This window comes from Pinus tabuliformis, chromosome 9, assembly GCF_031772625.1.
Source record: "Pinus tabuliformis cultivar Carrire ecotype Pingquan chromosome 9, CPIR1, whole genome shotgun sequence".
Classification (NCBI taxonomy): Eukaryota; Viridiplantae; Streptophyta; class Pinopsida; order Pinales; family Pinaceae; genus Pinus; species Pinus tabuliformis.
The window spans coordinates 1,509,443,297-1,509,515,385 of NC_142307.1; the positions used below are offsets into that span (position 1 = coordinate 1,509,443,297).

General features: G+C 37.0%; 1 pseudogene; it reads left to right on the plus strand.

The window, feature by feature from the left end:
- Nucleotides 1–22,901: 22,901 nt before the first annotated feature.
- LOC149154330 (transcription factor GAMYB-like) lies at nucleotides 22,902–56,950 on the plus strand (annotated as a pseudogene).
- Nucleotides 56,951–72,089: the final 15,139 nt, after the last annotated feature.

Here is a 72,089-nt window from a genome sequence, read left to right on the forward strand (position 1 = left end):
GAACCTTGAAAGGAAAATTCTGAAGAAGATCAACTTAAAATTTACCTGAATTTACCTAATGGAGCATTGTCAGATAACTAAAAACATTTAGAGGTCTAGGCTAGAGATGTGTTCCACCATCATAAAACAAAGAAGTTGTCGCTAAATTGTTTGCAATACATCCCGAGTGTGATACATCATTCCATGTACATGAGTATATCGTAGCTCATCCACGTACCTTTGGGTATATAGGGTGGTGTTACAGTACATAAAGTATATGGGAATGCTCTCACTGTGCGGTTTTGCATTAGACAATGCTTATACGGATTGGGCCTCCACGTACTTTCGGGTATATATGGGACGACAACACTAGGTTGCTATCCATCCACAATATAGATTGAAAGGTCATAAAGAACCTATGTAATAATATTATGGAGTTTAATATAACAAGACTTCCTTCAACTAAGTACTTAAGAAAATAAAAGGAAATGTGAACTAATATGACTCGCAATTAAATTCTGTAACATGCACCATGCTAGGTCATCTAATATGAGATTATAAACCAGGAAGAATGTTGACCTGAAGAACTAATGCTAGAATCAAAGTGTTGAAAAACCAAGACTTGAAGTCATCCCAATTCAACAAATGTTTCTCTAATTTCCTTAGGATACCTAAAAGGGAAACATTATTGACTAGATTAGTGTAGAGTAAAGAAGAAACATGACCAATGAATAATGAACAAAAAGTGAAAATTTCAAACCCTCTTTTAACGTGTTGGAGAGTCGCAGGGTTGTTATCACCAAAAAATGATCACCTAGCCATTTCTAAATAGGAAAATCGAAAGACACCATGTAGGATTAATTTTACAATAGTAAAATCATTTTCACCATGGGAAATAATTTAGTAAACCATTTTTATTAAATTATTTTTTATTAAAATGAAACAACCTCCTGAGAATAATTGAATAAATTATTATTTATTTGATTTTATCTAGGAATAATTATTAATTCATTATTTGATAACTATTCCTTGTCACATTTGGCTAAATCACCTAGGAATAGTTAAACAAATCACTATTTATTTATTATTCCTCAATTCTATTATTCGAATAATTATTAAATCATTATTTACTAATGATTTCAATTTCACACCATTCTTAATTCTCACAAAATAAATAATAAATCATTTTATTTGTTGATTATTTCTAAATAAAGATATTTGACCATTTTAAATATCTTTTCCCTCTCCAAATATATAATAAAGTATTCCTAATGACTAGATCTTGATTCGGTCAATGTTATGCTATTATTCTCCATTTTCAAGATCAACTCAATACTTTTCTATAAATAAAAGAGTTTTCCATTCATTCTTCACCATGATCATTATCATTGCCACTACTATTGTTGTCTTGCATTTGATCTCCCACTAGAATTCTACATACTATTTTGGGTTTCTCACATATTGGGATAGAAAATCAATCACTGAAGTGTCATGGACATCAAAGGAAACATCCCACAGAGGGGGATTTGCATACCCTTTTGTAGATCTCCTTCACCAAGTGTTATCAATAAATATTATTATTCATTAGAAAATATTTCCATATTGGGTTATTACAATGGATTTCTATTGTTGTTTGCTATTTTGGATTACATATATATTTTTATTGCAAGTTTTTCTCATTTTAATATTTCATATTTGAAGCAAAAGAAGCCACAAATTGCTGTTAGGGTCACTTGTCACCAGTGACTTAAGCGAAGTGTTTTCGGTACACCTTTCGAAAAATTTCATACTAGCAAATGGCAACTCCACTAGGGTTTTAGCTACATTTGTCGCCAACAAATGACGAATCCACTAGTGTATTTATTCAGTTCCCAGGTGACTAAAGTTTTTGTAAATTGCAGGGTTCTCTATAGCTATTTATAGCTTCTCAATTTCTATTTATAGTTCTCTTTCCTTTTTATGTCAAATTTTCAAATTCTAGTGATTTTCTAGTTCTTTCTGTAGGTAATAGGTACCAGCTAAGCAAGAAATGTTAAAATTTGTGTGAGATCTACCGACCAAGAGTCCCAAGAAAAAAATGCACTTTTCAGCCCCAAATCTGCATTCCAGAGCATATTTTTAGGCCATATTTTTTTTTCCACTGATTCGAGGTCAATGCCTACATTTTGGATTATTTCTGAGAAATTTTCAAATTTTTTTGATGTTTTGCAACAGTGTTGTGTGTGGACTAGGAAGGATTTATTATCTCTGTTTCAATCTCCCCAAGGCCTATATTCTCTTATTTTTTCTCTTTGATGAAGGAAAGAGACCCCTAGGGTTTATAGTACACCTCCACCTTTTTACGAAGAGATTGGCTGGTTGAGGAGTCAAGGGCTTTAATATTTTCAACCACTAGTTTTCAAGGTCTGATCCATTATTTTACAACACTTTTGGATAGGTTTATTTCACCTTTACTCCCTTTATATTTTGGTTTTGTTATTTCCCCATTAGGACCCCCTTGAGCATCCTAGGTTTTGGAGCTTCATACCTATCATTAAAAACATTTTTCACCTCTTATTTTTTTTGTCTGTCTACACCATTTACAACATATTAGTGCCACTCGAACTCATCCCCTTTTCCATTAGATCATTTATGCATTTTATGTGTCTTTGAGTAGATTGTATGCCTTCTCTTGCTTGGCTACTTAATAGCCTTTTTTGGGTGGGGTTTTGTGTGCTCGATTTGTTGTTTATTTTTCTGTCATTTTCAACAGTAGTTTAGCACTTTATTTTTAGTAGCACATGGCATCATAAACGTGCTAAATTAACTCATCCACTTGACACATCATTTCCACACACTCACACCCTAAGAAAACGTGAGATTGGTTAACACTTCCAAGCCTAGAATTTAAACACTACACCTTAATAGTTCAACACACATAGATTAAGCCCACTTGTGCACTAGGGCCAAATAATCTATGTAGTTTATGTGTAGGATTAGTGGGATAGGCTTCCAATAACACCCATAGATCACTTACATTGAGAGATAGAAGTCAACATATTAGGGAGCTTAAAATCCTTCACCATCCCACGGTCCAAAGTTGAAGTGTGTCAGAAACTTGATTCAGAGGGGGTTAGGCTAGGTCATTGTGCAAGAAGTTCTCATTGTGGCTACCCAACCCATGGTCGGGAATCCTGTGCGATGCCTGATCACCAACAAGCTCAAGACTTGACTACCCCCGTGGGACGAAGGTAACCATAGTGACTAATCCTAAGAAACTACCCTATAGGAATGGATGTGGGAAGTAGTTGGTTTGCTACCTTACCTTTCTCTAGAAAACTCTTCTTATGGGGATGATATTTCGTTAAGTAAGAATTTCTTTGGAAGGCCACATGAAACAATAGATTTAGGATTGTTTTACGATTTAGACCACCTATAGGCTAGAGGCCTTTTTTTTTAATAATATGGCTTGCTTGTATTAGAGTAGCATCATTAATATAGTTAGTTTCCACTCAAAACCACTACACTAGGTGTTTTCTTATTGTTTGTTGTTATTTTTCTCCTATCATCACCCTTTAGTCCATATATTCATCATTTTCTTGACATCATTTTTCTGCCTAAACTCTTTTCACAGATAATTCGAGGCCTCCACCCTTAGTTTCCATTACTACATATTACTTCTCTCCATCGAGTTAGAGTTCATCTTCCCAGCAATCCATTGAGTCCTCTTTATCACTCTAGTTCTACTCATTCTTCCATTTCTCCCTTTGTTCTATCTCTTCTCAACCTCGTAACATCGCCATGTCAGGCACCACCGTGGGTGCAGGAAACCAATGTGGTATCCTAAGTCCTAACCAGGGTAACCCCATGAGCGGAACCTCCACCGATATGGTCGCTCCTACTCCATTGCTTCCTTTTATCACTGCTTTGAGTTTCACTGATTCCAGTTAGCTAATCAATGACCATCTTCTCCATGACCCAAATTTCCTAGCTATACCTACCAAGCTTCCTTTCGAAATCCACAAGTTCGAATGTAATCCTTGAGAAGATCCCACAAATCATGTTCACTCATTTCATATGTGGTGTTCATCCAACTATATCACTGAAGGCTCCATCCGTCTTTTGCTTTTCCATCGCACTCTTACTAGAGCTACTGCTATGTGGTATGTCGATCACCCAAATGCCACTCATTCCAATTTCATCAATCTTTTCAAAGAATTTCTAGCCTATTTCTAGTTACCTCCCCATTATGACATTGTTACCAAACCTATGCCACTTGCTTACTTATTCATGTTCAAGAATGGCGTAAAAGGAGGAGCATATGTAAAGCTCCTGAATTAGAAGACCACATCTATATGGATTGGTTCCTTAGATCGATTTTAGACCCCATTGCTAAATATTTTTCTTCTCACTTCCCTCAGTCTTAGGAAGATGTGCTCTAGGTAGCTTTGAAATATGACCTAATCTACACCTAATCAGGATATGTTTATACTGTCATTCCCAATCTGCCTCGGCTTGGTGTTGCTAATGCGTCGAGGGCATATAATACTGCTGATGGTATTATTGGATCTATTTCACATCCTAAACTTCAACCATATCCTCTACCTCCAATAAGTTATGGTCAACCATGGGTGTGGCCATTTCCTCTTACACCTATCCCAGCCCCCCAATGTTTCACATGGAAACTCTTATACCAGTCCCAATATGTCATATGCATATCCCCATCTACATCAGAAGATGTCAAGGAAGCTATTTATCCACATGTTTACCCTAATGTTGCCCCATCTCCTTATTATATCTATGCACCGCCTAGTGCTCTAGCCCCACCAACACTAGTGCCCCATCCCCCCGTACCTCATCCACCTCTGCCATAGTATAAATCTCCCCCACAAGGACAAGTGTATGCTTAGCAGAGCACAACCAATTCCCCCAACCCGAAGAAAAGGAAGAAGGGGAAACGTAACAAGAACTAGGAATATCGAGGTAATCAGGGTAACAAGCATCCGCCACCTAATGCATCTTAGAGAGATAAGCCTAATCTCGCAACCAAGCAACATAGAAGACAACCCAATCAAACTAAGGTTTTCGTACTAAGAACCCTTATGCGTATTGCGACGTATATGGCCATTATACTCATGAGTCTCCTCTTTTACCTCAAATGCATCAAGTATTGGAAGCTTAAGCAATTGCTTCTAGAGGAGAACGACACATAGTTCCTCCTCCTCCCGCTACTTCATCTCAACTGGTTGTGCTTACGAATCCTTTTCCTCAATAAGGGTATATCGTTACTCAACCTACACAAGTTCATGAAACTACCCAACCCCCACCATATGGTCACAATGATTATCAGATCCTTATGATGAATTCCGATAAAGTTAACACTCAACAAATCAACCTTCATAATCGATTCCGCCAATATGGCAAGCCACCTGAAAAGTCGGCAATTGAGTCCCAACCCCAAGTTTTCATTCAGCCTCTGTCGCCATAAAATGGTATCTTACAAAACCCTCTTCCAAAGGCATAGGTTATCACCAAGAGCCCCAAAGGTCCATTACGTCAAACTGTTGCTTCTCCTAAAGTTGCCCATACCTATAGCATAGTAGACAACTTGGCATAATCTCATGCTTCCATTTCAATGATGGAATTCCTCCACATGTTCCCATCCAAATGGAAATATCTAATCCTTACTTTGGGTGTTGTGGATCGTTCTAGAAATCATATGATTGTCTTTGACATTGAAAAATTGGAACATCCCCCCTTCCTTCATCTGTTGCATTTCAAATACCATTCTCCATAAGAAATGCCAATGTTTTGTGGTGTATCATGGAAAAAGGAACCTCCACCTGTATGATGGAAGCTAGTGTTTGGAAGAAACTTGCTTCACCTAACCTATCCCCTTCTACCATCACTCTTCATGCTTCGGATGATCATCCCTCTCAACCCCTTGGCTTATATCACAACTGTCCTATCATTGTTACCAGAAACACTGCCTTAATTGACATTAAGGTCATTGATGCACCATTAAATTATAACATCCAATTGGATAATATTTACACCTATGCATTGTTATTTTTCACACCTATGATTTTCCATAATATGTGCTTCCCTCATAATGGAAAGATGGTAACTATCGATGAGCTGTAATACTATGATCTGAAGTCTCAGACTTTACCTCATTCCATTGTCTCATCAATGAATGGCACTAAGACTATCTCTTCCTTTATGAATGTCTCTCCTAGAGTCTACAAATATTCCACCTTTCTTTTTGCTTATTATGGTCCACCACCCACTCCTTCTAAGCCTAGATGATTTAGTTTTTTCATGCTTCAATCATCATGGGCTGCTTGTAAACGATCTAATACATCTTCACAGCTGCGAGCACCTCTGCATCCTTCTATTCCAAACTCAACCCAGCCTTTAGGAATCTCTCCTGGTCCCTTTCAGCCCAGAACTGTCCCCCAAGGTCTTCACCATATCTGAGTAGTTCTCCCAAGTCATTACCCTTCTAGTCAGATACCGTTCTTATTTTTTCCCACTGGAGTTTATTCTACACCTATCATGGCTATGTTGAGTTTACCTAACATTACCTTTGGGATCCTAGTATTGTACATTGATCCTCCCGCAAACACTCCCATGTTCAACATATCGTTAATACCCCTTACTTTGCTTCAGTTCCTTAGCAACCTCAACATGAACCTACTCCTTTTGTGAAGGCATCTGGTGAGGAGGGGGAATCCAAACAAAAAGGAACCAAATATAAGGCACCCCAACCAACTCTAACTCCTCATAAGTCACCAAAGCCTACTCCTCCATGCACTTTATGTGATTTTATTAGTCACGCCACCAATAATTGTCCTAACCTCCCTCATATTAAGAAAGTGACCTTTGATACCTTTCTTGATTCTAACATTGTTGAGGTCCACGTCACCTTACACAATTCAACTAACAAAATAGATCATCACACATGAATCACCCTTGCGATTTTTGTGATAATTACAACCATTATTCTCATCATCGTCCCTGTCTTGAAGACTTCATGATACACTTCAAGTGCTTCGTGAATTAGAGCTCATTCATAGTGATTCTACCTCTACTATACCTATGGGTTTTGGTCACACTCCTATTCCACAGGAAGAGGTCTCTCAATCACCCATGGTGATCCCTCCCCCTGATGTCAAGATGACAGATAGTACTATTCCTATTCTATACCTAACGTCATCCATGGGATCAATATATTGGGACTCTCTTGACATCTCCTATTGTGATTCTATTGAATCTTCTTCAATGAAGACTTCGGTCTCAAAATTGGTAGATGTCACATCTACTAGCCATATATCTCCTAGCATTGAAGATGCATATGTGAACCTTTTCTCTCATGAAGATGCCTCAGGCAGCTCCTCTTCATCGTATGGTTTCTCTGCCTCCCATCCTCCCATATTTCCTTCTGATGAAGACATTATGGAAGCCATGACCACCCTTAATTTTCCTTGGGATGATATGCACAATCGTGCCTATTTCCTTCTAGAGGAAACCCATGATCAATATGTTGTGGAGTCCAACATTATCCTCACCTCTTTGTGAACCCAGAAATTCACCCCCCATCTTCCTTGTGATGATCGATGACGTATTCAACACCAAGCCCCTCACTATCTCCAATTGGGCAGCGGATCCCCCCATAGCAAGTTTTGGGGCTTAAAGCCTAAGTTTTGGTCAATGTAATGTAAAGACCCCGCAAAATGCGGGTGCGAAGCGCTAGAGTCTAGGGTTGTCTACACTAAAATAATAATTTAATATAGAATGTGTCGGCCTACCCATGGTCCATGGACCATGGGATTGCATAAATAGAGCGAGGCTCTAAGTGTAAAAGGCAGTATTAGCTTGGAGAAGTAATATGGGTTTTGAATGAGGTATTTGCTCTGAGTCTGTAAGTCCGAGTTTTGGGTCATAGTTAGTAGTATGAGGCTCTGCAGCTGAGTGCGCAGAGGCCCAGTAGAGTTTGCAACTGTATGTGTGGACCCCTGCAGCTGAGTTCGTAGGGCAGAGTTCGGATTGTATCTGAACAGAGGATTAATAAAAGATAAGTTGATTCTCAAATACTATGTGTTTATACTCCTCGTATGTTTATGCATCTTTTTATGGTTTTATAATTGTGCACACTTGCTATGAATTTTGAATGATTAATGAGAATATTGGGTAGATGCAATTAAGTTAAGATCTATAATAATAGCACAGTAAGGATAAAGGACCTAGACAGCACCTCTTCGTGCTCTTTATATTGCTGCGCGGAAGCAGTCGCACAAGCTGCGAAGGACAAAGAGCTGCGTGGAGCAGCTCAAGCACGCAAGATCAGTTCGTGAACTTCCCAGACTTCATCAAGACATCCCTAGGGTGCGGAAACATGGTTCCAGCACCCTCTCATACTACCTCGGGTGAGACCTCAGTCTATGCACTGTAGATTGTTGCTGAAACGGCCAGTTATACCGGGATTTGCTTGGCTAAACTCACTGCTGAACCTAGGTTAGGCCCCACATAGCCAACAAATGGTTTCATTGCCGGGACCAGGATCTGCCTAAGGGATGTCTGAAGTCATGCCATTGGAACCCCTCAAAGGAGGAAATTGAAGAGTGGTTGGACAAGAAGCTTCACGAATTCGTGACACAGGAAAACAAAATTCCACAGATATCCAAGAAGAGGTGGCTAGATCACTACATATAGACAAAAATCCACCAGATCTTCTTCGCATCCTTCCCTTCTGAACTATATGAGTGGATCGCAAGGTTAGCTGACAGCCAGGGAAGGTATAAGCTCGATCAACCAATAGTGTGGACTCCAGAATTAGTGCACATACTAGCGACATCAGAAGATAAGATCGTGCGAGCTTGGACCATTAGCTCGACCAGATAATAGGGGGATTTATCACTGAGTTTACGTTAGACACGACCGTGAGCTACAATGAAGTAGAACAATGTTTCCTTAAAGGACCGTGAGGTAGGTACATTAAATCCCTTAATACCTGGATTAAGATGTTGTTATGTGAGAAACATGTGATGCAAATTCATTAATGTTTGGAACAATGCAGAGCAAAAGAATCTACAAAGGTAGTGGGGAATTAAGAAACAACCCCTTGATTTCACCTTCACAAGAGAGCAAGGAAGAGCATGCTCAGGTCTCTCCGAGAAGTGTGGCTATTTTGATAAGGTAGTGCATTCCGTAGCTACCACCTCCACTTACGCCACCAACCGCTTCACCTCCTTCACCTCCATCTCCACCCACTCCACCTCCACCACCCCCACTGTTCAGCATGGTGAGCACGATCAAGCTACCCATATTTAGAAGAGTAGGAAATGAGGATCCAGATTAGTTCTGGTTCATGGTAAGAGCAATGTGGGAAGCACAAGGGGTCATAGATGACAACACTAAGAAGGCTACATTGGTGAGCACACTGCAAGACTGCGCGTTGACATGGTATATGAAGCATTCCAATGATCACCCAAATGGAGGAATAGTAGGAATCTAGAATGCGCTAAAAAGAGAATTTAGTTGGCTGAAATCAGAGACACAGTCAATCATCAGATTTAAATGGATCATGATGCTTCCAGGTGAGACCCCATGGGATTTGGATTAGCGGTTGAAGAGTACGATCCGCGAGGCTAATATGAAACTCACAAACGTGCAACACCACGCATGGTTTGTGGCATCCTTAACACCACACCTGAGGATGACGCTGTCACAACAGAAGCTTTCAACCCAGGCCAAAGCATTGGAAATGATGATGAGGTTACATGAGACCCCAATACATGACCCTGGGTTTGGAGTTCGACAAATCCATGCACAACTACAGAATCTATGCTTGGAGATGCAGAGTTTGAAGCAAAATAGGGGACTGCGGCCAGAGGCACGTGATGAAGTATGGTGTCTAAAATGCAAAGGTCAGGACCATGACAAGGATCACTATCCAGTATTCGCGAACTACTTGGCAGGAGGGGGACTGATGCCATTGAGACCAAAAGCACAGGCAGGGCTAAGTATGACACTCACGCTATGGTATACTATCTATTAGATAGGAGGAAACCACATGACAAACAATTGTCATCTGTTGGAGAAGTATACACAGACTCTGTAACAGCTGTTTTGTAATTTTTGTACATTAGTGGGCCACAATGAGTGTACTTATTGCAGCTACGAGTTGATGATGGACTGGACCCCAGCCTGTAGAATGTAGACAAAAATGTGAGGCCTCGACCCCGCCGCGGGGATGGCACATGCTAGATTTCAAGGCTAGGGTCGAGGATGAGGAGGAATGGGGCTAGGAAGGGGCCGCGAAGAGTTAATCTATTACAATTGCAGAGGATCAGGGCACTGTTACGCAGTAAATTGTCATTGTCTCCCTGTCAGTCTCCCTACTGCCTCATGAAATCAAATGCACCATGCTCATGCTCTTTAAACTGGCCAAAAGACCCACTTTGCCTAAGTTTATTACATCAGCGCGTCTGTTATTAAAATACCCGCGCTGACGGGCGGCTTATAGTCTAACTGGCGTGCTGCCAGCGCAGAAGGACACGGGTTTCCCGCGCTGGTCGGATTTTATGCGCCAGCGCATCCTATGAAAGTATCTAGCCGCGCTGACACCATCCTCTCTGTTTATGTGATGCGCTGTCAGTGCGTCAGTCCAGTATTACACCCGCGCTGATCCAGTTTGGGCGAATTTGTTCCAATAGCCAGCCTTCCAGATGGTTCCAGGCCTTGTTGTTAGCCTTGTAAATGTCGCCCTCCCTTCTATGGCATGTCTGTTCGTCATTTGGAACCACCTTCCTTGAAGATAAGCTTGTCCTTCCATCATTCATGGAGACTCCTTCTCTATTTAAACCTCCACCATTACCATGAGCAGCTAGTTTTTGGATAGTGTTGAATTCATAGTGTTTGGTTTGCTGCTGCTAATAGGTAGTTGGTGTGACAAGTGTGGTTTTGCTAGAGGAAGCTTAAGGAAGGTTGTGAGTATTGCTTGTGTGAGAGAGAGTTTTTGTGTTGGGAGAACTTACCTCCAAGGCTGAATGCTTAAGAGACTTGCTGGCTGGACCCTCAAGAGAAGGACTCAGGGTCAGAACATTGGTTGTACCTTTCTCTGTTATTGATTTAATAATAGATGACTGCTGTTATGGTTCCATTCTCATTTGTCTTGTAATGGTTAATGTGAATTACATCCTTTATGACTAATGTATAATTGCTTTTATTAGATTTCACGCTTGTGTTTGTCTGTCTCTTCGTGTGTGCAGGTATCTATTCACGGAGATCATGGAAGATCGTGACTGGCCAGAGCGAAGGAGCGAGAACGACATCTCTTCATCAAACAATAGCGTTGGAATCCAAGTAGGTGCTCGTTGCCTCTCTTTTAATTGCAATTAGGAACTTGCACAGTAGCATTGATTGATTGTTGCTAGACCCATTCTGGGCTAGTAGGGATCGCCTTTATCCGTAGAGGGATTTACCTCTCCAACAGGCACTATGCTCCTGATTGTACCAACCCAATGAGAATATCTTGTTCATACTGTGCTCAGTTTGATCATGAAGTAGTAGATTGTCCTACATTGATGACACAGATGCATGAGAAAGGAGTAATTTAGCCTACTCTGACTCAAAATATTCAAATGATGAGGTCTAAACCACATAGAGAAGACCCAAATGTGAATATGGAGCTAAAAAGTGGCACGACCATAGGGGAAGATAAGGGGTAGCAGCCCGAGGAAGATACATGGGTTCGTAAGACTCCTACAAAGGAACCTGAGTTTGACTTGGAATGCGCAAAGGAGATGTTTATGGAAGCTAAGAAGAGCTTCATGGAGGCCTCTACCTCAGGCAGTAAGGATCAACCAAAGCCAGGAATTGATCCTTCTATGCTTACTACCATTTTAGAGACATGCATGAGGCTACTACGCGATAATAGGGTAGTTAAAGGACTACAAGAGCTGATCACTAGCTGTGCAATGTCGGGTGAACCGCGCGTAGTTTGGAAACTAGGAAAGCATACATTGTGCACTGAAAGGGAGATGTGGCTGACGACATGGATTAGTGAATACGAAATGGATCAGGTAATCTTGGACCTGGGGTCCGACAAAAATGTGTTACCTAAGTAGACATGGGAACGCATGGGCAGGCCCGCGTTACAGTGGTCCCCTATTCAATTATGAATGGCGGACCAACAAAATATTTTTCCCCTAGGGAGGTTGCAAGGGGTAACAGTTGGTATCGAAGGCGTGAGCACGCAGATAGACTATGAAGTGATAGAGATTGTTGATGATAGAAATCCTTATCCCACATTTCTAGGAATAGACTTGGCCACTGATATGAATGGAGTCATCAACCTGAAGAAGCAAAAGATGATATTTGATAAAAAGTCCCTGCATGCAGTAGTTCGCTAGATCCAACTGAAGGAGCATGCTACACTAAACCTGTGCAGGATGATGATAGCGACAATGAGCTAGATTGCATTTACCAGATAACGATGCAAGACCAGGATCGAGTGAACCTAACTATAGATGGGAGAATATCATGGGAACACAACAGTTCCTGTACTTCAGATTTAGATGAAGAAGTAGAACGCTAGCAGAATCGGTTGCACGATGTGACAATGCTGAATTGCAACATGATGATTAGATCACTACTATGCATGACGATAGAAGTAAGGTAACTTCTAAGATATGATGGGGTAATAGCGGTGGGTGAATTCTTAGACAAATTTGAAAGTGTAGTACCGGAACAACAGCGATACAGTGAACTGGAATGGGAGTTACACGCAACGCCCACACGATGGTGGAGTACACATTAGAAGACTATTGGAAACTAACACAAATGTAGAAGACATATGTGCTTACGATTTGGAAGTCCCCAACATCGAACGAGACCCAAGCAGCCAGGATGACGTAGTTTGCGCACCCACATGTGTCGATGGATGCAGACATGTTTTGTGCAAGCACATCCCAGACTAAGGATTGAAAATCAGAACCTTATGCAGCAGTAGGAAAAACGACGCACACCACAAATATTCTACGTTGGAGCATTCACAAAGCTATGTGGAATTGTGAACAGAGTTTACAAGGCAGGACAAACTGATTGGGACCTGCACATACTAGTGGTCCGATGGGCCTATAGGGCCATGTACAAGAACCTGAGAACATAAATGATTCCAAAAATGACGAGTAGAGTCAAGGCCAAAGCTTTGGGAAAGAATCCTCATGCAATAACTCCCATAATTGCGACAGCACACGAGGACCCAAGCGAAGAGATTATGCAGCCGCATGAGGATGAACATATGCAAATTCAAGAAGCCATTCATCGAGCGAACCTTGAACTTTGCGAACTTAGAGAAGATCAGGTAGGACTAAAGCAAAAAATCATATTAATGGATGAGGATATCAGAAAACTAGAAACCAAAATCGCGTAAGCATTACGCGTCGACAGAAGGACGGGGCCATGTATGGGCAACCCTACCACCACACTAGAACATTATTGATGAGAGTTTTTGGCTATACTACCATGGCTGCGACCGCACCTTATCAAAAAAAGTAACCAAGGAAGCACACCGCATAAGGAAGAACGCGAGGTGCTGACTGGTGTGAGGGTAACTAAGGGAGGCCCGCAGACCAGGTTGGAAGGTGACTTGACACCTCGCACCAGTAGTGCAACCACCTGACTATTCATAGAAAGAGCAGTCTCAACGCTCCAAGTAGTTGAAAGAGAGCGCGAGACTATAAACAAGTCTATAGGAGAGCTGCGCAGGAAGGAGGTTATGCGTAGGGTAAGTATGTCACAGGGGTCACAATCACGCATAAGGGGCTGTGCTACTGCATGGGTAGGTTGGAAGGTGACCGTTGATGTCACTGTTCATGATAAGAGGTCCAATTTAAAGTAGAAAGGAGCTGGCGGTGGGAAATTAAGACAAGGATTAAGAGCTAGATTTGGGACTATCTAACGCAAAGAAGGTATTAATGACTCAGAGGTGGAGGGAATGCTTGAATTCAAATTCAAACGATACAATAAAATCCCTTTGGCTAGCCTTGAGGCAACACTTGGTTATTTAAGATTTGAGCCAGTACAGAGCATTGAGCACCAAGCACTCTTGCCACCCTTGAGTACATGACCTAATGGATCCAGTGTAGACATGATGATGGCTCTGAGAACCAGAGTATGATTTGCGGAAGTTACCCCACAGTCGTGATCTGAAAATGGGGCACTTAGACTTCTTGTCTAACTTACAAAAACCTCTCACACTTCCAAAGCTTAATTATTCCCAAGTCTTCTTTATTAACCAATGTGGAATTCATAAATGCTTGAAAATATAGGTGTATGCTGATATTTGTTTTTAACTGATTATATGCCTTAAAAATATGTTGTTTTAGCAAATATGTAAATGTGCTTAAACTGATATATAAATGCATATAACAGTGAATATTACAGTAGTAAAAACAAACACATAAGACAACAATTTAATTAGGATTTCACCCACAACTCTTGGTCTACATCTCCATGAGCTCTAGTCAACTCAACTAGGCTCTTTGGGATTATGGTATAAGTATTTTTTACAAGCTCTTGTTTTAACTCCTGCTATTTTACATAGAAAAAATGGGTTCAGACACCATGTTATTCCCTGGGTCTTGAAGCTCTGGCTCTTGGCTTTAGCTCTTGGCTCTTGGTTCTGGCTCTCTAGCTTTGAATCTGGCTCTTCAGCTCTGGATCTAGCTCTGGCTCTTCGGCTCTAGCTTCTTACTGCCCTCTATCAGTTTACAGCCCTCTTGGCTTTTCACTTGACTTCCAAGTGACTCCTTTGGCTTTCTTTTTCCTTCTGCGCTACCTCCTTTGCCTTAGCTTCATGCTTTAGCTTCACTTTCAGTAACAAAACCCCAACAACAACCTTAGCAACCTGTAACAGCGACTGTTTCTGTCGTTCCGTGGCTTTTAAGCCAAATCGGTGCTGTTGGTTCGTTTTCCCTCTCCAACTCCTTGTCTTTCGACCTCTTTCCACTCGAATCCCTCATCTAGCATTAAACAATCATTGTGTAATGCATTAAGGGGAGGTGGCCACCTATCTTGCAATGGATGAGTGCATCGGGCCTTTGAATTCCTTGAAACGGCCGCTTTCTGTTAACATAGAGAAATGTATTAAAACTGTGAAAATCCACCAAAGTCACTATTCATCTGGACATCAAATCTTCATAATTGTGCCCTATTCTCCTATCGGGTCCGCCTTTATAGTGAGATCACATCTCCACCATTGATCTAGGAGATCCCGATCCAACGATCATGGTTCATTTTGGGAAGCCCTTTTGTACGGGGGTTAACTGCCCGATGAGGGTGGTTTTCTCTCTCCCCAGCTGGGACATGTGGCAGCGATTGTATGGGATTGGGCGGAGCCCGACCCAAACCATTTACCATTTTTGTTCTCCTCAAAATCTCACTTGTTTTGTGGATTTCCCTTATATTAAAAATACATTAAAACTGTGAAAATAACGTAAAAATGGCTCCCTCCGAACTTCAAATATTATGTATTATCATTCCCAAACCCCTTCGGGTCCAGGTTTTATCGCATCAGCGTTGTTTCTTTGTATTTCATTTAATAATGAAATATATGAAAATACATTGAGAAATGCCTTTTGGTGGATCTCAAATCTTATGCAATAATGTTTATATATCCATCAGGTCGGCTAATCTCATCGCACATATACATGTGTATAAGCCCTGCACCATTGTGTTTCTCCGATTGGGATATCGTGAAGCGATTAATTGCAATCGCATATCACTCATGCCCCAGGCCATTGTAAGTGCTCTTTGTATTTTCCAATAGCCACTGCCGATTGTGATTGCTGATCGGATTTGGACCATTGATCGGCCAAATCCAACGGTTCCTGTTCACTATCCATTTGACCTCTGATGGGCTCAATTTTCACTACTTTCTCATGTTTTTAAGTCCCGATAGTGTTATCCACCTTTTCCAAAACTTCTCCTTTTGCGATGGTTTTGACCTTTTAGGAGATTTTGAAGACTTAGAGGGTTTTTAGGACCCATTTTCAAGGGATTTTGCCACATTTTCCAAAGGATATAGGCAGCTTCATTTTATGATAACTTCTGCATCCTAAGTCAACTTTTTCCCATTGAAGTTGTAGTAGATTCAGAATGTGATGATCTTTGTAATGGGGCTAGTTCTAGGAACTTCCTTGGACTTTCATTTTCCTCAGTGAGGAACACTTAGACTTAGGAGTCTATCCAAAATCCATTTTGGATCACGCCTTCCCACTAAAAGAACTTTTGGTCTCCAAAAGATTGATATACTGATCTAAATAGTAAATGAGAGTCACTCACCCTCTTCTTTCATCCTCCCTACACTTGCCTTTGCATAGTGCCTCTGAACCAAAGTCTCTGACCACTTCCGCTCCTGGATGGGCTAGTCTTCCTGGGAAGAACTGTCTTCCTCCTTGCCTTCTTGCAGAACTTTTGCTGAATGGTCATAGAAGGTGGTTTGAACTTATTTGCCTTGGTCATTGATGCAAGGCGGCTCAAACAAATGTGAAGTTCATCTGCTTCACAAAAACTTTCATTTGCACCTATTTGAAAAGCTATCAACAACAACTGTTAAGAACAACAGAGATACAGACAACAACTAGATGGACCAAAATTCTGCTCCAACAAAGAAATAGATTTCACATCTTGTGAACACCTCCATGTCTTACATCTACATACAAATGATGGACTATACAACAAGCCCACAAAACATGCCTTTAAACAAATGCCCTTCAAGTCAAGCATGTAGAAAAAGACCATTAGGATTCTTTTCAAACGATGAAACACTTCAATATTATGTCCATTTGGAGACCAAGTTAACTTCTCCCATGTCAACATGGCATCACATGAATGTCAAAGCAATCAACCCTACAAGTCAATTACACATACATGTTAAAAAACAAGGAAATCATCAACATACCTGTGTTCATGCATCTCATGCTCATGCATGCATTTCATCCCTCAACTTTCACTTAAGCACACTGTACTTTCGAAAATGAAATGACATATAATGTAGATGCATCAATAGACATGCAATCTTAATCAAATAAGAACTCTAACCATTCCTCACCAATCACTTTCAAAGGTACTACCTTTTTCTGGACATCGGCATCATGTGAATCATCCTTAGACACATCAGTCATGGAATCTTCCTTTCCATATCTACCATCTTCTCTTTCCACTTCCTTCAACTTTTGTGGAAGCATTACTGGATTCAAAGTCCAACATTTTGTAGTAAGATGTCCTTGCTTATGGCAGTAAGTGCACTGCATGTGCATCCTCTTGACAGCATGATTTGCCTAGTCCAATAGACCTTTAGCTTCTTGCTTCTTTTCCTTCAAAAGTTTCTTGTATGTGGCCATTCTCTTCCAACATCTAGAAACATTATGGTTATCCAACCCACAAAAGGAACATGCCATTATTTTCCCATACATATGTGGAAATTTATCATGCTTTGCACAATCAAAAGGAAAATGTTTATAACTAGATTTATACCTTTTTCTTTCACCTTAATCGCCTTCATGAGGAGGTGAATCAAATGAAGAAGTAGCTCCCTTTATAACACCAACAATCTCTTCAAGGTTGTTAGAGTCTCCCAAAATCTCTGGTTCAAGTGTGTGCTTCTGAACACCTGCATCCTGCAAATGATGTTTCAAGCTATTGCATTCCTCCGGAATACAACCTTCACACTTTGCAATGAAACCCCTTCTTAGAGTTGTTTTAATGGTCTTTATGGTAGCTTTGGAACTCTCTCCATAAGACTCTCCATAGCCATGACCCAAATACTTAGGCCTTTCCTCAACCATTATTGGTTCAACAACACCTTATGCATGCTTTCCCAAGCCCTTTCCTTCATATCCCATCTTGGACATTAGCTTGGAACCTATGCCTCTAATATGTTTTTCAAAAGAACCAATATAAGCATTTTCAGAAGAATTTGAAGACAATATGGAATGGTTTACCTCATCCTCAAGCTTATACTTGACCAAGGCTTCATTGGAAACAAAGAGCTATGACTCCAACTCATGCATCCTCTTCAGGTTCATATTTGTAAGATGAAGTTACCTCTCCATTTCATGCAGTCTGTCAGAAAGAAACTACTTCTCTTCCTTCATGGAATTTAGCTACTCTCTAAGTATGCTGCTCTTTCCTCCATCCTCATACATTTCTCTCACCTTGTCCATCATGATGAACAAGTCTTGCTTCATGTCTCCATCAAAGAGTCTTGTGATGGAGAAGGAATTTGAGGATACACTTAAGGAAGTTGTCATTATGCCAATGAACAAAAAAGACTTCAACAAGATTAATAAAGAGCTTATTTAAGTAATCTTTTGCAGCAAACCTCTTGTTTCTTCAGGGATTTCTTTGAGGTCCTTTGGAAGAGAAGAATGCCTTCAACCCTTCTTCCTTCTTGTCCTTCCTGGACTGACCTATCAATAGCTTTCCTTTCACCGTTGCAAACTCAAACAATAGTCAGTCTGCAAAGCAAGCATACAATCATGCTCTTGTTGTTCAAACACCTTTCAGACAAGCAGTCTTTACTTTGTCAATCAAACATTCCGATATAACCTTCTTTGAAGGTGGGTTTAATCAAACATAGGCTCTGATACCACCTAATTTGAAAATGGGGCACTTAGGCTTCTTGTCTAACTTACAAGAACCTCTCCCACTTCCAAAGCTTAATTATTCCCAAGTCTTCTTGATTAACCAATGTGGATTTCGGAAATGCTTGAAAAAATAGGTGTATGCTAATATTTGTTTTTAATTGATTATATGCCTTAAAAATTTGTTGTTTTAGCAAATATGTAAATGTGCTTAAACTGATATATAAATGCATATAACAATGAATAATGCAACAGTAAAGACAATCACAAAAGATAGTGATTTAATTAGGGGTTCACACACAACTCTTGGGCTAAATCTCCCTGAGCTCTAGTCAACTTAACTAGGCCCTCCAGGATTATGGTATAGGTCTTTTTTACAAGCTCTTGGCTTAACTCCAGCTATTTTACACAGAAACAGTGGGTTCAGACACCATGTCATTCCCTAGCTCTTGAAGCTCTAGCTCTTGGCTCTGGCTCTTGACTATGGCTCTTGGCTCTTGGTTCTAGCACTTTGGCTCTGACTCTGGCTCTTTAGCTCTGGCTCTGGCTCTAGCTCTGGCTTCTTTCTGCCCTCTATTAGTTTACAACCCTCTTGGTTTTTCACTCGACTTCCAAGTAACTCCCTTGTCTACCTTTTTTATTTTGCGTTGCCTCCTTCACCTTAGCTTCCTTCTTTGGCTTCACTTTCAGCAACAAAACAACAACCTCAACAACCAACAACAGCTCCTGTCTCTGTCGTTCTATGTCTTTTAAGCCAAATTGGCACTGTTGTTTCACTTTCACTCTCCGGCTCTCTGTCTTCCAACTTCTGCTCGCTTGAATCTCTCTTCTAGTGTTAAACAATAATTCCATAATGCATTAAGGGCAGGTGGCCACCTATTTTACAATGGATGAGTGCATCAGGCCTTTGAAATCCCTGAAACGACTGCTTTCTATTAACACAGAGAAATGCATTAAAACTGTGAAAATCCGCCAAAACCATTGTTCATCCGGACTTCAAATCTTCAGAATTACACCCTATTCTCCTATCAGGTCCACCTTTATAGCTAGATGACATCTCCATCGTTGATCTTGGAGATCCAGATCCAACAATCGTGGTTCATTTCGGGCAGCGTTTTCGTACAGGAGTTAACTACCCGATGATGGTGGTTTTCTCTCTCCCTAGCCAGGACACGTGGCAGCCATTGTATGGGATTGGGCAGAGCCTGGCCCAAACCATTTACCATTTTTGTTCTCCCTGAAATCCCGCTTGTTTCGTGGATTTTCCTTTTATATTAAAAATACATTAAAACTGTGAAAATAACATAAAAATGGCTCCCTTCGAACTTCAAATATTATGTATTTTCTTTCCCAAACCCCTTCGGGTCTGGGTCTTATCGCATCGGTGTTGTTTCTTTGTATTTCATTTGATAATGAAATATACCAAAATACATTAAGAAATGCCTTTCGGCGGATCTCAAATCTTGTGCAATAATGTTTATATATCCATCAGGTCTGACTAATCGCATCGTACATATACATGTGTATAAGCCCCACTCCATTGTGTTTCTCCGATTGCGATATCATGATGCGATTAATCGCAATTGCATATCGCTCATGCCCTGGGCCATTGTAAATTCTCTTTGTATTTTGTAGTAGCCACCACCGATTGCGATTTCCGATTGGATCTAGACCATTGATCAGCCAGATTTGACAGCTCCTATTCACTCTCCCTTTGACCTCTGATGGGCTTGATTTTCGCTTTTTTCTTATGTTTTTAAGGCTCGATAGTGTTATCCGCCTTTTCCAAAACTTCTCCTTTTGTGATGGTTTTGAACTTTTAGGAGATTTTGAAGACTTAGAGGGTTTTTAGGACCCATTTTCAAGGGATTCTACCCCTTTTTCCAAAGGATATAGGCAACTTCATTTTATGATAACTTGTACATCCTAAGTTAGTTTTTGCCCATTCAAGTTGCAGTAGATTCAGAATGAGAGGATCTCTGCAATGGGGCTAGTTTTAGGAACTTCCTTGGACTTTCATTTTCCTTAGTGAGGAACACTTAGACTTAGTAGTCTATCCAAAATCCATTTTGGATCAAGCCTTGTATGATCTGGGAGGAGCTTGGAGAGGCAACAGCTGCACGAGAGGTTCCAAAGTCACCACACATGCCACAACCACAGAAAGACAAGAAGAAAATGGGGCCAGTCCAAGTATCACGATGGAACCCACGGTTTAGTAAATTGTCAATGGTAGAGAAGGGAAAAGCAGTCACCTTTGAAACAGAGGAGGAGGAGGAAGGTATGCAAGCCCTAATCGCCCAAATTGAAGCACAAAACAATGAGGCAGAGAATTTCTCCCAAGTGCCTTTGGTGATAAAGTTACGCCCCTACACCCCCCCGTGGAAGGAGAAAGCCAAGATACCAAAGGACCTAGAGGCCATGAAGAGTGCGCTCCAGACCCCGCTCCTTCCTTATGAAATAAGGTTTGAAGGTCTGTCATTGTGATGGGTACCTAATATGAAGTTCAAAGACTGGGACCTCATGGATGGTGAGAAGTTCCCACAGTTGGCCATGGAGAAATTATTGAAGTAGAAATGGCTACTCGGTGTAGAGAAGGTTGGGCTACTCCATCTACGATGGATACCCCACTACCATTGCACGCCTGTCACTATTTTTGTCATCCAGTAGCTACTGCGCCTAGTACATGATTGGTATCTCTGGCTGGAGAAGCCTATTCCCATCACGGCCAATCTAATTCACCGGATATCTCAGTTGCCCATCAAAGGAAATGACCCCGCATGCATAGCAGGAAAGAGTAGTGACTTGGCCCTCACAGAAGCTATGAAGGCCAAATATAAGCTGGAGAAGAGGAAGCAAGGGTACACAATCGTAAGCATCAAGGACTAAGGGGTGTGCCTAGCCACCCAACTACTGGCTGACAAGCTGATGAGGAAATGTCAGGCAGATGAAGTGCTAGCGTCTGTAATTGTGTTGGTAGAGCAATGCGTAGAGGGGGTCTAGCTCAACTGGACGCAGTTCCTCTGTGACGAGTTCTTGACAAATTGCAAGGAATCCCAGGTGCAAGGTGAGACCTTCCACTATGCGTGGTTTCTCTTATCCATCCTGTTGGTTGCAGTAGAACTGCCAGAGGACAGCTAGTTTCCCACGAATGAGGGTGACCTACCCGAAGCCACGAGGTACACCTCGCTCTGGGCAATGAAAGACGTGAGGAGGATTCATGAGATAAAGGTGTTTTGGGTGTTCTTATAGGCGAGCATATGAACATGGATCAATCATAGGCTGCGCTTGTCCCCTACAATCCATAAAAGCATACAGAACGTGATAGAGTTCAAGGCAGATATGCATAACCTATATATCTGGGCACACAAAGATCCCGCACAAACATGGGCAAAGCTCCCGTTTATCGCAATGGATGATACAATCTTTGTGGCAATGGAGTCCTAGCCTCGAGAGTGGCGTGCCCCAAACTTGGCAGAAATGGAAAAGATCACAACATAGCAGTGAAAGAAGGATATGAAGCCGTGCATCACGCAGATAGTGAAGAGAAGGCACCAGGAAGAATAAGTGGCTACACAGTAGAAGGTGGTTAAGGCACCAGCGGTAGCGCAGACAGCAGAGACCACAACCACAGCCACCTAAGAGACTGACGAAGGCCAGGAAAGGTCCATAGAGCATGACATATAGGGGGAGGCTGAGATAGACGAACACACGGGCCTAGAACCAAAATTGACCCAAGTCAAGAGACCGCATGTCCATGAGAATCCAGCCTCATGGAAAAAGAGAAAGGCCACAAAGACCTCCGCTGACCCAATCCATCTCATAGAGGGAGACCTTCTTGACATTGGCGAAACAGTTCATGATGTCACTAAGGATGCTTTTGATTCTTTAATGATGGAGTAGACAACTGTGATGGGGGTGCTCAGAGCATAGTTGCAGGCATTACAGGTGTGACCCCCAGGAATGATGGCACCACACGTTGTGGCAGGTACATCTAAAGCCAAGCCGATGTTGTGCGCCTGCACCATGAACACTTTTGTATTACCACAAGGTGCAATCTTAGCAGCCACCGAGGGCGAAGGGGCCATGGCAAGTCAAATGAAGCGCTGGGGGTTGAATTTGGTTGCCCTTCCCAGAGAAACCCTATACCAACTACAGGATGGTGTAACTATTGAGCTTCGCATCAGGGAGGGCCACGCCCTCTAGGTCTTAAGCGAGCAGAAGTTAAATTTAGAATAGCTCGGACTGTAGCACGATAACTTGGTCACACACACCCAAGGATTGGAACAGGTCATGGAGGAGGCCTGTAGCAACATACTAGAGTTGGCTATGTCGATGGTACTCCCAACAACAGAAAAGATTCACCAGTTAGCGGCTGGAGGCTACAAGGCCCAGGAAGAGGCCGCGAAGGTTCAGTTAGAGCTGAACTTGCAGATCACTACACCCCGGGATGTCAGAGAGCAATGCTACCACACCATTCAATTGGGGTTGGAAGCAATAGAGCACGCTGTACAGGACTGCATAGGATTGTTGTATCAATCCCTCTTCACGCTCACCTCACTGTAAGAAGATCAAACCATATAGCATCTGTAGACATAAACATGGCAGTTACAGCAGGCATATGACAATATCAGGGGGGCCGCATAGACGATAACCCTTACTCATTGACTTGCCAAGATGAAGGAGGCCCAGGCTCTAAAGGAACAGGTGGACACCGTGCACCAGAAAGAAGCAGTGCTTAAAGCGCGCATCCAGCCTTGGCTCGAGGAAGCATTCACAGTCACTGCCACGATGAAGGGAAAACTGGCACAGATGCAAAGTACATATGTGCTAAGTCACGAAGGTGCACCTAACAATGATGCATCGGAGATTCATGCACAACTGATACATCGAACAGTGGAAGAGTGTGTTGCAGACATAAGCGAAGCACAAAATTTATTGGATGGACTCCACGTGAAGATCACCGCACCAACTGAGTGACTCAGGATGAGTCACGATGATTGTGTTGGGGGCCCGTTGGGCAGCGGATCCCCCCATAGTAAGTTTTGGGGCTTAAAGCCTGAGTTTTGGTCAATGTAATGTAAAGACCTCACAAAATGCGGGTGTGGAGCGCGAGAGTCTAAGGTTGTCCACCCTAAAATAATGTAATTTAATATAGAATGTGTCAGCCTACCCATGGTCTGCGGACTATGGGATTGTATAAATAGAACGAGGCTGCAAGTGTAAAAGGCAGTCTTAGCTCGGAGAAGTAATATGGGTTTTGAATGAGGAATTCACTCCGAGTCTGTAAGTCCGAGTCTTAGGTCATAGTTAGTAGTAAGAGGCTCTGTAGCTAAGTGCATAGAGGACTGGTAGAGTCTACAGTTGTGTGCGTGGACCCCTGTAGCTGAGTGCACAGGGTAGAGTTGGGATTGTATCTGAATAGAGGATTGATAAAAGATAAGTTGATTCTAAAATACTATGTGTTTATACTCCTTGTATGTTTATGCATGTTTTTACGATTTTATAATTGCGCACACTTGCTATGAATGTTGAATTATTAATGAGAATAGTGGGTATATGCAATTAATTTAACATCTATAATAATAACACAGTAATGATAAAGCATCTAGACAACAACTTTTTGCGCTCTTTAAAGATCTACGTGGAAGCAGTCGCACAAGTTGCGAAGGATAGACAGCTATGCAGAGTAGCACAGGCATGCAAGATCAGTTCGTGAACTTCCCAGACTTCATCAAGACATTCCTAGGGTGTGGAAACCTTGTTCCAACACCCTCCCATACTACCTCGGGTGACATCTCAGTCCACGCACTGCGGATTGTTTCCGAAAGGGTCGATAGTACCGGGATTTGCTTGGCTAAACTCACTGCTGAACCTGGGTCAAGCCCCACGTAGCCAACATATCCTCATTGATGATGATATTTATCATCACAGTGTTGACTATATCCTTCCTCACTTTCTCACCCATTCATGGTCTTCTTGTGTCTTTCAGATGGATCCATCATCCACACCTCATATTGGTTATGCCTATGGTGTGATTCATTTCTCCAGGAATCTAGCCTTGGTAGCTTGAGCCATTTTTACCCCCTTCCATTTGTTAGTCCACTCCAACAGCGTCTGTATTGGATCTTCCACCAATAAATTGGCTGAATATGATGTTGTGATAAGTTTGTTTGTCGATTCCCTTGATCATCACATCCTTCACCTTCATGTTTTTCTTGATTCCTTACCACAAGTCATGCAATTAAACAACATTTATCATGTGAATAATCCTATCTTATTTAGAAAATATCTACGAGTGAATCTTTTGGGATTTGAATTTGATTCCATTCCATTCAATCATGTTCCTAGAGACAAAGATCACTATGTAGATACCATTGCGAATAACATTCAAGATTTGAATTTATCACATGCATATACAAGAATACATCCATAACATAAACAAATGGTGAACCATAATCATCACAAAATATGCATAACCATATTATGTATCATAATATCCAGCATATAGTGTTCAGAGTCCTCTACACTAAAGAGATTCGACATGCTCATCACATGTTACAACAAAACAAACATGGGGGCCCACATGTCCCTATGCCTAATCACTATCATCTAGAGGCTCCCAAGCCAATGGATCTATCCAACCAGCCTACAAGTCTCGAACTTCCTGACTAGCCATAACTATGTGCCTCGTGATAACTTGTCATTCTGAGGGAAGACTAGTGCACTCATCTCTATACCAATATTCTAACTCTTTTCATCCACACTCTGTCACCCCAGTCAGTAGCATGTTAAACCTATGGCATAGATCCTCTAGTAGAGCATCACCATCCGATTTCTATTGTGATGTTGAACCACCCTGATCTACAACCTCAAGTACTACGACTTGTCATGTATATCCTATCGGCTTTATTGATGCTATATATGCATACCACAACTTTAGAAATCACTACCACATACACATATTTATTAAAACTTAAATGCATCAAATATATAGAAACTTTCACTTACCATATGGACTCGATGCTCTTCCCACTGGATGTGGTAAGTCAGGATCCCCTAGATAATTCATTCCACTATACATATAGTCATCTATATATTGGCATCTGGTCCCAATGTGAAAAGAACTCAGGTCAAAATACCCATTTGACTCCTCCTCCTCTACTTCTTCACAGTAGCTTGCCCCAACAATGCATCCTAGGCTCTTGTGGGCCCCCATCATGGATTTGTACATGTGATCGGATGGTGAGCATCTTCTCAAAGAAGAATGAGCACAAAAATGTCCCAAATGAATAGTTATGATTGGTCCTTCTCTTCCATAGTGTCAACTATTGTTTCAACGAAGAAAACATCATCTAGTACCACCCATAGGAGTTCCTTGTGAATACAATCTCCACAAACATCATCTGCAACCCAGTGATGTAATGAAAGGCATGACTACCCAAGATCCACAACACAAATGCATATGTATCCCATGTCTTGAGCCCCTCTAAGTCACTAATTTGTATGGTTGTGCCCTTTGGAAGAACACCCATTACACAATGATGATCCAAAATGCTCCTATATGCCTCCCATGGGGAAACACTAGATGTATCTCCCCTACCACCCCCAAAGGGGGAAATCCCACCAAAAGGTGTATGTCCTGGATAGTGATCTTGATCCTATTCCCCTGTACTACAAATGCCTCCTCATCTAGGTCCCAATATCTCACAATCCTCGACGGCAAGGGCTCACCAGCTCTCACCAATGGGTTCTCCAAGAAATTCAACACCCCATACCGTGTTAAAACCCCTCTGACTTCTTGGTTCCCTTCAATATCAGCACGAAGAGTTTCCAAATCTCGTTCTCACCATTCCACCTTTATCTCTTCCATATCCATAGCATAAAATTATATTTTCTCGATTCATATTGAAAGTAGCACATCATTGGTTGAAAGCTTCAGCTCAACATAGACTCCCCATCCTTCTTTTCCTCTCAGCCTAGAACAAAGTATTTTCCCTTAACAATATGTTGGACACATTTATTGGCCCAGTTTCTATATTCAATAATGTAGAATAGGGTCTAAAAATTGCACTGTGGTGAGGAAGAACAAGGGTTTCCCCCAGTCAGCTGAAGCCCTAATCTAAAAATCAATCCACCAAGATTGATGAGTAAGGTTAGGCCACCTACCTCAAACTTGAAAATCCTAATTTTGATGGCTAGTTTTTCGACTATGATCTCAACAATATTTAGGGGCTTCTCTTCCTCTCCAAATTCTCCAACAACTCTCTATGAAAATGAATTGGATTTGTGGCTGAGGGGTCCTTTTATATGAAAAACTCTAGTTTTTTGTCACCCATTGGGACCAAACTTTAGCTCAGTTTGATGAACTATCAGTACCATTGGAAATCTCTCAACGATTTCTATAATGACTCTCCCGTTGTCTTTGGTAATGTTACAATTCACCAGGAAACCATTTTTTCCATGAGGTCTCACTTTGTCTCCTATTAAAATCAAATTTCTTCATTTAAGAGACCTATACTTTTGTACCACTTTACACGTGCATTGGTTGACTCACATGTCGATTTTCATCATGATTAACCATTATTCATTCATGTTTATATGATCTCCTCCGGACCTCCACCATGTAACAACATCATGGGGTCACCCTTGTATCTATGGAGTATGTTCTGAGTCCCCTTAGGTATAATTATAGTGTTCCATACATATTTTTGTTGCATTCATCCCATCATGCTTATATTTGGCCTCCAGTAGCACTACTTCATCTTTGAAAAGCCTCCATTTGAGTAATTGGCCATCCCCTCAAGAATCGAGTCAGTCGCTACCACGTTAACCATGTATATTATGCTATGACAAGGGAATTCGTCAGTTTTCTACTCATCTTTTTTCCTTCCATCATCATCCCTAGCTTCAATCCATCAGTAACTTTACTACGATCCCTCAACCCTTTATCGAGGATTCCTCATTGCCTTAACTCTAGTGGACCCCCTTCTGTCGATTTCAGCACATTTGGTCTAGAAGTGTGGTCTAGATGGTGGTGTGCCTTGCTTCCAGCCTTCATATTTGTTTGGTGCCCCATAAAGAAAAGGGAATCATCATTTCCCTTTGAATTGGTTGTTTTTTACATGCTAGACACCAGCTCATTATCACATGATTGAGAATCATACACTTGATGGTTCGATGATACACACGATTGTACCGGTGATTCCGGAGAGTGTGTGAGATGATCTAGAACTCATGAGGAGGTGGCCTTTCAGGTAGCCCCCACATTCCCGGATGTCCATGGATGTTGATCCAGCCACGGATGCAGTTCCGTAGATGTGATGTGTTCGGTTTTAGTCACTTCCAGTGCCCACTACATTCAAGTCTCCTTCAGATCATCCATTAATCTCTTTAGAGACCTCTCCTATCAATCATGGATTCTTTGGTTGTGATTCCCCCTCACCATGTCATATTGAGGGGAATTATGTCTCATGTACTCAAATGTTATTATATTCATTCCTCGCCTATGTCTTTCTAGGCACATTATGCATATGGGATTCATTGTATTATTTTCTAGCTAGTTGATACCACCATATCATGTGTCATGTACTTTGTAGCTTAGTCCCACATTGATTTTCTCACCATTATTCTTTGTACTCAGTTATCTCAGTGGGTATGGGTATGCCCCCCCACCTCATTTGAGGTCATGTAGTCCAAAATTAAAGGAGACTTATATAAGTTTAGTAGGTCTCGCCCCGTCTGTTTTTGTTTGTCTTTGCACTGATTCAACTGTATCTCTCTCTCTCTCTCTCTCTCTCTCTCTCTCTGAATCCCCTTTGGTGTCTCATGGAAGTGTAACCTACAACATATTTCAATCATAGGATTTGCTCCTAACACTAATACATTCAGGCGAAATCTGTTATCACCAAAAAATAATCACCTAGCCATTTCTAACTAGGTGGATCAAAATACACCATGTAGGATTAATTTTATCATAGTAAAATCACTTTCACCATGGGAAATATTTTAGTAAACCATTTTTATTAAACATTTCTGATTAAAATTAAAAAACCCGATGACAACAATTGAATAAATCATTATTTATTTAATTTCTCTAGGAATAATGATTAAATCATTATTTTATAATTATTCCTTGTCACATTTGACTAAATCACCTAGGAATAATTGAGTAAATCACTATTTATTTGTTATTCCTTAATTCTATTATTGGAATAATTGTTAAATCACTATTTAATAATGATTTCAATTTCACACCATGCTTAATCCCCACGAAATAAGTAATAAATCATTTTATTTGTTAACTATTTCTAAATTAAGATATTTGACCATTGTGTTTTCCTGTGGTAGCTCAAGTGGCAATGGCTATGGGATGAAGTCTCACCGGACCAGAGATCTTGGGTTTGAATCTTGTGCTACCCGCCCCCATGGTGGGCTGATTAATGGACAAGCAAACTTGAAAATCAGAGATTCCTACCAAGATTACAAAAAAAATATTTGACCATTTTAAATATCTTTTCCCTCTCTAAAAAATATAATAAAGTATTCCAAACAGTTAGATCTTGATTTGGTCAATATTATTTTATTATTCTCCATTTTCGAGATCAACAAAATACAATGTTATAAATAAGAGGCTTTCCATTAATTCTTCACCATGATCATTATCATCGTCACCATTATCGTCTTCTTTAATTGGACATCTTGGTAGAGTTCTACATACTATTTTGGGTTTTCCACATATTGAGAAAGAAAACTGATCACTGAAGCATCATGGACATCAAAGGACTCATTCCACTATGGGTGATTTGTAGACACTTTTGTAGATATCCTTCACGAGGTGTTATCAATAAAGATTACTAATCATTTAAAAGTCCTTCTATATTAGGATATTACATTGGATTTCTATTGTTTTTTTCTATTTTGGATTGCATATATCTTTTATTTCAGGCTTTTCTCATTTTAGTATTGTAGATCTAAAGTGTAAGCAACAAAAAATTGTTGTTAGGGTCACATTCTACAAGTGAATTAAGTGAAGTGTTTTTGGTACACCTTCCAAGAAATTTCCTACTACCAATCGTTATCCCCAACTTTGTGGCTTTTCCTGCGAAAGAGAAGAAGGGTAACAATTATAGAATTTAGATGAACTAGTATTACATCAATTGCAAAATACCTATATCATGAGTTGAGCTACGCAAGCTTTAGTTACCTGTGTCGGTCAACATTAGGGTAAAAATTATTTGTAGTGACCTATAAACAAAACCATAGGTCGTGTTAAGAAATGAAAATTATGCAGACTAGGAAATGAGGTAAAGAACCAAGTCAAATAGGTTAAAAGAAGGAAAACCCCAAATATGTATTTAAGTGTTTAAACCCAAATTCAATTCACTATACAAATGGCCATGAATTAAATTGTATGTCCAAGTTCCATAAAATAAGAGACTAAGAAAATTGTAGAATAATTCCACCGCCAACTAAATGAGAAGATATAAATCAAAATTATCCAACAAAAAAACTATAAGGCATTGAACGACGCTAAAAATTTTGTGAACGAGGAAAAAAAAAAGAACTGACAAAGGTTGAATAGCAATTATTCTCTAGCTAGAGGGTCAAATGAAAAAAACAAAAAAACAAAATCACCTACGCCATCATTGAAGCAAACAATATTAAGGTTTGGGGATTACGAACAAAAATTAGAATCACCATGAAATCAATTGTATAAGTTCAAGTATGAACATGTAGTTTACCTATCGTTACCTGTAAATGGAAATTTCCCTTTTTTGAATTTTGAAGAGTAAGTATTCTACATGCCTTAGCAAAGGAAGAATCTTCTACGACCATAGCCAGGAAAATTAGTAACTTAGGAGAATAAAATTATAAATGAAAAGGCACTTGTGAATGGAAATTGGTATTGTAACTAAAAACACATTCAACCATAATAAGTTACCTTGATACGATGGCACAAAAATCCTTCTCCACAGATGTTCCATTGAATGAATAGTGAATTACAGACTACGAAACATGAAAGACTCGCATAAAGAACCAAATCATGATTGAAAACCTTACCTCATTTAGAGCGGCGCTTGGTTGAAATGAGAAATGGAATTTGTCGATTTGGCAGTATAGATTTTTGAAAGAAGGCTAACCTAAAACCCTCCATTGGATCCTCAACTCTCATTGCAACTATTCAACCTTTTCCATATTTTTTATGCATGTGAAGTTCACGTGACTGGTTCCAAGTGGACCATAGAGAAATTGACAAGTAGGTACTACGATTGAGACACATTAATCCTACATGGAGATGTAAAACCAAAGGTATAGAGTATTTGAAACTATGGTGGATCTAATTATATTAACATATAAATGGTATAGGTTCTAAAACATGGGATTTTGATCCATAGGTATATTAATTGTAACATGGTTATGATTAATTAAAGTGTCAGTGGCTAAGGTTTCAAATACTAGATTTTGGGATAAAGCACCAAGTTTTAAATAAATGGAATGGAAATATTTAAGGTCAACGATGTATCTAACCTTTGATACAACCAAAAATTTAGTGAATTAGATGAGAAATAATTCCTTGGGTAAAAAATATCTAAAAGGAATAATGAAATACTAACCAATAATTTTATCCACAACACATGCAAAGATATAATATATTTTATAAAGGTTTTGATGTGATTTTTCATGGAACCCTTAGATTCAGTAAGAAACACATTACCCTTAGGAAGAAATTTATATGTTCAATAGAAATATAACATCATGACTTGGCAATGATGGATTATATGACGATCCAAATGATATTGATATAAACAATAAATTACTAGACTGCATATATATAAAAAAATGAAGACAAGTACAAGAATCGTGTAGTCAAGAAAAAAAAAACTAGGGAGGAATTAAGATATGTTACATAAAGGATGGTTTGACTTCACATATAGAGGGTGAATTTTTGTGTGGTCATGGGTCTTCGATGTACTAATTTGATTTGATTCTACAAGAAAAGAATTTGATGCGTCTTTGGAGGGGTTTTTCTTTGGCTTGAAGTTTATGCCTTTTGTTCTTTTGTTTTTGTGATATTCATATTCATGTTTTGGTAATTGTTTGAAGAAAGAATCAAAATAAATATCAATATGTACCCAACTAAATTCAGAAGCAATTGGAATGGAAAGATAAATCTAAATTAATCTACACCCTATGAATTTCTCAACATGGGATCAGAGCTAAGGTTTGAAGTATGAGGTGGAAGATCACTTTTGTTGGCTTGTTATATGGAAATCATGGATTCATGCATCCCTAAAACTAGATCAGACTTCAAAAAATTATAAATAATTTATTCAATGGATTTTTATGATTAAATGACTATTCTTACTATGGTATTCATAACTTTGCAATAACCCTAAAAGATTAGATCCTATAGAAAATAAGGACTCTACGGAAAAAATGTACTACAAGAAATTTATAGTGGAATAGCATTATAATATGTGGTTCATTTTGAGTGGCTTGCTATATCATGTGATATGTAACCATTACCCAAAGGTACGTTGACATTTCACAAGGCTCGTTGTGCATGCTATGTGGTTTGAATACATTGTGGTTCATATCTTTGTCACAATTGCATCTCTTGGTGGCATCGATTAGTGACCTTGATATGCACAAATATTTTTATGTATAACATTAATATATGATAACTTACACTTTTATATAGTAACCATGTTTAGCACCCATGGATCATATATAAACCATTTTACATGTGGCTCACAGTTGTGAGAACTTCGATTTAATTGTCATTTGATGTCAACCTATAGAATGGAAATGTTTAAACAATGGCATCATTCACATTTGTTTGTATGGATTTCATATGTTATATAAATCATATATGATTACATCGCACAGTGAATTGTAGTATATGTGGCTAAATTGAAATATACCATACAGTGGCTCAGAATTAGTGGGTCATAGCTCCTTTTATGTATACAACAAATCATAGTTACATATAGTGTAATGGCATCAATCATATTATGTCCCAGGACTTTTACGTACAGTCTATAAACATTAACCATGAGACTTTGAGAAAATACCTTTGACGACAAAAGAGATGACTTGGTAGTGATATTTATAACAATTTTGTAGAAGTGGACTTAATGTTAGAGGTCATCTCTAGTTTACCTCTCTTTACAGTGGCTTATGGATCGTTCTATGGCTGGTATCAAGTCCCTATAGATCATGGCTTACTTCATGATCTGAAGCTCACATCTATCAATGATTCCTTATATGTAATGGATCAGAAATTGTGGCTCAAGCCTACGACTTGTAGCTCCACTACTCAAAATTTTGATTCGACAATGATCCAAGTAACATTAGTCAAATTCATGCAATCTAAGATAGTTGTATGGAAGTGACACTCTACAATAAGCCCCTCATACCTAACTAGCAGTGTTCATATGGATCTTATAATATCACTGGATAATATTGTGAAAAAGAGATGCACAACAATTTGGATCATCTCTATGTAAAAATTTAGATGACAACTTGGTTCATATCATAGCCAGAATAATGAAGTATTATGATTGAATTAGGTTGTCACACTACTCAGATCTCGTCAATGAAGACAACTTAGAGATCTAAAAGATGATATATTTCAAGGAGCTAATATAACTTGATGTTACTATCACCCTGGACAGTGATCATATTTAACAATGATATGTGTAAAATTATGACTATGATGACTATAATACTTTGGCAGTGATCATAATATGATTTTCGATACGGCACTGAAACAGTAACTAAGGCAAGAAATTTTGGCAACCTAAGGTCTCTAATATAGAAGACAGGTAAAATCAAAGGATCTCAATGTAGGATAAGTTGAGGTACCTATTGAAGAAAAGTTGACACGTAAATAAGGACTGGATATTTGCAAAGGTGTGATAATATCACATAAGTATGTAAAAGTTCTTACATGTTCTTCTAATCCGAACTTAAATAGGAACACAACAAATTACATATATAACCATAAATACAAAGATGTAGAAAAAATAACACCTCATTTAACTAATGCCAAATACTGAAATATGTTGACAAATAGAAAGGAAATAAAACTAGCTTGGGCGAGGGTAGCCTATGTCTAAGGAGATATGTGGCAGCTACATGCCTCTAAATTTTGTTACAATGAGGCTCAAAGGGCTATTTATGATTGATAAACAATGAAAAACCATAAACATCCAAAAACCTAACACTATGAGATGAGGTGCCAAAACTATGGGCCCCATTTGGGTAAATTGATACATAAACTTCTTGGGGTTGTACCTTTGGCATACGATCTTCGTTTGATGTGTACAACACCTTGTTAGAAATATCTATCCTGAGACTAAAAATTTCAAATGAAAACATGATTCAAAGTCTTATGATTTTCGTGTTTTGCCAAAAAACGTCGATTAGGGCATCAAAACCACTCCAAAAGTTTAAGACCTGAAAAATTGTAGTAAACTACGGTACACTTAAGGAAACTAAAAAGATGAAATATATAGTGGTGGCAGGCCAAGTGGAATAGGTGTGTGGCCACTAATATCTACCTAGATGAGTCCTCCCCCCTTAGGAAGAAATGTTCCCCATTGCGTTGAGTGCCTCCACTAGATTGGGAAACTTCTGCTAAACTTGGTTCCTGGTGAGCCGCTTGCCTTGGTATAGGAGCTAGCCAACTTTGACAACTCAATATAGTTGGATCTTTTCTTGGTGAGAGTTCTCAATTTGTGTGTTCATGATCCAATCAATTCTGGCCTATTCCATGTATTTTGAGTTTATCTCTGTTGGTGTGAGTTGTTTTGCAATGTTAGATGTGTCCAACAGTGGTGGAAAGTATCGCTGAAGATGGTCTACATGGAACACTGGGTGCAGACCAAGGAAAGGTGGAATGCTGAGATCAAGGGCACTGTCCCCTACAACCTTGGTGATGGTGTATGGCCCATATCGGAGTGAGTGAAGCTTCCGGTGGGGTCCAATAAGGTGTTCCTTATGCAAAATGTAGCCAAACTTTGTCACCCACCTGGAACTTGTGCGACATCCAATCCTGATCATGGCGGTGTTAATACTTAGCATTGGGTTTGTCCAATATATCATGGACATGCTGACAGATGTGTCAAATTTACTTAATGAATTTGTTAGCCCTGTTGACTTCATATTGAACGTGAGATGAATCTACTTGAGTGGTTGAAAATGGTATGACCACATCAATGGGACATAATGGCTGAAATCCCAACCCTACCTGAAAGGGGATGTGGCATGTTAAGCTATGGAGAGCTCTATTGTAGCTGTGTTAGACATAGGGGAGGCTTTCATCCCATGTGCATGGATGCTTCAAGTTTTAAATGAGCAGAATATGTACAATCCTCCTATTGATTACCTATGTTTGGCCGTCAATTTGGGGGTGGAATGTTGTGGATTTAGTAAGTTTGGTATCTAGCATCGACAAAAGATTTGACCAATATGAACTTAGGAATATGTTGTCTCGATCTGAGACAATGGATTGTGGGATCCAAACTTGTTCAAAAAAGATCTTAGTAGTGGCCTCTGCTATGATACTCTTCTTGCAGGTCGTCATAATGACCATCCTAGAGAATTTGTCGAAGAGCACGAAAACACAGAATAGGATTCCCAAGGTCGAATAGGAGTAGGAAGAGGAGTATGTAGGCCTTATGGGTCCTAAACTTTCAGAGCCATTTTGAGGCACTAAATGACATTTTTTGGGAAAGAGAGGCAAAAGTAGTAAGTTGTGCTACGATTAAGGAAACTAGAAAACTAAAAGAGACAATGGTGGGGGTCCAAGTGGAATAGGCGAGTGGCCACCAATATCCACCTAGATCAACTTCATGATGTGTGTCAAGCTTACTAGCTCATGATAAGGGTTTGAATTATAAACTACAACATGAAAATATTAGGGCTTAGATAACATGAATTAGGGTTTTATATTATGCTTGTAGAAAGTTTCACATGATAGACCTTGATGAATATAGGATCGGTAAGATCTTATAGTTTGTAAGTTTTGTCAAGATTATAAACCGTAAATAATACTTAGATTGGAAAATTATAGAAAATGAAAACCCAATTAGTTGTTCCCTTTAAGGAAACCCTACATCGTCTAAAATAAAATCTAGAGTTTGCGGAGGTAAATTTTGGAAGGATAATCTAGGGTATGTGGTAAAATCATAGAAAGGGATGAATTGAATAAACCCTAGGAATCGAAAGTTAAAAACCTAGCTTTGATGTTTCCGTTGAAAGTAAAAACCCTAACATAGGGTATATTAAGAAATATAGGTTTTCTAACTAAAAACCTAGAAGTACACATTTTGGAAACCTTAGATTTAAAAAATTGACATCAAGATCTTGTATATATATATATATTTTTTTTCTTGGTAGTACTTTCTAGAATTCCAAGCACAAAATTTTGGAATCAATATGAGTGGGATGAAAGAAAAAATCAAAGCAAGACTCATGCTACATGATGACTCAATAATGATGAGCATGATAGAAAGAGGGAGTTGTAAGGACTTGGATGATATTGAAGCCTCCAACTTATGACTTCATTTAGGAACACATCGATGATTGAAAGTTATAAAGTTAACATTTCTTGCAATATGGAGAATGTTGACTTCAGAAGGATTTTAACTTTCTTGTAATATGGAAAATGTTGACTTCAAAAAGAGCTTTTAGCAAAATTTGACATGATGCCTTGACTAAGGGATTTTTATCTAGTAACTCTGATATCGTTGATCTATTTGGGATATGATTTGGCTCCCTGATAAGACATATTGCAAAAGAATGTGAAGAAGTTGGAAGGAAATTTGACTTGATGATGTTGTACCTACAACTATGTGGTTTGTGGAACACATGGACTGTGTGATACACTTTTGATGGTATGGATAAGGATGAGAGCAGAATTGATGTTGGAAAGTTGATATGAATAATTTTAGAATATGAGGAAAAACTCTATAGAAGGCATATGCTAGCAACTGTAAGGAAGTTTGGCTCCTTGAAGATAACATATATACCATTTGATGATAAATTTGTTTGATGATTAAAAGATAAAAGTTCAATATGTTATGATATTGCAAGGAGCCAAAAGACATTGTCTTAAAAATAGATAATGAAAGAATTTAGATTCATGATTGACATCCAAGGTAAATGCTAAGACATGATGTAATGTAAAGAAACCCTACAACTACATTTATATCTCCATGGAAGAACAAGTAGCTAATATTTTAATGATGTATGAGACTACCTAAGGATTTCGATGATGTTTCACTAATCAGGAAGGAATGAGAAATATCCTTAATGTTTGAGCAGCAGTGAGGATTTACTCTTATATCAAGAGGAAATGAGGATCCCTTATCTAGTTCAGAGGGAGTGATGATGGACATTGTAATCTCTTCTATCATGTGTCAAACAGTAGGCTAGGACTAACATTTGTATGTCTAGTGAACGCCATGGTAGCAAGAATGGAGGATTAGATAAGAATATTAGACTGGTACTCCTTGAGGATTTGAAATCCAAGATAGGAAGTAGTCTCATGGACCAACACTCTTTGAAGATTAGAAATCCAAGATAAGAATAGTATTGGAAGGGCATACGCAGTGAACATCTAGATGGCATATGTGCCTTAAGAGGTAGTGTGGTGTAGCATGTAAATCTTCCCAACATTGTTCTCTAATTTTGTGGAGAGACAGAGCTTGTTAGTCAATTCCTTTCTATGTGGACAATGTTGGTTGTGATTCTTTAAGATGGCTTATCAATATGACTCTTCTTATGAGAATATATAAAATTGAGAAGTATCCTTGTACCAATTATGGAATTATGAATACCTACTTAATTAAGAGGGAGTGTTAGAAGATGTAAGTAGGTTCAATCTTCATAATGGTCTATGTACCTATGTTATTATATATTTTATGTAAAAAGAAACAGAAGAAAAACAAAAAAATATTTTTTTATCATGGGTTTCATGCTCAAGATATTATTTTTTTATTAGTTAAGAATTTTTTTCATTCTTATATGTTTTTGAGTCAAAGAGTTATAGTCTTATTTGCACATATTGTAAAGAAAAAGGAAAAATAAATTTTAAATATGTAATTTTGTGTCAAAACCCCATCTAGGTGTCAACTTTCCCTACCTATCACTCAACTCAGCAGCAATGGACATGTCTATTCACACTCCTGTGGGCAGTATAACTAGATGGAATATTGAGCACATTTGGACACACACACTTGGATTATTTTGATATGAAATATCACAAAAAGAAAAAAGATGAAGAGGAGGGCTGAAGTATGAGAGGAGTTCCTTCTTCAGCTTAAAGTTTGTGGAAGTTTTGTCTTTATACATCTCTTGTTGTTGGCCTCTTGATCATGGATTTGTTGAGCTAAAGTATGGTTTGACTTGGCATCTAGAAGGTTAAGCCTTATGTGGTAATAAGTCTTGGATGTCTCACTTTGATCTGATTTTATAAGATGATATTTTTATGGGTTTTCCCATTGGAAGGGTTTTCCCCTAGCTTGGAGCCTATATCTTCGGTTCTTTTATTTCTATGATCTTCATGTTCATGTTATGGTAATTGATTGATGAAAGAACAAAAATAAATATTATTAAGAAGACAAATAAATTCACAAGAAATTACCATGGTAAGAGAAATATAAATTAATTTACAATGGTTCAAATTTTTCAACAAATAGGAAATGGAAATCTATTCGATTGGAAAATGAAAATAAATCTAATATAATTGACTTGAAAATAATATTTACTACAAAAATATTTTGAAATGATTCTAATCTAATTATTATCTATAGAACTTGGAAACAAATCCATTCTAGAGATGTGAAACAAAACCTAACTATCGATTTGAATGCAAGGCTACTCTACTAAGCTTCAAAATGAAACTAATTTAGAAAGCAATGAAATGAATGAGAAAAATCCTTCATAGGTTATCGATGTGCACACTCGTAACTAGAATTAATCATAGCATCCAACATAAATCTGAGACTAAGTATAAAACAAATATTTTTGGAACTTTTTGTTTCACTCCCAAGCATTCAACCTGTCATGAACCATAAACAAATAAGAAAAAATAGAAATGAAAGAAAAGCAATTAAAACATCTATCTATTTGAATAATTGAATTGATATGGATGTTAATCTAGCTATAAGGTATAAACAAAATCAAAATTATAAAAGAAATATATATATTATCTCTCACAACTCCATAGGGGGGCCTCCTGTTGAGCACAAGAAGCTAAGAATTTTGATCACGAAGTTTGAATTGTCCACACAGTGATAATTGCACCATACAACAAAGTATTTGCATTACTTGTAAAAAACAAAGTCTTTTGTCTAGAAAATAATAATAATAATTCAAACTTAACACTCATTGTCTTTTTCTTCATGATCAAGCATTTTATAAGGTATTCTAGATTAACAACTTAGGAAATTAATGTCAAGAGATAAGTTCTAAATTTGACACCTAAGTTTTGAAATCACAGTAGGAAATTTAATGTCATGATTTCTTACTTAAGGATTGAATCATAAAATATATTTTTATATACACAACATCAACTAATATTCTAGATTCTAGATCTCACTCACTTGATATTATCCATGCGCACTTGATGATAAGGTTGGTTCCTTGATATTCAACATGAAAACGTTGTTCCATAGCCATGTTTGACTTTGAGTTTGACAAATATGATTCACACATCTTGTGAACTTCCAGTTGTGCCTAATAAGCAGATATCCATGTGGCTGACATCTACAAACTATTCATATGTCATGTTTGTCTTCTAATACGTGCAAACATGTAAAACTTATGATTTGGTTGCAAAAATGACAATTAGATGTAGATTGTCCATCTTTCGGTAGCTATAACATAACTTAAATCAATTTCACAAAGAAAATATAGACTATGAGTTGAGAGTGGATGATTACCTTTTTATTATACCTTTGCATGACCTAGATGAAGTAAAAGTGTGTACAAAATGGATGAAAGAAAAGAAAAAGATTTGTTAAAAAAAAGACAATTCATAAACAATCAACTTAGTTAGTAGTGTGCCCAAAACGAATGCGATTCATTCATATTTATTGCATATCTTAATCCATTTCAAGCCTAGCAAAAACAAATGGTTTTCAATGCTCTACCTCCTTAAGAACAACAATGTGGGATTAATCCTTCATATAGTACCTTATCATACACCCAGGATATCGTTATGGTCAATCAACTGATCTGAGTGCAAAATATTGAAAATCTTAAGAGTGGTCCTTCCACTTTGGAACCCATGATGCCTACTATTTTTTTTCTCAATAAAAAGGTTAAAAACTTGTTTCAAACCTTGAGAAAATAATGAACCAATGAATCACAAGATCAAATATTTTTATTCTTGTCAAACATAAGCCCAAAAATATTGTAAACAATATAAGTTGAAGAACCCAATTTGATACCAACTAAAATGGAAAAGGCCTTATCACATATATATATATATATAATAATTTGGTTTTTGAAGACCAGTATAGATTTATTATAACCACTAATTTATCAAAAGTCGAGAGGGATCAAATCTCTTGAGGTGAAAACTTTTTTTGAAGTGTAAAATGTGATATTGAGAATGAGATTATTTATGTTTTATTATTCTTTTAATTAAAACAACTAAACATGTATATTCACCTTTTTTTTATTATATCCAATGTGAAATATTTTATTTATGGTTGAGTGAGTCAAATATTTTTACCACTTCTCCTTAGTATGGCCACTTAGAGTGAGATTATTTTTGTCTTATAATACTCTTAATTAAACAAATTTTGTTTTTATTATATGTGATATTTTTTAATTTAAATAATTATTTTAAAAGGACACCTATCAACTTCAAGTTGAACCTCTACATACTTACACATATCTCTCATTCTCGGCATACTTACACATCTCTCTCATATTGGGTTATAGAATGAGCTGCTCAATGAAAATGCAAAACAACTAACCAAACTATTTGTAAAAAACGTTTACCTCTTCCTTAGTGATGAGTCAACCTACATTTTTAACATAAAAACCAATAATGACTAACCCACATGACAAAAATCTTTGCTAATACGATAAACACAAACATCATATACCATGCATGGGAAGAAAATGTAATCCTTCTTCCCCTGTCCATGTTGTAACAAGTCTACGTTTCTAATCAGTGCAATCGAAAAAAACATTGAATGAACAAGTTGTTGTCCACAAGTTCCTCGCGATCAGAGCATCGATTTTTACGTCATATTTTATGATTCAACCTAACTTATATAGTCGAACTCACTCCGTTATGACTTACATTACATGACAGGCCCCGCATGCAACTTTTCAAACCCTAGAAATTGTATTTGCTCTTCCATGATCTTCACAATTTTTATTGTACAACCAAAAGAATGGAATATGTTGACCATGTGATATGGATTGCTGTTATAACTAAAATGGAATGGAATGTGGTGAAGCCGATTGTTTTGCTATTTCTCGAATTTGTTCTCTGAACGTTGGCGCGCACATCATTTTTGTTTTCCATGTTTTAAGTCAATTATGAATAATAAAATAATAGGTTGGTCTGAAAGTAAATCCATGTATCCAATCAGGAGGCGAAGGAAGCGGCGGGGACACGGCGAGAAGCATAACCATCCATGTATTCAAAATCAAGTGGATGACAATTACCTCAAAAGTTATATCTTATGAAACATTTATGGTTATTGTCGAATTTGACGGTTATTCTTCCATTTCTTAAGCTGTGTACTCTCAGATATAAATCAAGTGGACCACAATAACCTCAAAAATTTTATCTTCTGAAAATTTTATGGTTATTCTCGAATTTTACGGTTATTCTCCCATTTATTTATCTGTGTAGTTTCAGATATGGAGCGACTCGTAAACACTACATTTGAACTAGCAGGGTGAACAGGAGGCCCCAGGAAATTGTTTTTAATTACTAATATAGAAAGCAAGTATTTTTTTAATGATAATTTGATAAAGCTGGACAGAATCAAAGTTTGCTTGGGTATAAAATGGTATAATATTTCCGGGGATTTTCCTCAATCTGAATGGATTTCGAGGTATTATATTCCCTCCAACTGAATGTATTCGGACAATCTAAATTTTGATGAATCTTTATAGTTTCTACGAATTCAACTTCAAAATTTGACATAACCTTTTACATTCCGTCTGCATCTGAACCTTTTGCCACCCGAATTTTCTGTAGGCCCTCGGAAGATGGCGGGATTTAAATGGGGAGAAAACTACCAGGGCCGTGCGGATGGTCAGATTCAAACGTTCAAAGTGCAACCTTTATTTTAGGGCAGACAGTTAAATGCCAGCTTACTCCGTAAGGGCCTTTGCTTTTGCATGTCGATATGGCTTTGGAATTGAAACAACGAGACCTATTGCTATTGGGATCATCTAGAAGTGATCGTCTAGGCATGGTCTCTAGGAAGCCATCGTCTACGCAACGAGGATTTCTAGAAAAACGCAGTTTCGGAAAATAAACAGTTTATATTTTAGCATAATTCGACATTTTAACATATCTGAAGCTAAATGGATAATTTTTGAAACTATCAGAAGTTATATCAATTATATATTTATCTTAAATTACAATTTAAATTATTTTGTTTTGAAATTTCAAATTGTTTAAAAAAAAAAAGGGCTGCCTTTGACTTTTTAGTATAAGTCAAATTAAACAATTTTGGATTTTTTCAAGATTTATCTACTAACTATCTTATTCATCTTAACTCTAAATCCATCACTATGAGAGGGATCAAATTTCTTTTCACCTTAACAAACATTTGCAACTTAGAAGATTTAATGACTCTTAATGGTTGGTAGATCGTGGGTAAAGATAGATCTAATCTGGTTGCAACTTAGAAGATTTGATGACTCTTAATGGTTGGTAGATAGTGGGTAAAGATAGATCTATTTGGTTGAATTATTAATGACTTAGTTAGCGAAATACCAAACTCTAGCAATACAATTTCAAGATTTCTTGTTGTCTAAAATACAATTTTGAATGCATAAATCTATTCAGCACGTGAAAAACCCATGGGGCATTTGAATTGTGCAGATCAAACAATTTGAACTCAAGTTTTTAACTCATAGATGAAATACCAAACTCTAGCAGTGCAATTTCAAAAATTTTCATTGTCTAAAATACAATTTTGAATGCATAAGAATGCATAAACGTATTCAGCACCCTGAAAAAACCCATGGGATACTTGAATTATGCATATTAAACAATTTAAACTCAAGTTTTTAAAAACCTCTTTCACATTTTGACTAAAATTAACCAAAAAAATTGCCCATGAAAAATAATTTCCTCTATGAGTCATTATTAATTATAACTAATTATAATTATTTGTTTTATTTTTTAAATTTTATTTTATTTTTGTAATCTTGAAAACTCAAAATGTATGAATTAATAATTATAATTTATTTTATTTTATTTTTTTAATTTGTCATAATCAAAATGTTTACTTAACATAACAGGCATGGCACCATCTCTTCATATAGGCCATGACACCATCTCTTCCATACAGGCTACAGAGTTTAAGTTTCATTATAGTTAAGATAGCTTAATTACAACTAAAATTAGAAATTGTGATATAATAAGTATCTACTTTATTATATCAAATGAATTTTTTTGGTGTTTTTTGCTATTTTGCCAACATATTTTTAGAAGAATTCTTCGGCGAAAATCACATGGAGAAATTTCTGTCCACGTGTTTCGAACCAACCAGTGTGGTTCGAAACGCGTCGACAGAAATTTCTCCATGTGATTTTCGCTGAAGAATTCTTCAAAAAATTGATATGGATCACAGAAGTCTCAATTCAATAACATATTTTGAGCTTAATTTAATTTTAAAAATTATAAATTTAAATTATAAAATATACGTAACTTATTTATATATTTTCTGTATTCAGTTTTCTGTGATCCATAATGAATTAAACAAAGTCTTTCGATAGAAATCACATGAAAGAATTTTTTTGGACGACCCATTTCGAACCAACAAGTGTGGTTCATCATCAAACCAGATGAAGAGGCAGACCATGGAAAAGGCTTAAATAGAGAGCAATGTAGAGACATAATTTCAAGTAACGGCTATATTTTAACAATAATGTTTAAATTATAATATTAATTTATTAATATATTAAAAACAAATATTATTAAGTAATGGTTATATTAAAAGGGTAGTTTTTGAAAAAAATTATTTAAATAATTATATTATTTCATTCAATTATTAAAAATATTAATATGTAATGGCTATATTAAACTGCTAGTTTTTGAAAGATAATATTTAAATTAATTTATTAAAACCAGTTATTACTAGTTCTTGAAAAATAATATTTAAATAATGATATTAATTTATTAAAATATTAATATGTAATGGCTATATTAAACCACTAGTTTTTCAAAAATTATCTAATATTATTTTATTAATTTATTAAAAATATTAATAGGTAATGGCTATATTAAACGGCTAGCTTTTGAAAAATAATATTTAGATTAATTTAAATAATGTTATTATTTCATTATTTTATTACAAATATTAATAGGTAATGGCTATATTAAATGGGCTAGCTTTTGAAAATAAGTGACAATTGGATTCCCGCAATAACAAATGATTCCGCCACTTCCTAGTCAATTCGTGACCCCTCCCTTCGTTTCCTGGTCCTCCTGTTTTTCTCACCTTAAAAATCCCCTAGGCAGATTAGTCTCCTTCACTATCTAAATTTAATGAGGCTAAGCTATATTAAATTGATTTGAATCCTTAATTAAAATAAATCAAAATAAATTAAATCAAACATAATGTATATATATACATATTTATACATATATATATACATAATTAATTAATAATTCAAGTTAGAACTAAATTAATTAAAATAGAGCATGATTAATTATATATTATATATATATATATATATATATTAATTAATTAAAGTAACTAAAACATAATAAAGCTTTGGCTTATATCAAATTTATATTAAAATAAAATACATTAAATAGAAAAGCAACCATCATATTACATTAATATATATTTATATATATATTAATTAATTAATTAATTAAAGTAACTAAATTAAAACATAATAAAGCTTGGCTTATATCAAATTAATAATAAAATAAAATACATTAAATAGAAATACAACCATCATATTACATCAATCAAAAACAAACTAGATGAAAAACATATTAAACAAAATACTCAATTAGATTCAAATTCAAAATTAGATCATTCTTAAATTAATTAATAAACCTCTTTTATCTAAAACTTGTCGTCTCTTCACACCACCTATCTGAAAAAGTATTTATTCATTGGCTTACCTCTCTGACTTCTTCATAAATTCAAATCCTGATGATGAACCACAGAGGATGGTTCAAAACGTCGATGCATAAAAATAATAAAATGCGATGGATCCGGAAGATACAACCACACAGAATGCAAATCGCAGAAGTCTCAAAACCATCAATATTTAAATTAATTTATTAAAAGTAGCTCTTGAAAAATAATATTTAAATAGGTATTAGTTTATTAATTTATTAAAATATTAATATGTAACTACTATATTATATGGCTAGTATTTGAAAAATAATATTTAAATTAATTTATTAAAACAAAAAATTACTAGATTTTGGAAAATAATATTTAAACTGTGATATTAGTTTATTAATTTATTAAAAACAAATATTAACAAGTAACCACTATATTAAACACCTAGTTTTTAAAATAAATAAATAAATAATCAAAGTCAAACTTTAAAGGAGGGGAGTCAAAAATTATAGAAATGAGTGAAGACACTAATCCAAATAAAATAAATTAAAAAATAATTAATGGAAAAATAAATAAAATAAAACAAAATATACACAAGTAAAAAAAAAAAAAAAAAATATATATATATATATATATATATATATATATATATATATATATATATATATATATATATATATATCCAAAGAAAAACAATCAATAAATAAAATGGGTCAACAATAAAATATGTGGCTCAGTCCCATTAAACAAATAACAAAAATACTAAATGGAGTTAAGAATGAATCGGATGATAAAATACAAAAAAAAACATAAAGGATCAAGAAAATATACTATAATAAAAAAATAAAACAACAACAAATACTATAAAAATGATGCCAATACCAACATATATAAAAACAAAAAAGAAAAAGAAAGAAAGAAATAAATAAATAATCTAAAAAACTAGGAGGACAAGAGTGGGACCCAACTTCGACTAATATTCCAACCATCATCTCTATTCAAATTATTGTGTCCTCTTTTTTTTCTCTTTTTTTTTCCTTTTTTTCTTTTTTTTTTAATCTTTGTTGGTATTGGCATCTTTTTTATAGTACTTGTTGTTGTTTTATTCTTCATTAGAGTTCATTTTCTTGATCCTTGATGTTTTTTTATGTATTTTATCATTATATTTATTCTTAACTCTCTTTAGTATTTTTGTTATTTGTTTAATGGGCCTGAGCCCCATAATTTATTGTTGACCCAGTTTTATTTATTGATTGTTTTTTTTGCATATATATATATATATATATATTTATTTGTTGCTATTTATTTTTTTTATTTTCTATATATATATTTTGACTTGTGTATATTTTGTTTTATTTTATTTACTTTTCCATTAATTATTTTTAATTTATTTTTTTTTATTTCTATTAGTTATTTTATTTATCAAATGATCTTGTCTCGGTTAGGGTCTTTACTCGTTTTTATAATTTTTGACTCCTCTCATTTAAAGTTTGACTTTGATTATTTATTTATTTATTTTAAGAACTAGCTATTTAATATAGCAGTTAGTTATTAATATTTTTTTTAATAAATTAATATCACAGTTTAAATATTATTTTCCAAAATCTAGTAATATTTGGTTTTAATAAATTAATTTAAATATTATTTTTCAAAAACTAGCTGTTTAATATAGCTGTTCCCTATTAATATTTTTAATAAATTAATGAAATAATATCATTATTTAAATATTTTTTTCAAAAACTAGTCGTTTAATATAACCGTTACTTAATAATATCTGTTTTTAATATATTACTATATTAATATTATAATTTAAACATTATTGTTCAAATATAGACGTTACTTGAAATTATGTCTCTACATTGCTCTCTATTCAAGCCTTTAAGCCTCTGCCATGGTCTGCCACTTCATCTAGTCCTGATGATGAACCACACTTGTTGGTTGGAAATGTCTCGTACAAAAGAAAAATTCTCTCATGTGATTTCTACTGAAAGACTCTATTTAATTATTTATATATTACCAAATATATTTTAAATAAAGAAAAAAAAAAGTGTAAAGTCACAATTTTGCGAGGAGGTCAATTTTTTTTAAGTAATCCAACTCAGAGTACTTAAATCTTATACAGTTCAGGCTTCTGTGATCCATATCAAGTTTATGAGAGATTTTTCAGTGAAAATCACATGGAATATCATTTGTCGACGCGTTTCGAACCAACTAGTGTGGTTCATCGTCAGGACAACTTGTCCTGACGATGACCCACACTAGTTGGTTCGAAACGCGTCGACAAATGATATTCCATGTGATTTGCACCGAAAAATCTCTCACAATACTTAAATCTTTTTTAGATATCAGAAATTGAGTCAGTAACATTAAAAACCACTGAAACATTTAAAATACTAAATACTAAGAATTGACCATCATAACCTACATATTCAAAAATTTATACCAATTTTTTAAAAATTATAACTAAATTTCTACCAATTTTTTTAAAATTATAACTAAATTTTTATTGTTTTTGGAGAAAATTATGACATTTTCAAACTACGCAGAAAAAGAAAATGTAAAAGTGTTTCACTACACCCATATTTGTGAACTGAAAACTTTCCATATTCGATTACTAGAATACCATAGACAATCCAATCATAGCACCTTCGTTATCGATGTACTACTTGTCATTAATTAGGCTAATAGGCCTTCTTTTGAATCAGTTCGATCGTCTACGCTTTTCATGTGCGTTTGACATCTGTGCAGAGATTTTTGGGCCACCTTTCTGCTTTCCACTTGACATCTGTGAGCATTTTCAGGAGAGTCCATTTAAATTTTAGTGCAGTTCATGTCACTGAACATGGATGTTACCGGGAATAGTGTCTATGTAGAACTGCTAATCCCACTAAGGCTGGTAGCTACCTTAGAAACAAACAAATTAAAACTGCTTTCGTTTTCCTTTATGAAAGATAGATGAGAGAAGAATAAAGGAGACCAACCTCTATCTTGTGCTTGGTTCCTTGCTCAATTCCTCTCTCTTCCGATAGTCCTTTGCTACTTGCTTTCGTACCCAGCTTCACAGAGTACCTGTGGAATCAAAGTAGCATAATACTATACGAGAACATAGATCTATTATCATAAGTAATACAGGATCAGATGTATATTAACCACACAAATGCATAAAACATCAATCACACAAGTGTATGGGGGAAAACTTGAATAGTTTTATTGATAATCAAGAAAGAACCAAGAGAATTACAACCAATTGTTCTGACCTAGCATCATCCTCTCAGCAAGTAAGCCCTTCTTCACCTCATGAAAAGCTTAGACACCCAACACTATGATGTTGTCTCAAGAAACCAACAACAATTCCTTACAAGATGCAAAATTCCAGCCTCTGGATCTCTGGGATGAGGGATCCATATATAGATGTCTGCAAGGGGGGTGAGTCAGCTTGAGATTTGATTAGTGTCTGCCCTCTGATAGTTCTTGATTCCACTTGGAGATTGATGATCTCTTACTCATCCCTCGTCAAATTCAGAGAGGAAAGTGTCACAGGAGAAGTTTCTGGAAGATTCCATACTTCTCCACCTTGCGGATTGACCATGCCATTTGTCCCTTCTCGCCCATCGCACCCCATAGAAGGGATTTTTGAAATGAAACCCACCTACTGTGTGTATTTAGGTGGGATGCAATGCACTTTGCCTATGGAGCAGGTGAAATGGTCTAGTTTTGACCAGTTCTGAGTAGTTTTTCATGGAGAACTTCTGGGAGATGCTGTAATCAGTTGACCTTATTATTTTAGGGGTTGGAACAACACCTTTAGGGACTTAGGAGCCCTTGGTTGATGGACATTTTATGCTTGGGGTTGTAGTGCCCAAAAATGTCTATAACAATTGCTCCCTAAAGCATGAGGTCGTTAATCTTTTGATGTCGGGTGAAATGCTTTATCATGAGGATCCGAAGTTCTTTCAAGCTGGAAGGAGACTTGTAATAAGATACAAAACAATACATTTTCTTCATAATTTTTTCATGATCTAGCTGAGGCGGGCATTCCTATGCATTGCTTTATAAATTCATTTTTCATGTACATGAGACTTACAATCGTCTGAGTGTAGACTGATGATTCTAGTAGAGCCATCATCCCTTAAATTGGATGATTATATGTGCAGCAATGATGTACATTTGATGTCTTTATTTTCCTGAATATATATCGTAGCCCAGATGGATGAAACTAGATCCGGGGTCTTCAATCTTGTTCGATCTTCACTCAAAGTACAAGTCGATCCATGTGAGAGATGTTCTGGAGTCGAACATGGAAAGACATTGCCTGATTACCAACCAATGATGTAAGTTGTCAACAAGCGCGAGAGGAATCACCGATAATGATAATGATCCTCAAGGTATTGAAGTACAATTGACGTGGTATGAATAAGGGACTTGGCGTCGAACACCATGTAAAATCTTTCGGTTGAAGTCCATTGATGTAAACCTGTTGCTGGAAGTGAGAAACTTGCCATTGAAGCATGCAAGCTTCAAAGTATTGAAAGGGTTGTTCCTATATCGACTTCTTGGATAATGAGCCGATGTCGACAAGAAGTGATCCGTCATAGGAGGGCCTTAATGAATCCCACATCAATGACACAGAATGGAGCAAATGATTTTAATGTAGGTGAAAACAATCTGGTGATATACGGTTTAGGGTGGCGGTCATGAAAGAATGGAGAAAAAATGTATTATAGTGGGTGAGACACAGGTGAATTCTCTGAGTGACTTCTCTTAAACATATCGGTGACACTGACATGATGGATTGGTAGCATTAACCCCAAATGTGGATGGTGTGATGGAACCATGGTGATATGACCAGTGAATGGAACAACCCAACACGACTAGGATGCGGAGTGAAAGTGTCATGTTCAAGAGCGACTTGCTACCAACAAAGTTTCTTCAAGTTTTCTTCTCAGTTTTTCCCCAGTCATTGCTGACCAGTACCTCTTTATTTTTGTCAAGCTTGAGGAGGATAACATATGCTTGTTCTATAATTTGCCCTTCGGGCAAACCCATCGCTATGTTTTAACGAGCCTAGCGATAGTGAAACTCGTTCTTGTCTGTTATGGACAAGTTTGTTGCTATTAGGTTTTAATGAGTTTAACGACAAAGATAACTCGGTCCTTTTCAATTTTAGAGAGTCTGAAAAGGAACATAAAGGAAACTCCAAAAATCCTTTTTCGTCATCTAATCCCTTAAGTCCGAAAAAGTATAAAATAATACGAAAGGGATGAATTTTTGGTAATTTTAACGAGCCGAATAAGACAAGCGCTCGATCTTTTTGTGTAATAATCCCTCAGGTCCAAAAAGATTAAAATCTAAAGGAGGGATAGCACTTCTGGTCACTTTAACGAGCTGGAGAGGCCAATGGCTTGGCAATCTTTTCATATTTTACGAGTCAATTGAAAAGAGCTTAAAGGAGACTCGTTTTTGAGGAATGAGTGATAAATTCGGGTAGCAGTTGATTCCAGGTAAGGTTTGGAATTTTCCAATCACGGCAGTGTTACAACGATGGCTAACAGGATCACTCTTTGCAGCTGTTCCTCAAAAGGGGTAAACAATCAAGTGGAGGTGAATGATCGGCCAATACAGAGTGGAGGTGATGATGAGAACATGACCAAGGCTTCAAAGGCTGAAGTACTACATTCACGATGGTTATTTACCAGAAATTAGTTCATTTTTTAATGAGCTTAAATGCTAGGGGAAACATTTACTCATTGCTTATGTTTATTTTTTAACGAGCATGAAGTCCGCGTTAAAACTGCTCGATCCAGTCATATAATAAGGATGTCTCATCTAAGATGCCATTTTTGTGGAGCTTGCACCTTACAAAGCTTTTCTCCGGATCCTTTCTTTATGCAAGTTAGGAAACGACCAATCCTATGAGTTTAAAGGGTTAGAGGACCTACAAATTTAAGAAAATAAATAGTCGCTCTTCGCTTGCATGCCCCCAAGTATAGAGAAAAATTTCCAGGTTACCAAGAAAGTTTCATCCGCGTAGCGGATAAAATTCTTTCTCGGCGATGCCTATCAAAATAGGCAAAGAGAAGTGGTGTCACCCGTCATAACCTTAACAAAGGTATCTTATTCCAGTCTGTTCCCATTTTCCTGTAAGGACGAGTTCGCCAGATTAGTCATATATCCCTCATGGAAATCAACCCTATACCCAAGGTTCTCTTGCCGAAGCAGACCAGGGTGCATGCCCCCTGGGTTTCAGTCATATCCTCCGAATCACTCGCGCTCATTAGGAGGATGGATTGGGGATTGATGAGACATTCCTTGCATGAAAATACCATTTAGGGATGGTATATGACTATTTGCTATGCGTGAACCGGGGAATGAAAGCTGGTCTACGAGCTTGACCACTCTTCCTTCGTGCAGAAAACACATTACTCTAAAGAGTGAGGAGACAATGGCTCCCATGCAATAAATATACTCTCGTCCAAGGAGTAGATTATAATCCAGGGGTCCTTGGACTACCATTACATTCATGTGAACGATTTTCCTTCTCAATGTTATGGGCACATCGGGAAGGATCCCTAACGGTCGACAGGTTCCTTTGTCAAAGCCCGTTAGATTTCTCATTTTAGGCAAAAGTGATGGCGAACCAAGCGCTTTCCAAGCAGTTGAGGAAAGGATACTCACAGAAGCCCCTGCATCTATGATGGTACCGGCCATGACCATTCTATATACTTGAGTGATGATTCGGAATGGTATACTGGCCGGTAAACGGGGTCTACCTAGTAGATTCTAGTCAAAGGAAACAACTAGGTTACTTGGAGGTGGGACCGAATAGACGGCCCTGTATGACTCTGACGAACTTCCTTCCTGCGGTAAAGGAATGGGTAAGTTGCCCCCATGTTCATCGGAGTCTGTGCTTACGAAAAGAATTTGGATGGTATCATCCTTATTCTCTTCGATGACTGTATCATCTGAAGATGGAACCTCTGAAGGCCAGATCAGGTCAACATCCGCCTCGACCTTTTGACTTTCATCTGGTATGGATTTAGATGGTTCTTCTTCAATGATAGATACTTCGGCCGACCACAAGGGCATGTCAGCTGGATTTTCAACTAGTGACGGACTCGGCAAGAGTTTCTTATATCTAGGAGGAAGCCGTAACGGTGAAACCCGACGGTCATCCAAAACTCTTTTAGCCTCATCTAAGAAGGGACAATAGTGGATGGTGTGATCACCTTCACACAGTTTACAAGGAAATTTACATTTTCCTTTTTGTCCAGGGGCTTCACTTTCACTAGTTGACGGTGTACTTTCAACATGATCGTCAGAGGTTGACGACACTGGGTTGTGCAAACGAGGAGACCAGTCCCTTAAGATCCAAGGGATGTAAGGACAATCTCGATGATAGTGGTCTCCTTTGCAAATGACACATGGCGATTTAGGCCTGGTCGGTGCAGCATGTGGATTTTCGCTAGATGACGCTTGGTTTCCCCTTTTCGCCTTTGGCTCCTTCTTCTTCTTTTCCTTCTTCTTCTCACGAACTTGATTTTTGGCTTTACCATCTTCATCAAGCAAAGAGGAAGGAGGAGAGAAAGAATTGGACGAAATAGAGGGTTGAGGGGTAACTCTGGAATCGTTTAGTTGCTGACTCGATTGTTCAGGAATCGCGGTGTTCTGAATGACGGAGGTTGAGAAGAGCCATACGGGCAAGCCAATTGTCAATCCTGGAAGTGGCAATGTGGCCATATGGGGTGCAGCAACATCTCCCAGGAGGAGAATGCACTAGGATTTCCTCCAAGGGGAACCCCTTGGTTGGTGGGTTCCATTTTCCTCAACCTAAGATCAATGTAGGAAAGGTGATAATTATTCTATTTAAAATAAATTTTAGACGCTTTGACACAACTTTTTTTTTCAATTTTAAAGAGTCGAGAAAAAACAAAAGATGACTCTAGTCGCCTTTGATTTTTAATGAGCCTGAAGTGACAAGTGCTCAGATGGACCTTTTCTGTTAAGGAGTGTGAAAAGGAATGAAAGGGACTGCTCTGGAAATCTACACAGAGGGATTACCAAACTAATCACAAAACTGTAGAATACTTTTTACGATACGGCAGTCAATCTTCCCGAATGCTGTGTTCAGTGCATTGGAATTGATAGGGTGGCAGACACGGCTTCCTATGGATAAAGGATTAAGCCTATTGTGGTCTCCCAAAATATACTCGACGGTACGTGGGAGCACAAGTCCGTACTGGCACTTATCATCTCAAAGTGGAGGAATCACCCAACCAACAATGAAAACAATAGTTACCAGGCTTTACGACGTCGGAATACGTCTCTAGCCTAGACTTCTAGATGTTGTGCGTTAGGTTCCAAAGCGTTGTTAGATTCATTAAATTTATTTTATAGTTGATCTTGCTTAAGAAATTTGCCTTTCAGGTTCACCGCGTGATGTAGATGTAAAATTCCTAAAATGCAATCTAAGATGATAAACCATCGTTTAGTCTTCTTTTTGCAAATGAAAATCCTAGCTACTAAGGAAAGAGAGATGGCGTTCTTTCAACAAAGAGCAAAGAGCACACACTATATGCACTGTCCTAAATCAAACCAACAAACAGTCTAAATGCAAATGCACATGCATGTATTTGTTTTCAGCCTTCTTAGTGTGTAAATGATAAAAAGAAAGCTAATGCGCAAATCTAAATTATTTTTCAAAGCGACAATTACTAACAAGCTTCTTTTCAAAACAAAATGAGGACAATCACAAAACTTTGCAATTTGGAATTGAAAACTTGTTTTCGACACTAGAAAAACTACTAATTCATATCAAATACAATAGTAACAGGGTAATCGACTATCAAGAGCAATCAGACTCTCTTCTATGACTGAAAATGACACTTGTGACACTTTCAAATCAAGAAACGACAATACAATTACGCTACTTCTTTGTAAAGGAGAACTGAAAATGACTCAAAAAATACATAAAAACATTTACAGCTCTTTGCTCAATGGAGGCGGAATATCAGCAAGGAAAGGGGTTTCAAAAAGAGGCGTACTGACTACAGGCAACAAAACTACTGAATAGAGCTGAAAATAGTGAACACAGAAACCAAAGTTTTAGGAACAAGGCCTTGTCCGATCAGTGCACCTGTAACACAATGAAACTGAAATGCAACACATCTACTACACTCGGGAAGTGCATTGCATTTGAAGTTCACAGAACAATTAGTGCGCTGGACCAGGGACGAGACCTTGATTGGATTCCGAGTCACAGTTTGTAGTTTAGTTCAGGGATTTAGGCCAAGAAAGTGGTAATCAGTAAATCAATCATACGGGTAGATCTAAGGATGTTACTAGAGCCACCACAAGGGCAATTAGAGAACTCGTAAATCAATTGTTTAATTCATAAACAAAACTCGGAGATTGACTGAAGCAGCGTTGATCTACTTTTCACTTGCATAGCAAATGCAGTTCGAAGGCTAGCTGGCTTGACTTCAGGCTCCGTCTGTAAGTTTATAAAGTAAACAAATGTAGATGAACAAATAGTCTACTCGCTCCCAAACGGAGTCGCCATTTTGTTACCGTGAATAGTGTCTATGCAGAACTACTAATCCCACTAAGGCTGGTAGCTACCTTAGAAACAAACAAATTAAAACTACTTTTGTTTTCCTTTATGAAAGATAGATGAGAAAAGAATAAAGGAGACCAACCTCTGTCTTGCGCTTGGTTCCTTGCTCGATTCCTCTCTCTTCTGATAGTCCTTTGCTACTTGCTTTCGTACCCAGCTTCACAGAGTACCTGTGGAATCAAAGCAGCATAATACTATATGAAAACATAGATGTATTATCATAAGTAATACAGATCAGATGTATATTAACCACACAAATGCATAAAACATCAATCACACAAGTGTATGGAGGAAAACTTGAATAGTTTTATTGATAATCAAGAAAGAGCTAAGAGAATTACAACCAATTGTTCTGACCTAGCATCATCCTCTCAGCAAGTAAGCCCTTCTTCACCTCATGAAAAGCTTAGATCACCCAACACTATGATGTTGTCTCAAGAAACCAACAATAATTCCTTACAAGATGCAAAATTCCAGCCTCTAGATCTCTGGGATGAGGGATCCATATATAGATGTCTGCAAGGGGGGTGAGTCAGCTTGAGATTTGATTAGTGTCTTCCCTCGGATAGTTCTTGATTCCACTTGGAGATTGATGATCTCTTACTCATCCTGGTCGAATTCAGAGAGGCAAGTGTCACAGGAGAAGTTTCATGAAGATTCCATACTTCTCCACCTTGCGGATTGACCCTGCCATTTGTCCCTTCTCACCCATCGCACCCCATAGAAGGGATTTTTGAAATGCAACACACCTACTGCGTGTATTTATGTGCGATGCAACGCACTTTGCCTATGGAGCAGGTGAAATGGTCCAGTTTTGACCAATTCTAAGTAGTTTTTCATGGAGAACTTCTGGGAGATGATGTAATCAGTTGACCTTGTTCTTTTAGGGGCTGGAACAACACCTCTAGGGACATAGTAGCCCTTGGTTGATGGACATTTATGCTTGGGGTTGCAATGCCCAGAAATGTCTATAACAATGGAGAACACCAAAATGTGAGAATTGTTGCGAGGAAATCTTAGAAATCTTATATAAACATTCAACAGAGATTTTGTAGCCTAGCACCCTCACCACTTGTTCCATCCTCTGATTTTACTCCCATTTCAAGCATTCTAAATAGGTGTCTCGCTCACTCTGCAACTCTTCAAGGAGAGGGAGGAACAATTCCTGCCAGAGGCTCCAGGTTGACGAGCTCATGGACAACAGCTCTCTACATAAATGGCTATTCTTGCATCTTTATCAGGGCGGTGGTGGTAGAGACATAGGATGTTTGGCATAGGAACAACACTACAATGTGGCAGTAGGAACTGCCCGAGGTCGCCAAGTTCAGAAACAAATGGGCTCGCATGGCTGCTCAGGTGGTACCTATTGTTACTTTTTCCTTTGTTGGTTTGCTTTTACGTTTCTTTCTGATTAAAACAAAAGATCTCTGATGAAAACCCATTTGTTAGTTGAGGCCATATATGACTTTGTGACTCATTTTACCAGTGGTATATATGTTGGGATGACCTGTGTTTGGTTCCCTTTGAATGCTGAAAATAAATCAAATCAATAAATTTAGGGTCATGTATTCTTATGCTTTTAATTTTGGGTTCAGTTGCCTGGGCGGACTGATAACGAAATTAAGAATCACTGGAACACACGGATCAAGATAAGGCAGAGACAGGGATTACCTCTTTACCCGCCTGATCTGCCTCTAAAGCAATCAACAACAATCAACAAAATCAACAGCCCATCAATGGTGCAGATGCTTCAACATCCCAGCATAATCATAGTCATAATTATCATGAGTTCCTGTCTGGCTCTGCAAAACTGGGGATTCCTAATGTCACCTTTGATAGCCTGAAACCTAGCCAGCATGCATTGACATACACTTCGTTCCCGGCTTGACAGAGGTTTCCACGAGTTTGATTCTGAATCAGGCACTGGGATTGTCACAAAGTTACCGTATGGTAAACCCAATTCAGTGTGCAAAGCGGATTCAGGATAGCGAGAGGATGATGCCCTTTGGTGTAGGAGGAGGAGGGATCTCCCCTTTTGGTCAGTTTGTCGATGACACCCCATTAAAGAGCATAGGGGAACCGTGCTTCAAGACTGCTCGGCGATTGCCATATGCTCAGCCTCCCAGATTGGATGGGTTTGCGGCAAATGGTTTTCCTTATGATCCTAATCTGAGCAACAGGAATTCCAATCATAATCTATCAACCTTGGGGGTTTGATGATTGGCAGCCATGCCCTTTTCATTGGCAATCTCTCTCCTCCTACACCCTTACTAGGTGTGAAGTTGGAGCTCCCTTCAAGCCAACTTGCAGAGTCTGTGCATACCACTGGCACGCATCTGGAGACAGTGACTACTCCTACAGAAAATAACTCATACACACTACCACCTCTTGTTCCATCGAACTTAATGCCAAAAATCTAGCGTAAATTTGGAGTTCCACATAATATGGTTGAGGTTCTCCTCCTTCCCACACACTAAGCACCTGTTATCTGTGAATCCACTTTTGGCTAGGTGAACCTTTGTTGACAACCTTGATAAATAATGAACCAGCCAAAGACTCAGAGCTTAACGGAGATTTTGAGGGTCCACAGACTATGCAATCTTTCAATTCATCTCTTTTCAAGATCCATCAAAGGCCATCTAGGATTCAAAGTAGGGGCTAAGTGCAACTTCTTGCAAAGCAGACGATAAATCCTCCTGGTATCATAAAAATAAAGAGCCTTACCAAATGACCACACCCAATCTCTCCAGCTAGGTCCCTGCATCAAAATGTTCATCTTATATTGCTCTTCTGAAGGAATGAAGTTTTGGATGTCACCTATTAGTTACTCTGTCATAAACTATAAGAAATTTTTCAATTTTGGTCCAAGATGTAGATTCCAAAACCCATAAATCATTCGAAAAAAAATTCATTTCCCTCTTGAAAGCAAGGGATTTCAGCCATATGTTGATCATTCAGTTTCCAACTCCAAATCGGGCATGAACCAAATCCCAACCAAATTTGCTAACAGAAAAGTTCCAACATACATGCCTCACAACCACTCCCCCACACTTCCCAAATACTTTTTGGAATGAAAGTACTTTGTCAAATTTATAATTGATAACATTTAATAAGAATAAGTAAAATTAAAGATCAACGCTAAAGATTCTTTTGTCTACTGTTGGTACATCGAGTTATCAACTTCTTCTTATGTGAATAAAACTGTATTCAATAAGTTCCATTTATTTAAGGCTAGATTGATCAATACTTGATGATCAAATTTCATCTCCAGTCTCTACTTTTGTCATCCTTTTGTATTATAAATATGCATTGTTGGGTAATAAAAAGACAGAATTTAGTTTCAAAAATCTTCAAATTCCGTGCTCTTTCTTTCAACTAGTGCTTTAAAGTTTAATATATTTTTTCCTTAGCAACAACTGAGGATATTGTATTGCACAAAGTCATTCCTTTTTGGTAGTGATTTACTTTTGTAGAGTCCCTTTAGCATCAGATTTAATGAACAAATACACTTGACTTCCTTTTTCCTCATGTAAGTGGAAACATTTTTTTCCCTAGTTTTGTCAGATACATCATATTAATCATCCTTCAATGAGCTAGTTCCATCCTCTTGTCATTTTTGTTAGAAGGTGAGAGCAGTATCTTTTTTTCTCTCATACAGACAACTCCATTCAGTTTGGCAGATATGTTCTTGTACATAACATATGTATGTTTCCATGAAGAGACTGTCTAACCTCCAAGCAGCAAAGTGGATGTGTTAAGGAGCAAGTTGATGTTGTCTGCTTGAAGTGTTGAACTCAGCCTTCTTAAGGTTTAAAAAGGCTGTCATCCTCCAACTTTTGCATTGCAGGCTTATATTATGGTACAACTTTTTTAATATGGTTTGTCTTTTTTGCATTGCAGGCTTATATTATGGTACAACTTTTTTAATATGGTTTGTCTTTGCGAATAGAATAAGGTGTATTTCCCATTGTTCAATATTGCCAGATTATATTTAGCTACTTTTTGTCAGAATAAGTTGAAGTAAATTCTAGCAACTTGGTTGAAGTACACTGCAACCTACTTCACAATTTGGAAAATTCAATGGAATTTAATCAAACTTACTCTTGTTCGAGCATAAATGAAAACAATTCAGTCTAAATAAATTTATGAATAGGTTGCTAATTTCATTTGGGGCAATCACTCTACCAATGTAAAGTGGACCCAAATGTACCTTCACTTGAAAACTGTACAGGAAAACAATTTGTCGACTCCTTGCTTTTTGATTGCTACGCTGACTATGTAGAGTGCATTGATACGCCAATGGTAATGAGCAGAAGCAACAGTAGTGTTGATTTCAATCGCAGTCCTGCACCGTCAATTATGCCATGCTCTGTTTGGCCAAGAAATTGGACTCTCTGGAGTTACAAATTTGAGGGTTTGATATCCATGATAATGTAAATTTGGACTATCAACTCCTTGCTTGTTGATTGCTACACTAACTATACAGAGTGCATTGATACGCCAATGGTAATGAGCAGAAGCAACAGCAGTGTTGATTTCAATCGCAGCCCTGCACTGTCAATTATGCCATGCTCTGTTTGGCCGAGAAATTGGACTCTCTGGAGTTACAAATTTGGGGGTTTGATATCTATGATAATGCAAATTTGGACTAAGAGTGAGCAAGTGGTGCTAAGATCATTCACCAGACGCTGTCAACATATTGACCCAACCCCAATAGCTCCGATGTATATACATATACAGAGAAATTCACTACACTCAATGCTTAGTTTGCTATTGGGCATTGTATAAATTTTAAGCGATGGCTCAAAGGGAATGTCATACATATACATGTAATATTGTGAAATGAATTGCACTGCAAGTTTTTGAGCCATCGCATTGTTAGGACTCTGGACACCACATATCTCCACAATGGTATGATATTGTCCACTTTGGGCCTAAGCCCTCATGGATTTGCTTTTGGACTTACCCCAAAAGGCCTCATACCAATGGAGATATTTGTCCATCCTTATATACCCATGATCCTACCCACTTCTAGTCAATGTGGGACTATTTGGTCGTATACCCAACAATCCTCCCCTCAAACAAAGGACCATCGAGCCTCCCCTCAAACGATTATCCATCCGTCCGCTCTCTACCAACCAGGATTCTCCGCTCCAATGCGTTGGAAGCACACGCCTTACATGGACCACCACCTGCCTCGAGAGCTTGCTCTATCCCAGGTCAACTCCTCTTCACCGTGTTGGGGCTAGGACACGTCCATGAAGAATCCGGAGCACACCGCCTGTCTAACCGAGCTCATCCACGGATCCCATCGTGATATTACCGGGGCTCACCACCTTCGTTCGACATTCCGAGAATTCATCCACTTGGCTAACTTCGGGGCATGGCTCCGATACCACTTGTTAGGACTCTGGACACCACATATCTCCACAATGGTATGATATTGTCCACTTTGGGCCTAAGCCCTCATGGATTTGCTTTTGGACTTACCCCAAAAGGCCTCATACCAATGGAGATATTTGTCCATCCTTATATACCCATGATCCTCCCCACTTCTAGTCAATGTGGGACTATTTGGTCGTATACCCAACACGCATAAAATTTCAACAATTCCCAATAGCAAAATAGGCATTGAGTGCAGTGAATCTTGGCAATCCATCACATAATACATCCAAAGTCCTCAGGTAATCATTGCCAATCACCAAAGTACAGAGAAGCGCAGCCTCCTAGGGAGTCATAACCAGATTAAAGAGATCCCAGAGGATTGACTGGAAAAAGGGAATGTGGAAAACGGGATAAGAACAGTTATGGCAACACAAATTCACTAGTTCGAAGCCGCAATTTTTTAACCGTTGACACGGTATTCCTAAAAAATTTCATAACACAGCAGCTTGAGCTAAGATTTTTTTCAAATTAGATAAGATTCTTTTTCAAATAGTTATTAATTATATGAAAATTGTCAGAGTCAGCATGATGTGCTTTTCTCAGAAATAGAATATTTGTTAGTGTTGGGCTCTATTGTAGTTGCTAGGGCATTATGCAGAAAACACACTTTTCAATTAATACTTAGGAAACCATTATTTGGATACCAGTGATTGAAATGAATTTTTTATTTATTATAAGAGTGACACTTTAAGGTATATAGTGAACACACTTTTCAACTAATACTTAGGAAACCATTATTTGGATACCAGTGATTGAAATGAATATTTTTATTTATTATAAGAGTGACACTTTAAGGTATCCAGTGAGCTTCGAGTTGTATTTGGTAAAAGTTAACTTCATATTCGAGTTCTAGGTAGCATGTCAATTATTTGTGGTTTTAGCTAATGTTACTAGGAACTTCATGGAACCAAAGAGCAAGAAATTATTGTTTTTTTTGCAATGATAGCAGTTGACTTCTGAAACACTATGTCAAATTTGACCATGCCAGTTTTGCTAATGTATGTTCTAATTCGCATGCCTGTGACAATTACTTTTGTTAACACCATTGTGAATTAGAAATGTACTTTTGTTAACACCATTTTGAATTAGAAATGTACTTCTTCAGAGTTTTAACTCTATATTTCTAATCATAATAATTAGAAATGCAGTTCTTCAGAGTTTTAACTCTATACTTCTAATCACAATTTCAGAAACTGTAAAACAAATGTGAAGTGAATGACAAATACAATGTGTGTGAAATTAGAGATAGATAAATACTCATTCGTTCAAATTAAAACCATTTGGAATAAACATTGGCCGACTGCTCATAAAGCAATTAAAATTAAAACAATCTCACATTGTCCCTATCAAGGTTAAGGTTTTTGATATGTTTCTCAGTTTTGATCTTCTCAAATAATAGAATCATACACAAGTTCGATTAATGTTTATATTTATATCTAGATATATGGAGAGAGTATCTTTCGATTTGAATTTTTCTTTTATAAATAGTTAAGTTATTTATGAAGTTATGCATTACTAAATTTTAAATTTTATGAATGACATGCGTATTTTTTTAAATATAACGATTATATATTTTTATTAAGAATTTATATTTATATGGAGTTAATCTTTGTTACAAAATTTCATTATTTTGTATTTTAATTTGGATTATATATGAAATTAAAATAGCACCACTTATCATTCATATGTAAATTAAAATACACTGTAAATAAATTTTAATTAATTTTTTTAAAATATATATCTATATATATATAATCCAATCATTTTAATTGAATTTAAATGGTGGTTTCCAATGACTATTAGTCTCTATTTTAGTATTTTGTTTCTAATTTTTATATCATTTTCCAAAAACTTTTCAGTTTTTTTTTTTTTTTTTGCACTTTTTGGAGCAATTGCTAGTTACAATATTATTATCTGACTTCGGAAGATTTGTAGTCTTCTGCATATTCTTCGTTCTCCGACCGTTGGCTAAAAAACAGCTAAATCCTGGTATGTTTCAACTCCAGCGTTAAACTTCTTTTGCTTCCGCTTATTCCATGCTCCAACCGAAATGTGAGCATTACTTTGAGGAAGCAATCGTAATATGATGTATTTTTAGAAAGAAACCATGGTAAGCAGCTGCTCCTACAACAGATTTCCTTCGCTTTGAGAATGAGCAACGCCAGTTCTTCCGTGGCACAAATATCGTCTACACCTGCATGGGCTGCCTGCAAAATCCATAGGAAAAAGTTTTCAGAAGAATGCGTGCTTGCGCCATATTTTCCTCCGGACAGTAACGACGAGTTCCTGCTGCTAGGCAGAGTTTTCGGTAATGGCCACGTCATCAAACTACTCAAGGTTCGTTCCATTGCCCGAATGCAGTTTTGGTATTTATGTCTTTGATATGGAAGGTATGCAGCACAGCAAGCAATACATAAATGTTAACTTCACTGTGAAGGATTCACAAAAGCTAGCTAATGTTCCATAGGAAGTAATGATCAAGCTTATAATCCGTTGGGTCATATCTCGTCGAGCTCCCATCCACTAGGCCAATTCTCTTCAGGTCTCATATAATATTAATTATTTTTATTTATTTTCAGAGGTTGTAAGATTTATAGGCATATATGACGAGTTATGATATTGAATATCGATTACTTTTATTTAATCTGACAGGCTAAAAGATTGATTCCCCGATGGAAGAATTGTTTTTACATTTACAGTTTTACTTTATATAAAATATGTTATATAAAAATTTATTTTAAAATTGGATTTATGTAGTGTATAGAAGGATGTAATCGACTTATGTAAAAATCTTTTTTGGAATGCAAAGCTTAGAAAAGGTTTGATTTTGATGAAGGAGCATTTTGAACAATTTTTTTTGGTTTTTCCATGTGAGGGAGACCCATGTACGTAGATAATACCGAGTTGTTATGCGTATGTGTCCCTTTGGGATGTCGCTAATTAGTCGGTTAGAGGGCTTTTAGAAACTGCCCAAATTCAAACGGGTCCGAATTCTGTTATGACATATTTTCCTCTCTTTTGTAAACAAAACATGTAACGTGCAAGCCCCGCGAACGCATCAGCGAGGGCAAGGAAAAGTACTTCAAGGGAATGAACTAATCTATATAAACTGTTTGTTAATGGAATTGCAGTTGATCTCTTTGGCCAATAATTCCCTTTCCCTTTTCTAATTGCTTAATTCACTGGGAGGTTGGAGTGATGGTTGCTTAGGATTTTCTTTTAAATTGCATCGAAATCATTGGCAAAGTGTCTGGATGAATTCTAGGATTCAAGTTCCGCAGCCCCTCCCAAAACCACCAACTAATAGAGCATCCAATAACTCCCCCTCACCACCAACTAATAAAGCATCCAATAACTCATCTCAAAACTTGTGGTTGAGCCCCCAAATTCGGCAATGGTGCCCACATACATCTTGTTTCAAAGCCAACAAGGGTAAAGGTTAAGCATTATTAGTGCTATGGACTCAAAAGGTGGATAAATTTGGTACGCAATATGTGAAATTTGGCGTGAACGAGGTTCAAACGGCCCAAAAGGAACTCAATGGGGGAACCACAACTGCAAACCACCTGCTCACCCTCCCGCCGGCATCAATAAGGATCATTGATTTGGGTTGTGAATCGTAACCGTCGAAGATGAGGGTACCAAGTCAAGAACGTTGATTGCAAAGTTTGGATGGAAATATGGATGAAGCTGTGACCAAGGCTTCAATCAATAACAAACGGGTTCTTTGAGAGCACCGATAAGGGATTGACAACTGGGTTCTTGGTCCCGTGGAAATCCAAGAACCATGGGTGAGCCTTAGAAGACTTAAGCAACAAAGGATTAGATAGAAAAAGGTCCCACAAGCGTATTTCGCTATGTCAAGTGGTATCATCAGAGCGTGAAATTTTGTAAAGCTTAATGTGTGATAAAGAAAGATTCTGAGGAATAATTGCACGAATATGCCACGTAGAAGAGGAAGTCGAGAGAGAAATGAGAAGGACAAGGATTTAAGGATAGAGATGAGGCATATCCATGGCGAGTGGTATGACAGCGTGAAATTTTATAGAGCTTAAGGTTCGATAAAGAAAAATTTTGAGAAAGAAATGCTGAAAAGGTACTATGAATATGCCACCTAGAAGAGGAAGTCGAGAGAGAAATGAAATGGACAACGATTTAAGGATAGAGATAAGGCAAATCTAGGAAAGAATGGATGCCATGGAGAAAACCGAGAGAGGAGAACCCAGTGTGAGAGACATTAATGGTAATGAAGGTATGAGATTAGAAGAGGAGATGAAAGGATCTCCACTAAGAGAAAAAAGGCATGAACAACCTATAAATCTAGTTACCAAAGTAGGGTCTATATATGCCACGCAAGGAGGTGCAATTGTATGATGGTGACTTAAATGGGGGAGAGTTACTCAAACTGACCAAAAAATAACATAAATACTTCAACTATGGAAATGTGTCCAGTGACCATAATGTCAAATGTGCAGTGCCCAAATTGAGGGTACATGCAACATTATGGTGAGATGAGTTGCAAGAAGAATGAAGAAGGAAGGGAAAGGACAAGATTAAGAGTTGGGTTAGAATGCTAGCCAAGTTTAAAATAAAATTCTTGCCCAAGAATTACGAGTTGAATTTGTTTGGATAACTACAAAAACTAAGGCAAAAATTCATGATAGTGAAAGATTACACTGAAGAGTTCTACATGTTGAATATTAGAGTAGGCCACATAGAGGAAGATGTTAAGAAGGTGGCTACATACGTAATGGTTTGAGGTATGATATTCAGAATGAAATTTGCGTGTTGCCTCTAAAGACAATCGAGGATACCTATGAGGAAACACTAAGAGTAGAAGAAAAATTGGCGAGAAAACAAAACCAAAGGGGAAGAGGAAGGAATTTAGCAAAAAGGAAAACAACCTTCCAATAGAGGAAGATTCCAAACTTGAATAGAAGAATTAGGAAGCTCTAGTAGCCAATCTCCCATAGGAGGAGAAACATGGGTAGAAAATTCTTCTCAACAGGAAGAGCCCAAGAAAGATAAGTGAAATGTTATAGATGTGGAAAGATAAGACATATGTCATGGAATTATCATCAAACTAGGATAGTTGATCAAAGATAGGCTCACATTGTATAGGTCAAATAAAGAACATCAAATGTCGATAGAAAGGAAGAAACCCCTGAGATGGATGAGTCGTTAATGTTGAAGAGATTCTTGGTCAAAGTTGAGAGAGAAACTCATGAACCAATGCACAAAAGGATTCTTTTCAAGATAATGTGCAAATATAAAAAGAAATGCTATAAAATGGTAATTGAAAATGGAAACAATAACAACTTGGTCTCCATATAAATGGTAGAGTAGTTAGGTTTGAAAAAATTGCCACATCCTACTCCATACCAAGTGTCCTGGTTATAGAAAAGACATCAGATTTTGGTAAGTAAACAAAGTATATTCAAGTTCCAGATTGATAGCTACAAAGATGAAGTGATGTGTGGCATTATGTTTATGGATGTCTCTCACAACTTGCTGGGGATATTGTGGTAATATGATAGGATATTTGTTAATGGTCGAAGGAGAAATACATCTTCATTCGAAAAGGACACTACAAGCATGTGTTATTTAACCTAGAAGAAAAAAAAGTCAAAAAGGAAGGAGGTAAAATCTTTTGAGGAAGAGTGGGAATGAGCTATTGTAAGAAGTCAAGAAGAATGAAGAGGTATAATTTTCTTTTATTAGTAAAGCTAGAGTTGTCCTTACAAATACAAATTTGAGTTAACTACCTGCTAAAATTAGAGTGATACTAGATGAGTTTGTTAGCATGATTGTTGATGAGTTCCTAATTACTTGCTACCTATAACAAGTATTAGTCACCACATAGATCTAATTCCAAGTAAAATTTTACCAAATAAAGTAGCCTATAGGATGACACCGAAGAAGAATGAAGAAATCATAAATTAGGTTGAAAATTTGTTGAATAAAGGACTTATCAGAGAGAACCTAAGTGCTTATGGTGTACCTATTATTTTGAATCCAAAGAAGCATGGAGCATGGAGAATGTGAACATACTTCAAAGAAATAAAGAAGACAATGGTAAGTTATAAATTTCCTTTTTGTTTACGTTTAATGGATCTAATGGATTTTATGAGCGACGTAAATTGTTTTTAAAATTTACATCTGAAAAGTGGATATCACCATATGAGGATGATAGAGGGTGATGAATGAAAGAGTACCTTCAAAACTAATGATGGTTTATATGAGTGGTTGTTGATGCCTTATGGTTAGATAAACCTAGTAGATTTTTGAGACTCATTAAGGAAGTCCTTAAGGATTTTATTAGAAAATTTGTAATTGTATATTTGAATGATATTCTTGTGTTTAGTAAAACTAGGGAAGAATATTTGAGGTTCTTGAAGTTTGTGTTGACGATATTGCATTACGAGAAACCCCTAATAAACTTTAATAAATGTTCCTTTATGAAAACAAAGTTAACCTATCTTGGTTTTATAATATATGTAGAACGACTGAATATGGACCTAAAAAAGGTGAAATTTGTCAAGGAATAGCCTGCCCCGAGGAATATTCATGAGGTAAGAAGTTTCCATAGGTTGGCTAGTTTCTATCGAAAATTTATTGGAAAATTTAGCCATATATGCACACCTATAGTGTAGACCATTAAAAATGTCCAACAACCATTTAAATGGCTTGTTGCAGCTTGTAGATCATTTCAACTATTGAATGAGAAGATAACAGGGCAATCATTTTTAACTCTGCCTATTTTTCATATACCATTCCAAGTGAAGTGTGCTTTAAGTGGAATGCCCATTGGTGTTGTTTTAACTCAAGAGGATAAACCTATTGCACATTTTAGTGAGAAGCAAAATAGAACGAAACATAAATAGTCCATGTATGATAAAGAATTTTACACTCTAATACAATCTCTAAAAAAATGGACACAACATCTCATACCTAGGGAGTTTATTTTATATATTAACAGTCATGATTTTCAATTTATAACTAGGTAGGAGGAACTAAATAAAAATAATGCCAAACAGGTATAGCTCATGCAAATTTGTAATTATTTTCCTAAAGTTTTTAGTGAGAGTGTTAATAATCTTGCAAATGCTTTGAGTAGGAGGTGCTTGGTTTTACAGGAACTCCAAGTGGGTACTTTGGGATTTGAACATCACAAAGAAATGTACAGGGATGCAGAATTTCGAAAAACTTATCACGCATGCGAGAATCTAGTAATGAGGGATAAAACCCCTTGCATTGAAGATATGGTTCAAGAGGGGTTGTCATTTAGAGAAACGAATTGTGCATTCCAAAATGTTAAATGAGAAACAATATGTAGAAACAAGGACATCATGGAGGTTTGGCTAGCAATTTTTTCCATGATAAAACATTCAACTAAGCTATTTTATTTCTAGCTTGGTATGTGGTCTGATGTCAATAAAATTGTAGATAAATGTTGAATATGCCAATCTTCCAAGGGACAAAAGAAAAACACTAGCTTATATCAACCATTTCCCATACCAACTAGAACATGAGATGCAATTTTACCCAAGACATAAAGAAAAAATGATTCAATTTTTATAGTGGTTGATAGATTCTAAAGAATCACACACTCTATACCATGTTAAAAAACTATTGATTCCACACACATCACAAATTTATTTTTCAGCAAAATCATGAGACTACATGGGCTACATAGAAGCATAGTCGCAAAACATGACACAAAATTTGTTGGGAACTTTTGGAGGAATTTATGGAAGAATCTTGGGACATGACTTGCATACAAATCATCCTATAATCATCAAGTGAATGGGAATACTAAAGTAGTAAACAAACGTTTGAGAAATCTGCTGAGATGTTTGATAAATGAGCATGCAAAACAATGAGATCAATTTCTCCCCCAAGCTGAATTTGTTTGCAATGATTCCCCCAACAACTATTAGGAGATTCCCATTCCACATTGTATATAGCATGCACCCAAGGGGGATCTCTAAGCATAGAAACTTGGGAAAAGGAGAAGTTTGAAGTGTTTATGTAAAAGGATTTGTTACTACCATGTAGATTCTACAAAATAGTTTAATGGATAGCTACAAGAAAGAAGCCATAAATACAAGTAGATAGCAAAACACAAGAAAAGGGAAATCAATTTTGAAGTGAGAGACCGGTTTTTGGCACACTTAAGAAGATAAATGTTTCCAAAACATGAGTACAATTAGATAAAACTAAATAAAAGTCAGCCCTGCAAAATATTTGGGAATTTATCAATAGCTACATATGAAATTGAGTTACTCCCTCATACACCAATATCTCCCATCTTTGATGTTGAAAAAATTTACCCCTACAGAGAACTTGAAGAACAAAAGTGGAGTGATAAAGAGAAGATTCAGTGGAAGGCGCGAGTACATATAACACAAAACTATAGTTGGAAAAAATCCTTGATCAAAGAGTTTCCAAGAGATCCATGTATAAATATTCTTATGAATATTTCGACAAATGTAAGGGTATTCTAGCCAAATATCATAGTTTGGATGAATGTTACAGAGATTGAGAAACATGGAAACATAGTTCCATACGTCATGGATAGGAGTCCATGAATTTTTTTTTCTATGAGGGAGTTTAATGTACAAGCTTCATGAAAAAATTTCTTTTGATTTTTTTTTGGTGTTTTCCCACGAGTGAGACCCAAGTAGATATTTCTTGTGGATACTCGGTTGTTATGCTTATGTGTCCTTTTTAGGACCTCTCTAATTAGTCAGTTAGACGGCTTCTAGAAGTTTCCTAGACGTAAATTCAGGATAGATGTTGCTAGCAAGCGACCTCCCATTTCTATTATCATATATTTTCCTTTTTTTGTAAATAAAACATGTAACCTATATGTCTCATGAATGTGTGAGTGGGAGAAAGGAAAGTACTATGAGGGTATTAACTGACTTTTATAAACTATATGTTAAAGGAGTTAACTTCGATCTCTTTGGATAATAATCTATTTTATCTCTTCTAATTTCTTAATTAAGTAGGAGGTTGGATTCATTATTGCTTAGGTTTTTCTTTTAAATTGCATTGGAATCATTGGAAAAGAACTGCACAAAGTTTAGGGTTCTGTAGAGCCCCCCTACTTTGAGCACAACCAAACTTATATAAAATCGAGAAACTCCCTTCATAACTTGTGGTGGAGCCCCTAGAGTTAACAATGGCACCCATAAAAGTTAGAATTTAAAGGGAAGAAGGGTAAAGGATGAGTGTTATAAACATTACAGACATAAAAGGTTGATAAACTTGGTATAAAATGCATGAAATTTGATGTTTGAACAAGGTTTAAACGACATAGATGAAATTAAAAATTGGAACCATGATTGTGGACTCCCCTACAAGTCATCCATATTGGTCATGCAGACTTCATTATTGAATGATACATATGAACTTCAAGGAGGTACCACATTTGTGAAACCCCCCTTCCCTCTCCCCTACCACTCAACTCATGTAAAGGGCACCCCACCGCATAATCAACAAGGATTTTTTATTTGGGTTACGAATTGTACAAACATAAGGGTTTCACATCAATTAACATCACCAATCAAAATTCTTGGACAAACATATGGATGAAGTCATGATGAACGCCTGAGTCACAATACTAAGTGTTTTTTTTGAAGCACTGATAGGGGCTTGAGTGTGAAGATCTTCGTTTTGTGGAAAATTCAGAACCATGGGCAAGCCTTAGAAGGCTTAAGAGCCAAAAAAATAAATATAAAAAGGTCCCACAAGAACAGGATATTGTGTTAAATCCTCTATAAGTTTCGTAAATTTGAACTTAAATTAAATCTATAGTAATTGTTTACACACATAAACATATATGTGTATATGACATGTATGAACAAATTAATTTAAGATAAACAAAATCTACATCTCCTTGATTTTGAGCAACAAATTAATAAAATATTTTAGCCATAAGATATTATTTATAGACAAATTACTTTATATAGTATATACATAGTTGACGTTGGAATATTTTACTTCACACTAGCATTGAAATATTTTTATTGACATTGTTCACATTGAAATGGTTTTTCTTTCATATATATATATATATAACCATAAATAAAATGTTTCAATGTCCATTATATGTAAAGAAATTGTATTTCAACTTCATATATATATATATATATATATATATATATATATATATATATATATATATATATATATATATATATATATATATATATATATATAGATATATATATATATATAGATATATATGTGGATATATATCTATATATATCTATATATATAAAGTTGAAATACAATTTCTTTACATATAATGGACATTGAAACATTTTATTTATGGTTATCATTAAAATATGTATTTTTACTTCTCTTCTCTCTCCTTTATTTTTAAATGTGTGTCTGTATGAAGTTAAAATGGATATTCAAGTATATAATTCAACGTAGCCATAGAAAAAGGAGTTGAGATTTTGTTCATATTGAAAAGGTGAAATATAAGGAGATTTTGACTATTGAATAATGAAGGAATTACACCTATATTATACTAAAAGTATTGGTGCAATTATAACTTTTTTACTGTCAATTACTTTATGTCTCTTGTAATATCCTTGTTGTAATCTCTTTTGCTAGCTTTATTATTTTTTCAGAGAAAAAATCCGTAATTTTATTCATTGGATGATAAAATTACATCTTGTAGACACACCAACTATGTTTATGCTTTAGAGGTTAGATTAGATGCATATTACGTTCAAATATATAAGACTTTCACGTTTTGAAACAATAATAAAATAGAGAATTAAGTAAAAATTACATATAAGTGTCGAAATTACTTATGTGAAAAATCACTAGCCTTCTCCACTTTATTTTTCATCTTCTCAACTTTTTTCCAACCCCAAGGTTTGGGTTCAAAAATTACCGTTTCCATTTCTTTACCATAAGTCTCTAGGGGAACTTCTTTATCTAAGTCTAAACTCTCAAAAGTATGTGTTCTCATTGTGTCGGCCACAACCTGAATGTTGTGTAATTCCTTGTTCTACTGCTCTAGTACTAGGATCACTGCTAGTAAAGTTCGTATTCCAGAGAGACTTTTAGTGTCGCATTGATTCTTAGCTCATTGACAAAATTGTGTACCTTGTTGATTCTATACATCCTCATTTGGAAGGGTATCCATTGTTCTTATTATTCTTCTTTTGAAAGGTGAGGATCTGGAAACTTCCATCCCTTTGGTTTTTTAATCTTTGTTTTTCCTTTTAGTAATTTTATTAGCTTGTGGACATGTGTTCTGCAAATGTAATGTTTGAAAACATATGCAACCCTAAGTGTCAAGTTTTGATAATCTAATGGTTTGATCCACTGAAAACTATTATGATTCAAGTGTCTACAATTAGGTAGACCTTTACTGAGGTCTACCTCTACATAGATTCAGGTAAAAGTTAAAATTCTTTTTTAGTTCTTTCCATATCTCTATTTATGAACTTTTGTGGTGTATTTCAAATTCCTTCTAATACTTGGTGATGAAAATTGGGAAGGGGGAGGTTGTGGAGTCTCACCCATAATATGATTTTTTATACTACCATTTTTGTAGTATCAAACTTCAGAAATCATGGAATTATGAAAAGACTTTCTCTACCCCAAAAACATGTAGAGAAAATTCCAGATCCTTCTGTGTCTCAAATTTTATAATAAAGGATACCTTAGAGCATAAGTAAATATCATAGCTGGGGTTCCATGTGGTGAAAACCAACTAATGTAGGTCCTCTAATTTAGCTCAGAACCAATTAAATCTACATATAGCAACTCTAGATTGGAGGGCATTGAAAATACCATTTACCTATAGAAAATTAACTACCATCACCGGTGCTTGTTACTTTTGTTCAATGATGTAAGGTGTTGCAATTAGATCAAATGAGTTATATATCTTCCCTTGAAATGCATCATTGAATGATCCTGGTCCCCTTGAGTTTTTGGATCAACCAAATTCCTTATATGATGTTGATCCACTAGGGTTTCTAGAAATCTAAGCTCCTCCTCGCATCCTCAAATTTAAGATAATTGTAGAGTCTCTCAAAATACAATATTTCTTTAGTATAATAGAATCGTGTAGTAATTTCCCAT